This window comes from Benincasa hispida, chromosome 12 (genome assembly GCF_009727055.1).
Source record: "Benincasa hispida cultivar B227 chromosome 12, ASM972705v1, whole genome shotgun sequence".
NCBI classification, from domain to species: Eukaryota; Viridiplantae; Streptophyta; class Magnoliopsida; order Cucurbitales; family Cucurbitaceae; genus Benincasa; species Benincasa hispida.
Genome location: NC_052360.1, coordinates 46,887,849 through 46,959,937, shown reverse-complemented (window position 1 = coordinate 46,959,937; position 72,089 = coordinate 46,887,849). Strand labels below are relative to the sequence as shown.

The window sequence follows — 72,089 nt, the reverse complement described above, 5'->3', positions numbered from 1 at the left end:
CAAATTGTTTCCCGCCCTAATAGGAACAACAACAAACTTACAGAAGAGGAGCTCAGATGCTCACATTAATGGCAAAAGTAACATCAACTCAGTGGTTTTCCACTCAAAACAGGTAATATCTAATATCTCTGTTGTAGAAAAAAAATATCTGGCTTCCTATCTTTGCCTTCGCCTTCTGTTGTGTTTGTGGTATGCCTCTGCCCCTTACATTGCATTGGGGCACATACCAAAGCAATTATAAGAAAAAGATCAAGGAATTTTGGGGAAAATAGACAACTGGCTTTAGCTCTTGTTTCCTGCCTGTCTTATTTTTGAATGATTATGTGTTCATCCTTCAACAATTTATCAGCAAAGAAATGTAGTAACAATAATATTGTTTCCTGTTTCCATTTTCCTTTTATTTCTTTATTAGAATTGTTTCTCCATCTTGTTTATATAATACATAATTCCTATATTATTTGTTCAATATAAACGGTTCTTCTTTATGTATGTCTAGTTTCTTTCAGCTCAACAGGATCCTTTTTCCTTTTTGGGTCTTAAAAGAAACATGGTTGTGAGATTATTGTTCAGTTAGGGTTCTAGTTATGATAGTGGAATGTCAACTTGAATATTACTCATGTAGTTTAGATTTATACTCTCGACTAAGAGGTTAGACGGTTGTTGAACTCAAAAGATTATCGTAGTGGAATGAATATAATTGTTATTTGGAGAAATGGCATATAACCTAGCAATGTTGGAAAATGAGGAATATTAAGAAGGGTGTATTTGCTTTGTAGACCATATAATTGAATACATTTTCTTTTGGGCCCATTCAGTCTGATTGGGACATTTGAATTTGAGACTTGGTTGAGAATTTCCCAGTGAAGGCTGAAATATAAAAGCATTATGATATTTGTACTTAATCTGCCATTATGATATTTGTAGTTGTTTTAATTAATTTCCAGCATTATAGAGTTTAATTTGGTGGTTAAAGATGTGGCTGCTATTCAAGAAAATGCATTAAAATTGGTGGTTGAAAGATGGTGGCCGTCATTAATAGAATTGCATTGAATATGGCGGATGAAAGATGGAGGTCAAGAAGATGACTACTTTAATGGTTTATGTTGATTTTTGCTACTTTATATTAATTGTATTAGAATCCTTACAAGGCTATATAAAACCTCCTATCATTTATGTAATAAATAAGAAATTTGATGAATGATAATAGAAAATTCTAAAATGTAGAATTTTGTTTTTTGTGTGATCTTGTGATAGAATGCATGAATATTTGGAGGATTCAAGTGAGACTTGATCTATCTTACTTGTGGAATGCTTTGAAGATCAATGGTCGATGGGAGTTTCTAACTTTGTCCGATCCTTGGTTCCTTAGATCACCTAAGTAATATGAATTTAGCCTATCTTAGAGGTTGAGATCAAATTGGTTTTGAGGCTATTGGGGTCGAGTTCTTTGGGTCATGTTGAACGTTCAACATGGTTCTTGGATTCGATGCCTAGGGGTCTCATATCATTTGGTATCAAAGCTTTGGCTCTAGATCAATATATCTTTCCATTGTTGCAATAACTTTCTTATTCTTCTGTCCATTAGATAAAAAAAAAAGTGTCAGTTCTAGTTTTCATTTTACATTTTTGTCTTCTTCAAAGTTTTAGATCTGAGTGTCATCTACAAAATTGCTTTCTTCAAGATCTTCCAATTCGATTTCCTTCAATGTCAAATGTTCTTGTTTGGAAAATGTAAAAAAAAAAAAAATGGTGTAATCCGAGAGATTTTTTTTGTTGAATTTTGTTGTTCATGGATTCAAGTATAAGAAGATGACTACCAAAAGCTGCATTCAAAAGAGATTCTATAGATTAGAGGACGAATATTCTTGAAGAAAGGGAGAATGATATGAATCGAGAAATCATATTTCCATGAAATGAACTTGAAGATGATATGAATCAAAATCATTAAGTTTCCATGTAAATTTAGTTGTTTTTAATTAATTTTCAGCAATTTAGTGTTTAGTTTAAGTATTGAAATTATGAATATTGTGTTTAAAGATAGTTGTTGGAAATTTAGAGTTTACTTTTAATGAGGATGCATTGGAGAAGAAGACTAGTCAAAGATGGTGGCTGCCATTAATAGAATTGGAATGAATATGGTAGATGAAAAATGGAGGTTGGGAAGATGACTATTTCTTTAATTTTTTATGTTGACTTTTGCTACTTTACATTAATTGTATTAGAATCTCTATAAGGCTATATAAAGCCTCATATCCTTTCAATTGTAATAGACTAGGAATTTGGATGAATGATAGTAGAAAATTCTAAAATTTAGAATTTTGTTTCTTGTATGTTCTTGTGATAGAATGCATGAATATTTGGAGCATTCAAGTGAGGCTTGATCTTCTATCTTGTTTGTGGAGTGCTTTGAAGATCAAGGGTTGATGGGAGTTTCCAGCCGTTCGCGTCAAATTTGAAGACCCCACGCCATTCGCGAGTCTCTAGCTGCTTGATCCGTCAGCGTCGCCTCGGTTTGCGTTGCTTTACCTGTTTCGTGCGCTTCAGGTCTGTACGGCGTCGAAGTCCTAGCCATAAGTCTTCAGCCGCCCTACACCGCGCACTGGGCCGTCTACTAGTCGCCACTCGCTGCACTAGCACCAAACTTCAGCTCGACTTCGCCACACTAACGTCGTTCGAGCCAGCCTTCCGTCGCCGTCGTTTGGGTTTCGTTGGATTCTTGAATAATTTGGGTAAGAGCTGAGTTTTGGATTTTTTCTTTGAGGGGTTTGATTATCCCATTTGGTTTTGTGTTAAAATTGATAACTTCTCTTTATGTTTGGACTATAGAATCAAAGATTGAAGATTTTGAGATATTGCTTTGAAGTTTAAGACCAATTTCGGTGGAAAATTTGTTAAGGTTGGTAAGTCTTTGTGCTTTTTGAAAATTAACCTTGGACCAAGCCATGATTTCAATAAAATTAAAATTGGAGACCTTGAGTATGGTTAATTGGAAAGGACTCAAGGGATTAATTTAAATATTGGATTTATTATAGGTGTCGGTTCAAGGGTCTGCTTGGCAAGGAGGAGATAAACTTGCTTGAACTATTTTTGATTTACTTTGAGGTAAGTAATCTTTCTACTAGAACTGCCCTAGTGCCAGGCAATGATAATTATGATTTATTGAGAATTATTAGTTAGCATGATATTTATGTATGCCTTCTTTGACTGAGGTTTGAAAGGACTAGAGTCAGGTATTAATAGTCATGGTTACTGAGGATATATTGATGGTTTGATGTTTATGTATGCCTTGCTGGCATGAGGATTTAAAAGACTAGATGCGCATAGAGATGTTTGAATGCTAGGATGATTGAGTATATTATTATTCTTGAAGATCCTGCTGAATCTGAGGATGATGAGATGTATATGTATGTTATGGGACTAAAACGATAAGATGTATATGTACGTTGTAGAACCATGATGATGAGATGTGGTGTTTTCCTTCGGGATACACTAGAGGTGGAGTTTTCCTTCGGGATTCACTAGAGGTTGTGTACCCTTGGAGATTCACTAGAGGTTGTGTTTCCTTCGGGATTCACCAGAGGTAGTGCTTTCTTTCAGGATCCACCAAAGGTTGTGTTTCCTTCGGGATTCACTAGAGGTGATGCTTTCCTTCGCAATTCACCAGAGGTTGTGTTTCCTTCGGGATTCACTAGAGGTGGTGTCTTCTTCGGGATTCACCAGAGGTTTGTGGGTTCTTTGAGACTTAATAGAGGTAGTGGGTATACTTAACTATAATAGGATGAAATTTAGTTATTCATGTATGTACGTATCCCATGAGGATTAGAGAAGTTTATATGTTCCACCAGAGGTAGGCATTTAGAGGACATAGATGCCTAGCCTGACTCCAGTAGTGGGGTTAGTTACTGAGTATTTTATACTAATCATTTTTCATGTTGTTGTTTCAAGTAAAGGTAGAGATGCACCAGCGATTGACAAGCGAAATTCGTGATCGAGCCATTGGGACCAATTCTATACTTCCACTCATGATATTTAGATTTCTTTTCATGTTGTCAACTTTCAGTTTTGATGTTTAAAACTTACTATTAAGATTTGTTTTCAGACCTATTTATTATCATTTATGATTTATGAGTACCCATCATTTATTTTTAATATTTGAATTTAATGAATGTCTTTTGAATTTACCTTATTTATTTAGCATTTATTTCACTATAAAAGGGTGTCGTTTTAAGTTACATGCATGCATGTGTTTAGTAATGGCCCGACTTGAGTCCTAGAGGGTCGGGTCGTTACAAAACTGCTAGAAAATTTTAGACTCAGGACTATTTTAAAATTTTCTTTTTTTTCTGACTTTTATGCATATTGCAAGTCTTGTGAAAAGTGTCAAAAATTTGGATCCTTGTTAAAAAGAAACTAAACGCCACTTAATTCCATTCTTGTATGTAAGATTTTTGACATTTGGGGCTTAGATTTTATGGGCCCATTCTCTTCTTCATTTGGCTATCTATATATTTTGCTTGCGGTAGATTACGTTTCCAAGTGGGTTGAGGTAATCCTCACTAAAACAAATGATCATTCTGTTGTTTCAAAATTTCTAAAAAATCACATCTTTTATAGATTTGGAATTCCTAGAGTCATTATAAGTGACCAAGGAACACATTTTTACAATAGGACCATAGAGTCATTATTAAGAAAATACGAAGTTCACCACCATGTTGCAACTCCTGTATCATCCTCAAACAAATGACCAAGCGAAAATTTCCAATAGAGAAGTGATGAAATGCGTTCTAGAAAAACGATCAACTTGAAAAGAAAAGATTGGAGTACCCGTCTTAATGATGCACTTTGGGCTTATAGAACCACTTTTATGACACCTATAAGAACAACCCATACATAATTGTATATGGAAAAGTGTGCCATCTTCCCGTAGAGGTTGAACATAAGATATATTGGGAGGTAAAACAATATAATTTGAATCTAGCTCAAGTTGGAGAGGAAAGATTTCCAGAATTGCAACAATTAGAAGAATTGAGATGTAATGCTTATGAAAACTCAAAGATTTATGAAGAGAAGACCAAATTTATTCATGATAAAGGTTTGATAAGAAAGGACTTCAAAATAGGACAAAAAGTATTGCTTTACAATTCCAAATTACAATTGATGCTTGAAAAACTTAAGTCCAAATAGTTAGGTCCTTTTGAAATTACTAATGTTTTCTCTTATATGGTGCAGTTGAAATCAAAAGTCTTGAAACAGGAAAGACTTTCAAGATGAATGGACACAGGCTTAAGGTCTTCAACGAAGGGCATGTAAACCAAGTCCAATTGGACTTACTTTTGACTAATCCTTCGTATATTTGATATCCATCTTCACCAACGTTGAGCAAACGACGCTAAAAATTTGTAAAACAGGACAAAATTTTCTTCTTTCTTCTTTTGTCTTTTTCGATTCTGTACTCTCTTTCTTATTTTGATTCTTCTTTTCCTTTATAGCTAAACTCAAAAAAATAAGAAAAAGGAAAACAAAACAAAAGCAAGGAATTCTCTCTCAAGTAAATAACAAGCAACTACGAAAATCAGAGAAGTTTCTCTCTACATCCCTTACTTTTTATCCTTGAACATATTTGCATAGTTTAAACATTGAGGACAATGTTCAATTTTTAAGTTGGGGGTGGGAAACATTGCATGTTTTTGACATTCTTTGATTAAATTTATAGTTTAGAAAAATGAGCCTTACTAAAATTTTTGCTCTATGATATGTCTGGAACCCTTGAGCATCTTAGCTCGGGTTAGCTAACTAGTTAGTTGATTAGATTTTGTGACTCCGATCTGACATATTTTAATATATTTAAGGTTCTGATACATTTTGATAACATGATTTTGATTCCCTGAGAACATAACCATTCAATTCTTAATGCTCAAGAAGACTATTCTTTGATTCTTTACTCATTTTGCTTTGAATGAATAAATGCATGAATGATTGAATGCGTCAATACACACAATAAAATAATCACATTCACTTTGTTTTATGCATCATTTGATTTATACAATCTTTTGATTCTTATCAATGAAAATTTGATGACACACTCTTTTAAGTAAAGATACAAACAAAATTTTAGACCTCTTAAAATTTTTAAACAAAATTTTGAAATCATTTTTCAAAATAAAAATTCTTTTCCTTTTAATTTTATAAAAAAAATCGAATACTTAGCATTTAGATTTATTTATAATCTTAAAACTTTTAGAAATGTCATATCTACTTAATTTTCTTTGTCACCCTAATATGACACTTTTTGATCTAAGAACAACCATCTTGTTAGAGTAGCAAGTCTAGACAAAGAGGATAAAATAGGGCCTAAAAAAAAGTTAATTAAGCAAGTTTGCAAAACAACATAACCTTCACTAACATGTGTGTGAGTGCATGAATAGAGGAGCAAAAACTACCTCCATCATGTCTTGTTAGGGCCTGTGAAAAAAGAGTGATAGGTTCCTGACAGTGTGAGTGTGAAAGCTATCCCTCTAAGTAAAAGAAATGCCAATTAAAATTTGTGTGCATGAGTTTTTAAAGACAGCCTTGCCTTAGAATTGCCACTCTCCAATGTAATTTAGGTATATCTTAGACCGATAACCGAGCCGGTGTAGGGTGAAGAGGAATTGAGAGTTAGATATCACTTTTCCATTAGTTTTAGCCTTTAAATAAACTAAAATTTTGTGGTCTTTTCTTTTATGGCTTTGCAAGAAAAAGATATTTTCTCTTCAAAAATAAGTTTCAACTTTTTGTTAGCAAAATTTTAAATTTCTAAATGGATGTTTGTATCATTACTTCCTTGATTGTTGAGAAAAGAGATGAGAATCAAATTTTTGTGTAAAGACAATTGAACATATGAACAATTTGAATAAATGAATGAAAATTTGAAAAGTCACAATAAACAAATTCACATTTTGCTTGAATGAATACATATTTCTAGTTTTTAACTTGCTCGGGACGACAAAGACCTAAGTTGGGGGTATTTTGATAGGTCTTGAAAAGAGTTATTTTCTTAGTATTAAATTCCTCAATTCTACTTCATTTATTTGCTTAAAATGTCTATTTTCTAGGTAAAATCCAATCCCGACATTTTTATAGTCGTTACGGGAAGTTTCGAGTTTAATGGAGTCAAAAGAATCAACTTAGAAGAAAAACAAATACAAATTACCATTCTTCCCCTCAATCGAACCAATTTAAGACACTTCAACACTACTTAGAGTGTCACAACGCTTTCTCCAACACTAGGTCCAATGCTACTCCAACACTATAAGATAGAATGCTTCAAAATTCTGCAAAACAGGGCAGCGTCGCAATGCTCTATCTAGGGTTGCAACACTCCGGACATTGAGAGAAAAAAATAAAAGTGTGCGCGTGCCTTGTGCAAGCCAGCATCAGACCAATGTTATCCTAGGGTCGCAGAATAGATATAATCTTTAGATTTTCCAGATTTCACCAATGGAGAGATATCAATTTTGACGGATTTGAGAGCTTTTCATCGTAATTCTTGAGAGATTCTATCAAATTTTTATCAATCTTTTTAAATTTCAATGCAAGATTCAATGGATTTCTTGAAGAATTTTCCTCTCCATGAGTAGGTAATTTCTTTCTTGGGGATTATATAGATTTACAAATTCTTGAGACTTTTCTTCAATTTCTTTTATGCAATTTGTTGTTCTTAAATGTTCTTGTTGAGATTTTTAATGAAATCAACTAAAATTGATTTGACAAATCAGATTTAATTAGTTTTTGTATACAAAATTACATGACTCTATGGCAAAATTGTAATTAGGTTGCAAGAATTAGTGATCTTAATTGAAAATTTGGACTTATTTTCCTATTTTCTTGAAAGAATCCACTAATTTAGAACATTCATATAATCATGCTTGAATTTTTAGTTTCTTGAGTTTCAAGAATGTCATAGTTAAGAAAACCCAGGAGATTAATGCAATTTAGGGATTAATTGTGGAGTGTCTTTAGGAATAAATTAAGAACTAAACTAGGGCTAATTGTTTATTTGACTAATTAGGGCATTAAGGGTAATCCTTAATGAACTATGGAACAATAGATTGCATGAACTTTATTAAGTCTATGATAGAATTGGTTCAATCTACGTAAATTCCCCAAGATTCTTTTCCATTGAATTTTGTTACATAATTTCTCTTTTCTCTCATTACTAAAATTTCCTATCAAATCTTGTTCTACTTTTACTTTCAAACCCAACTATCTCCTCCCCTTCCCCCTCCCCCCCAATTCCCCCATTTTTCATTACAATTTGGAATTCAAAAGTCAAATCTTGTCAATTAATATAGGTTCTTTGTGGATCGATCGCTTACTTCCACTATAACTACTTATTAGTTTTAGTTGTAGTTTGAGCATTATAAATTTCATTTGTTTTTGGTTAATTTGGATTAATGACATCCATTTTATCACGAATAACCACCTCCAAATTTTGGGAGTCAGCAAGGTCCTCATTGCAGAAAATCAAATGCTAGGCTGATTTAGAAAACTTTTGAAAAAGATATTTGATCCAAGACTTGCCATCATAAAAAATTGAGACGCATAACTTTGGGAAAGTTGGAAAGTTTGCGATCAATGGAATCCTAGTGATTTTATAATGGTGGTTGAGTTTTATGTCCTAAAACTCTTGGTTTGTAAACAATAAACTTATTCTATTAATCAATAAAAATGTTATTAAAGTTTGATTCAATAAAGTTGTTATTGAATATATGAATTGTTCATTTCGTTTTAGAAATAAATCCAATAAACTAAAGATCCATAGCTAACACATGAATACTTGAACTTTATGTGGAGAAATAAGAGAGGATGAAGTTCGAATAGATAGCCAAAATGGTCTATAGTATATAGATAATGCTGGGTACCTTATTTTGAGGATACTATCAAATGTGGTCCACTTTGTAGATGTTACAAATGTTGTAAAGTGCTACAAATGAAGTGATTTTAATTTGTTCATATGAAGACATGCGAGTGGAGGCGTCCTATGTAATGAGTTTGTGTAAGATCAGACCAAGAAATAAGTCACTCTTACTTTATAACGTTGTTTACTGTTTAAGACTGACTATTTCAAAGCGATGACCTAGGTAACTTAACCTTAATCCTGAGCTAACTATGAACTCATGTTTATTTAGAATTATCCTTAGATTTGCATGTGTGAGGGTTGGCTCAACAATGTTGGATTAATAAACCTTCGATTTCAGGGGTAAGACTGGGTAGATAGCTGGGGACATAGGGTGCAAGATGGAACTCACTCCTACCCACTTTTGGGGATAGTAGAGATGTTGTTCCTTTAAGTGCTGATTCCGAGTCTTGAACAAGGGGTCTCACCCTCTCATTGGCCCGTTAGTCGAACGCAACGAAAAAAATATGACCTCCATGAGCGTTTGAATACTCCTCGAACCCAATCAAATCCAACTCGATTCACGAATGGATGTAGAACACCACCATAAGTGTTACCTTAGTATTCTCGGTGTGACAATCCAGGAGTTGTGGGCTCTGTATGATCTTGGATTGAGGAAGATAGGAGGTATGCGATCAAGTAGACGATCAAGTAAGTGAGAGATATGAACACTATCTATCGTATAAACGATGTACTCGATCGTTTAGCAAACGAAAGCCTATCGCATAGACTTTGCTACTCGATCGTATAGCAACGATCAACTAGTAACTATTGTATAGTCAACTCTAAGCGATCTGTATACTCTCAACGACTATCACTTAGTAAAAACTAGTTTTCCTTGATAACCTTTTTTGTGAGAATTTTCCAAATGGATTAACTCCTAATTTTGGAAAACAATTTTTTTTTATCTCATGGTTACCATAAAACTTCCAATAACCTCCCACTCAAAACGATTATTAGAGAAAAAGAATTAATTATCATATAATTAATTTATTATCAATAAACATGATAACCAACTTATCATATTATATTTATAACCTATAGTTTTAATATTTCATCATATGAAACATAAAATATAGTTCTTTTTCTATTTTATGGTACTTAATATAAATCATATTTATATTAATTCCTCTAATTAATGTATCTAATACATCATATCAATTATATCACATATAACTGAATTTTCTCTTGATAATTTGAACACAAACTAACCCAAAATCTGATTCTCAACTTAAACCCATTGAGCTACCAAGGGGACCTCATGGACCTATAGCTTGAAGCTCCAATGGTATTGAATAACTGACTAAACTCTTTAGTCACGAGTCCACCATCCTTAACTTAACTGCTGGTCACTCCACTAAAGACCGATAGCTACACTCTTCTCACTACAGATATATTTCTATATCCATATGACCAATCAACAGTGCGATAACTCTTCACAAATCACTCGTAAGTATAACTGGACCAATTTATCGTTTTGCCCCCATACTTACATCTAACTTCTTAAGTACCACTGATCCCTCTAATGAACAATAAGTCATAATCCTATTATGACTGAGTCCTCTCTTCCAAAGAGAGGGTGTGGCCACTATGGTCAAGACTCGAAATCAGCCTTTAAGGGAGCAATTTATCTACTTACCATGCTTCGGGGAAGGAGTGAATTCCGTCTTATGTAACTGAGTTCCTAGCTCCCCAATAAGACAAATCCCAAAAAAGATAGGCTTGTTGAGTTGGCAATCTTGGCTTACTCTCACCATACTAATCAAAGGACCGCCCTCATAGGCAGAAGTTCACAACTCACTCAGGATTAAGGTCATGTCACCTATGGTCATTTTAGTGAAATGTAAGTCTCAATTGTCAACGATGTTATATAAAGAGACTAATCATCTCGTGGTCCGGTCTTATACAAACTCTTTGTATAGGACACCCCCGCTCGTATGTCTCCACATGAATTGTCAGGATTAGACCATTTGTAGCACTTTACAACACTTGTAAATATCTACAAAGTGCCCGTATCTGTAGTGTCACCAGGATAAGGTATCCCTCATTTATCCTTATACTACAGACCATTTAGGTTATTACTTAAGGTATGATCCACTTGTATGTCTCATATACATGCTTAAGTTACATGAAATAACCACGAATCTTAGTTTATTAGATATGAGTAAATGCAAATAAAATAACATTTATTTTATTAATAACAATGTGTACAAAAAATCTACAAACTATGAGACCATTGGGAGAATTAGGACACCAATCCCAACAATCTCCCACTTGTCCTAATGCCTTGGGAGACTAATGTACAATACATAAAAATAGTACAATATACAATAAACTAGGGCGTACTCTGTGTATCATCTCCCACTTGTCCTAGACAAGGTGCTGCATGTCCCGTAGACCTAGACTCTCCAGATGACCCTCAAACATTTTAGCCGTGAGAGCCTTTGTAAACGGATCAATAATGTTGTGCTTCGATGCGATCTTCGTGACTATCACATCACCTCGATGCACAATCTCCCTGATCAAATGATACTTCCATTCAATATGCTTGCCTCTCCGATGACTCCGAGGTTCCTTTGAATTTGCCACAGCCCCGTTGTTATCACAATAGAGAGTGATCGGCAAAGACATATTTGGAACAACTTTCAAATCTGTAAGGAACTTCCTAAACCAAATAGCCTCTTTAGCAGCTTCAAAAGTAGCTACATATTCAGCTTTCATAGTGGAGTCCACGATGTATTCTTGCTAGATGCTTCGCCAAACTATAACCCCTCCATTTAGAGTGAACATGACCCTGATGTCAATTTTCGAGAATCTCTATCAGTCTGAAAGTCAGAGTCTGTGTATCCTGTAAGGATCAAATTCTTATCTCCATACATGAGCATATAGTCTCTCGTTCTCCAAAGATACTTGAGAATCGTTTTGACCACTGTCCAGTGATCTAATCCTAGATTGGACTGATAACGACTGAAAATCCCTACTGCATAGCAAATGTTAGGTCTAGTACATAACATTACATACATAAGGCTTTCAACAGCTGAAGCATAGGGAATTCGTCTCATTTCCTCAACCTCTTGAGGTGTCTTAGGACACTGCTCCTTAGACAAAACAATTTCATGCCTGAAGGGTAATAAACCCTCTTGGAATTCTGCATCGAGTACCTGATCAACATCTTGTCAATGTATGATGCCTCAGACAAGGCCAACCTCTTGTTCTTACGATCCCGAACAATCTAGATCCCTAGAACATACTGCGCCTCTCCCAAATCTTTCATTTGGAATTAGGTGTAACCACTTTTTAATGTCAGTAAGAAAACCTACATCATTCTCAATGAGTAGGATATCATCCACATACAATACTAGGAAATCTATTGAGCTATTGATGATTTTCTTGTTAACACAAGTCTCATCAACATTTTTATCAAAGTCAAACGATTTGATTGGACTATCAAATCTAATGTTCCACGATCTAGATATTTGTTTCAGCCCATAAATGAACCTATTAAGCTTGTAAACTCTTTGCTCTTGATCTGGAACAATGAAACCCTTTGGTTGAGCCATATAGATGGTCTCCTCAAAATTACTATTTAGAAAGGCAGTCTTGACGTCCATTTGCCGTATCTCATAATCATAAAATGTGGCTATTGACAGAAGAATCCTGATAGACTTCAACATTACAACAGGTGAGAAAGTTTCTTCATAGTCCACTCTCTCGACCTGGGTATAACCCTTTGCCACGAGTCTAACCTTAAAGGTCTGCACCTTTCCATCTACACCTCGTTTTCTCTTGTAGATCTACTTACATCCTATAGGTTTTACTCCATTAGGCTGATCCACAAGTTCCCAGACAGAATTGAAGTATATAGACTCCATTTCCTGATTCATAGCTTTAATCCACTCATCTTTGTCAACATTCTCCGTTGCTTGCTTATAAGACAATGGATCCTCAAATCCATCATCAGACATGCTGTTTTGGGCTTCAGTCAAACCCATGTTCTGTTTCGGTGGGTTCGTAACCCTCCCACTACGTCGAGGCAGTCTCAACTCTTGAGATAGTTGACTAGGTGAGCCGACATCAACAACTTTTGTTGATTTATCAGTCTGTTCAAAAACTCTTGTTGATCTCTCACTAGTCTCACTAGAAATCTCATTTAAAACAAGTTTACTTCGTGGCTTATGATCTCTGATGTGGTCTTCTTCCAAGAAGATAGCATTTATCGACACAAACACCTTATTCTCACTTGGATCATAGAAGTATCTACCCCTCGTTTCCTTGGGGTAGCCTACAAAGAGGCAAACTTTCGAATGAGGTTCCAACCTTTTAGAGTTAGCCACAAGCACGTGGGCCGAATATCCCCAAATCCTGAGGTAGCGTAAACTACCTTTACAACCTCTCCACAGCTGAAAAGGTGTTTCAGAAACACTTTTCGAGGGAACGTTGTTAAAAAATAACATGCAATCTCTACTGCACCCCAAAACGAGTCTGGAAGATGAACATAACTCATCATAGACCAAACCATGTCCAACAGAATTCTGTTTCTCCTTTCTGATACACCATTCTGCAGAGATGTACTTGGGATCGAGAGTTGGGACGTGATTCCATGTTCTATCATATAGTTCTTGAATTCTAAGTCCATATACTCTCCACAACGATCAAATCGTAGTATTTTTTTTTATCTTTTTACCTAACAAGTTTTCAACTTCAGCCTTATACTCCTTGAACTTTTTAAGAGCGTCAGACTTATATTGCATTAGATATAGATACCAATATCTTGAATAATCATCTATGAAAGAGATGAAATATTCAAACCCACCTCGAGCTCTAACACTCATAGGACCATAGAGGTCTAGATGTATAAGCTTCAAGGTCTCGACTCTATAACCTTTTTCAGTAAAAGGTTGTTTGGTCATCTTGCCTTCAAGATATGATTCACATATCGATAATGAGTTTTCTTCTAAACCTTTTAGAAGTCTGCATTTCACCAACTTCTCAATCCTATTAAGGTTGATGTGACCTAATCTTAGATGCCAAAGATGAGCATTTTTCTTAGGAGAAACCTTTGGTATTTTTGCAGTTATTGCTGTTTTGAACATTTCAGTATTAAGCAAGGCTTTTATGACTAACAACCTTAGTACATACAAGTTATTTTCCATTGAACCAAAACCAATCTCATTCTTGAAAATAAACAATTTATTCTCAGAAAAAGAGACAGTATAACTTTGTTCAATCAGACAAGAAATTGAAAGTACGTTCCTTTTAATATGAGGAACTACAAAAACATTATCTAGTAACAAATAACGTTTCTTGTCCAAAAATAACTTCAGCCTGCCTACAACAACAGCTGAAACAACCTCACCAGTACTGACTCGAAGACTCAACTCTTCATCTTCCAACATTTTTCAGGAACTAAATCCTTGGTAGGAAGAACTAACGTGGTTAGTAGCACCTGGATCAAGTATCCAGGCAGAATCATCATTCTCTACCAAACATGTCTCCAAGACAAATAAATCACATTTACAGTCTTTAGACTTCTTCCTCTTCTAGAGAATAATGGGATCGGTATCAGAACCTAAATAAGCTCTAAGTTCCAATTCAGAGAACAATTCTCTTCGATGAACTTCATCTAAGTCTACAACAATTGCTTTCTCTTTTAGTCCCTAAACATTCAAGAAAGACTAGAGGTTATTTTGGGAACTAACATAACTAGTTTCTTTGTCATCCATCCCCTTGTGCTAAAAAAGTGAGAACTGATGTTCAAACAATTTTTGCAACGAGTCCATGATCTTATGTGCAATGACCATGTTTTCAACCTTTTTGGCCAATGCATCAGGTATGCTAGCCAAAATATGAAGTTGGGCCATCGAATTAGCCTTCATCCACACCTCATATGTATTACGAACATTTCACGGTGCATCAAGGGTTGGGACTTGAGGACACTCCTCAACCATGACACACTCGAAGTCGTTTACCACAAAATTTGTTTTAAGAGACTCTTTCCAATGTATGTAATCGGTCAAATTAAAAGAGGCAACTAACGAAAAATCATACATTTGCTGAAAAAACAAACACATTGATCTACATTAGATTTTTGCAAATACTCTTAAAAAACAAAATCCAATCTGGTTTAGCAAAATCTAAATGAACCCCATATGACATCTAGTTTTGTAATGATGCTTCAGTAGTTTAGGACAAAAGGCACCGAAGGGTAGTCAATTTATCCCTCCTCTGAATTGAGATACTCTCAACCAGTCATTAATACCAGAACAACTCTTATTCCTATAAAGACTAGCCAACATTGATTTGGTCAAGAAATCATTAACTTGCTTAACAATTTCTTGTAAGTGTGACCTTTCATTTTAGATCCTATAGTTCCACACCAAACAGCCAATCCGAAGGGAAAAAATCCAATTGGGACAAAAACCAAAGCGACCTTATCCATTTCTGAAGTTCACCTTGATATAGACCAACCATACAAACCATCCGAAGGGGACACTCCCAGGGCGCCACAAGGCTGTGCAAGAAGATCTCACGGTGCAAACCAATGAAGAAGACCACAGAACATGTTGACACACTTCCTTCACCCACTTACTATAAATACTCTTTCCTCCTACCTTGATATTGATTCATGCAAACACCATCCGAAGGGAGATGCTCCCAGGGCACCACGAGGCCAAGCATGAATCTCACGGTGTGAACATTAAGGGAGAAATATGAGTGGAATTCACATATCAATATCTTTTCCTCCTACTGAGTATTTTAAGAACCTAGGGTTTAGTTTACTTAAAAAAAAACATGGCTAAATATTTTAACTAAGTGACTTTTTAGTTTTGCCTAAAAGTAACTCTTACTTTGGAAAGCTGAACAACTTTTGATCATCATTCATTAAACTTTTTAATGAAGTCTTTGATCAACTGTTGCATGCTTGTAGCAAATCTATCTAATTCACCTTTCCAGGTAGGTTTCTAGGTAGGGGTGTTCCATTTCCATCAGCTTAAATACCCCAATCTAGACAGAACCCACCTTAGACAAAAGGTCCCTTATAGATAGATTTAATACAACTTTAATCTTTCATGAAAATCAATTTAATCCTATTAAAACGATCCAAAAGATTAAACTTAGGTATCTAATCTCATTAGAACCTTGGACTTAGGTCTATCTCAATCCAATTTTAAAACCCTTTTAAAACATGAACTCACCTAAGTTCGCATGCAACTCTTTCTTGTTGAATTTTAGTTCTAATTTCCATTATAACACTTATAACAGGAAACAACTAATACCAACCACACCGCGAAGCAACACATACAAGACATTCATAACTCTTATAAATAAGCCTAAGCGTCATGCTCCATGCATTGTTCATTCATTACTATTATATAACTCTTATATAATAAAGTAATGAACCAAGCATATATGCTCTCATACACCCTTATACTGTAACTTTTATAATATAAAGATGATACATGAATATGCTTAATGCATGCATAAATATAAATCTTATATTATATGATACATGAGCATGCTTTCTTGTAATTTCATCATGCCATTTACTATATCATAACACTTATAATATATGATGTATGAATAACTGCATAATCTAAGGTGGGTTTTAAATCTATATGTCATACACTATGGCATATAAACAAACATACATCTCATGTACATTAAGTAAACCGGGATAATTATCCTTAAATCCTTAAAAAAAAAAGTCTAATTATTACAAAGAACAACAAGTTCACCGATTTAGACAAGCAAATCGGGTCCTGAACCGTCCGAGCGAAGATCGCGTCTCCTTGATCGTGTAACAACTCCTTGTGATTGTCTAGCAACACTGTATGAGCATAAATGATTGTTGCTTTGACTATGCGATGAAGCATGAAGGTCATGCGATCGTGCAACGCAAGCCTTAAACGATCAAGTAGATGACAACGATGCAGTGAAACATGATCGTCTAAACAATTGTTGAGCAAGTGTAAGGTATCGAATACCGGGTGATCGTGTAGTTAGTATTATGTGATGAAGCATGCTGAACTAAACGATCGTTTAGTGCGCGCATCTATTAAACGATGAGCATCAAATACTCTATACGATCGTTTACCTCAAGCGTTCATGCAATCGTGCAACCAATGCTACACGATAGAGTAAACACTTTACCCAATCGTTTAACGTTAGCTATACGATCGTTTAGTAAATACTACACGATCGGGCAGAACTTTTCTGCATGATCGTTTAGCCAAATCTCAATGATCATTTAGCTTGGGCTACACGATACGACCAACCTTTGGTTTTCTTCCTCGAAGAGAACTGCATCTCCATGCTTCATAACTTCATCACGAATGACTCAAAAAACTTCAAACACTTTGAATACAAACTCAATTGCTTGTTCATTATGCCCAAAAATGTAGGGGCCCTTACAAATTAACACTTTATAAACATAAAGAAAACTTTAAACAGAGGCAACAATCCAGTAAACATCCATCAATACATCCACAAACACATTTAACTCTTAAACGCATTATAGAAAACTTAAATCCACCACGACTGTAAAAGAAGTTCAATACAACAATGGAATTTGGAATATCAGAACAACCTGACTCTGATACCAATTGAAGGAAATCTAAACATAGATCTCTATGAGTAGCAGAAGTGGATCGTTCCAAATTCCATTCAGAATGAATAAAACAATCACAGTTTAACCAGAAATGTACAGATTATGCATCAACAGAAATTACAGCATGCTATAAGAGAATATATGGGATAGAGTATGCGTACCTTTGAAGAACCATTTTTCAAGTATCTGTCAATCAGTCTCCAATGCATCCAAAGAAAAACTGAAATGCAACGATTAAAATATGACCTCCACGATGTCTGAATATAGATATAAGATTCTAGAACTATTTGATAGACACTTCGAACAGATCGAGATGGAGAGTATATAAATATAAGATTCTAGAACTATTTGATAGAACATGGAATCGAATCCCAACTCTCAGCACCTAGTACATCTCAACAGAATGGTGTATCAGAAAGGAGAAATAGAACCTTGTTTGACATGGTTTGGTCTATATGAGTTATGCTCATTTACCTTATTCATTTTGGGGTTATGCAATAGTGACTGTTGTTTATATTTTGAATTGTGTTCCGTCCAAAAGTATTTTTGAAACACCTTTGGAATTATGGAATGGTCATAACGATAGTTTCACCACTTCAGGATTTTAGGTTGCTTAGGACATATGCTTGAGGCAAATTCTAAGAAATTGGAACCTCATTCAAAATTATGCCTATTTGTAGGCTACCCCAAGGGAACGAGGAGTGGCTACTTCTATGACCCTAAAAGAAAGTATTTGTGTTGATAAATGCTACGTTTTTAGAAGAGGAACACATCAGGGAGCATAAGTCCCACAATAAAGTTTTGTTAAGTGAGCTTTCCAATGAAACTACTAAAACTTCAACATGAGTCGTTGAAGAGGATAGTAAATCAACAAGAATTGTTGATCTTGGTTCATTTAGTCAAGCACATCCACCTCAACAGTTGATGGAGCCTCGATGTAGTGAGGGGATTATGAACCCGCCTACTTATTATATGGAACATATATCTCGACTATCATATCATATGACGAAGTTGATAGATGTAGATGGGAAGGTACAAACCTTTAAGGCTAGACTAGTGGCAAAGGGTTATACCCAGGTTGAAGGAGTGAACTATGAGGAAACTTTTTCACCTGTTGCTATACTGAAGTCTATCCATATTCTCCTATCCAATTCCATATATTATGACTATGAGATATGGCAAATAGACATCAAGACTGCCTTTCTAAATGGTAATCTTGAGGAGACCATCTATATGCAACAATCAAAGGGATTCATTAAACAAGTTCAAGAGAAAATTGTTTTGTAAGATTAATCAATCCATTTATGGATTGAAACAAACATCTCGATCTTGGAATATAAGATTTGATGTTGCAATCAAATCTTATGGCTTTGACTAGAATGTTGATGAGCCTTGTGTTTATAAGAAAATCATCAACAGTTCAGTAGCTTTCTTAGTGTTATATGTGGACGATATCCTATTTATTGGGAATGGTGTAGATTGACAGGTTAGTAGCCCAATTTCAAATGAAAGATTTGGGAGAGGCGCAGTTTGTTCTAGGGATTCAGATCATCATGGATCATAAGAACAAAATGCTAACCTTGTCTCAAGCATCTTATATTGACAAAATACTTGTCAAATATTCGATGTACAATTTCAAGAGGGGTTTATTACCTTTCAGGCATGGAATTGTATTGTCTAAGAATCGATGTCCTAAGACACCTCAAGAAGTTGAGGAAATGAGAAGGATCATATATGTCTCAGTTGTTGGTAGCCTTATGTACATAATGTTATGTACTAGACCTGATATTTGTATACAGTGGGGATTTTCAGTAGATATCAGTCCATTCTAGTATTAGATCACTAGACAGTAGTTAAAACAATCCTCAAGTATCTTCAAAAACGAGGAACTACACACTTGTGTATGGAGCTAAGGATTTGATCCTTACAGGACACGCATCTGATTTTTAGACTGATAAGGATTCCAGAAAATCCACATCAGGATCAATGCTCACTCTTAATGGAGGAGCAGTAATCTGAAGAAGCACAAAGCAAGGTTGCATTGCTGGCTCTACCATGGAGGCAGAGTATGTAGCGGCTTGTGAAGCTGCTAAGGCGGCTGTATGGCTCAGGAAGTTTTAACAGGTCTAGAAGTTGTTCCTGACATGTCAAAGCTCATCACACTTTATTGTGATAATAGTGGTGTTGTGGCAAATTTTAGAGAACTTGGGAGCCACAAGAGAGGGAAGCACATTGAACGCAAATATCATCTCATCTGGGAGATTGTGCATCCAGGGGACATGATTTTCATGAAGATCACTTTGGAGCACAATGATGTCAATCCATTTACAAAAGCTCTCACAACTAAAGTGTTTGAGAGTCACCTAGAGAGACTGGGTCTATGAGACATGCATCATCTAGTCTAGGGCAAGTGGGAAATATTACTGGGCGCATAATTTATGACCTAGTTTATTATTTTATGTATTGTACTTTGTTTACACTTTATATTTTTATACACCACTAGCTTTAGGACAAATGGGAGATCGTTGGGGTTGATGCCCTAAATCGTGTGGTTTTGTAGTTTGTAAATTATTTGTACAACGAATTATTTATTTAATAAAATAAAGTGTTATTTTATTTGACATTTAGTCTGCATTAACCCAAAACCAATAAACTAATATCCTAGGTTATTTAATGTAGCTTAAACATGTATGTGGTGACATACAAGTGGATCATGTTTAAGTAATAATATGAATGGTTTGTAGTAGATGGATAAGGTTAGGTACCTTGATGACTGATGCACGGAAATTAGAAGTCAATTTTTTCTCGACAACCCAATCCCCTGGATGCATTATGTGATGCATGTTCCTAAAATATGCGTTGATAGCCATGCGCCGATAGTCATGCATTGGAATGAAAATGCGCCAACAATGTATGCGATGACCATGCATCCTGCCACAAGTTTTCTTGCGTTCACGCCAAGTATTACATGAACGCAAGTTTCTCGAGTAGTCCGAGGTCGAACACAGGGACTTGTAACTATATGTTTGTGGTGATTGTGCATGCGGCAGTATAAATAAAAGAATGAAGGGGATATTGCTACGTTAATCCTACTCCTACTTCTATCTATCAGACAACGCAATGAGAACATGCATGAAGGTAGAGATGCGACAAACCCTGACATGAAATAAATGAATGGAAAAATGGATAAAATGTGGAGATGTTTTTATTGCAACCCTTAAGAGTGACCGCAAGGGAACCTTAGTCAGCGCAAACTAATGCGATCATGCAACACTCATACAATAGTAAACCATCTCTCGGTGCGAATGCTACGACTTCTAATGCTAGAACGCATGCGATGTATGTGCAGAGGTGTCTATAGGGCCTACATATAAGCCTCTAATTCTTGTCTATGCGATGATACACAAACAAGGCGATCACATATCACCATTCATATTCCTAGGGTGCATGCGATGCAGTGTTGACAAACAGAGCTTATCTCCAAGTCTCTATCTCTCGCTTATGCCGATCTAATCTCGCTCTCTCGAGTCTAGATTCTAATCTAGCTCTCTCGAGTCATTAGGTTCTTTCTTTAGACTCTCTCTCGAGTAGCTCTAAAGGGGTGTTGGGCCCAACATAAGACAAGACAAACGCATGAGCTTGGTTGATGCAAGGTTGTTACTATCCCTAGTGAACAATGCATACATTAATTAATGCGACCAACCACTTACCCTCTCGGGCAGTTGATTGTTGCTGACTTCACTCATAGACAAGCAATGCGTTAGCCTATAGACAGGCATTGCAGCAACTTCACACTAAGAAAATAAGGTTACTCACACACTCACACAACGCATACATCTCTGTAGGTTGCTACATGCTTCATATCCCTAATCCACCTGACTAAGTATGCAATACCCAAGCAATCTCACTAAGTGTTGTAATGAAAGTAAAGATGCTAAGCAAAGAAGATGGAGATGGAGTCGAAGGAACAGAGAAATGTATTGAAAACACATTGTATTAATTTCTTAATTCCAAAATGTTATACAATACAATATGAGAAAAGAAATGAAAATAAATGACCGGTTGGAAGCAAAGATTTGCATCCAGCGGATGTGCGTCAAGGCTGCCAGTGGTGCCATGGATGGGTGGAGGAGCTGACTCTCTCGAGATCTAGCTCCGGTCGAAGGCTTCAGTCGTCACTTGGAATGGATGAAGGAGGTGAGAACTTTCAGCCATCTTCTCACGCAGTTATTTGGATCGCGGGGAAAATCCCCGGTTGAGGGACAATCTCCGAATCCAAGGATCCTCCCCAGATGATCTAAATTTCTGCTCATTGGCTTCTATTTATAGAGTTTGGATCGCCGACAACATTAATTGGATTGCTTTGAGTTTGACGTTCGGCGCGTTCGTCCTTTCTGAACCTCTGCCACCAACGGCGCGGTAGGTTAAATGTCAGCATCAGCTTTGGATTTTCTCGAGGTAGATGCGTTGATGCGTTCATTCCGCCTACCTTGCGTTGATCCCATTAGAATGCGCTGTCTCTTATACACATCTAGATGTGTATAAGAGACAGGTATGGGTAAGAGTGACCAGATTTGTCGACTCAATATGCCTATCATTTTAGGGATTTATCCGAGTGGAGAGCTAGGAACGCAGATACACAAGATGAAATTCACTCATTCTCATTTCTGTCTCTTATACACATCTAGATGTGTATAAGAGACAGCATCTACAAAGATGGAATTCACTCCTTCCCCGAAGCAGGGGTAAATAGATAAATTGCTCCTTTAAAGACTGATTCCGGGTCTTGAACAATGTGGCGTTTCACCGGCCAGAGAGGGGTCTAGTTATAGTTGGACTATGAGTAATTGTTCATTAGAGGGATCAATAGTACTTAAGGAGTTAGATGTAACTACAGAGGTAAACGGGTAATTTTGACTCAGCTTTAGTTACGAGCAATTTGTATAGGTGGTACTATTGATTGGTTATATCCAATGGAAATAAAAGTATATCTACAATGCAAAGAGTACCGCTGTCGGTCTTTAGTGGAGTGATCGACAGTTAATGAATATTGATTAATTTAATTAAAGTGGTTACTTAATTAATCTCGTATCATTGAAGCTTTTAATTTGTAGGTTCATAAGGTCTCCTGCTAGCTCAAGAATGGTTTAATGAGAATCAATTAATTTTGGATTAATTTGAATTGTTCAAATTAATTAAGGGGAATTAATTGTATGGGATGAAATTAATATAATTTATATGGATACATTATAATATAACGTTTATTGAAAGAGATAAATACTTGAATATGATTCAAATATTAATTATATGAACGAGATTTATATAAAAACTATAGGTTAAAATTAATATGAATATGATTCATATTAAAACTATAGGTTATATGAGAGAATATAAAGTTAGTTTATATTATATATGATATAATATAAACTATAGATTATATCATATATGATACAATATATGGTTTGTTTTAATTATATTAATTTTAATATAATTAAAAGTAAAAATAAAATAATTCCCACGTGATGAAGGGAGTTATGGAAATAATTCCCCTCATCTCTCATATACAAGACAATTCACAAAGGAACAAAAAAAAGTTAGTTTATACGTGAAAACATAATTGAGAATTCTTTGTGCATCTTCTTCCTTTGTGTGTGAAACTCTCTAAAAAAATTTCCCTTCTCCCTCACCCAAAATTAAAAAAGCAACTCCACAACTCTGCCTTGATTCTCACCTTGAGAATAGTGAAGAAGGCTTGGTAGTAGTGTCCAAGAAAAGCACTGACATTGTTGTGTTCATGGAAGAAGTGTTCTTGAGAAAGTTCCCTGTTCGTGATCGTTAGGAGAGGAATACGTGAAGATTATTTTTCTTCAAGTATAAGTGTTCTCTCTTTCCCTTTCCTCCCTATACATAGCATGTTTAGTTTTAATGTTTATCATACTACTCTTCTCTACTTTAACTAGTTCTAAAATCAAATTCATATGACACAAAGACGATCATTCGCTCCCGCTACGGGAATTCCATTCCTTCAACAAACACACAAGAAAACAAACCTAAGAGGTAGAGTTCTACGTATCTAAGCATTTTAAAACTCTTTTAACTAATCGAAAGGCTCTCAAAACGACCTTAAACTTCAATCTGAACACCTCGAATCAAGCCTAAACAAAAGAGCCTTGGATCCTTGTTGAAAAGTATTCGAATGGTTTTGAAACTGTTCTGAATCCAAAAGGCATAAATTCCTCCAAATTAGCCTTAATTTATAACACGGGATGTTACAATCTCCTCCCAGATGAATTCCTTGCTATGACTCTTGGCTGGAACTGATTGGTAGGAGTCTTTCTTAAAAGGGCCGGAAAATGAAATTGGGAGGGAGGGAAAAGTTTATAGAGAACTATTCTCTATTTTTATGTGGTGTAGAGAGAGAGATAAAAATTGATACATATGGCAACTTTCATCCAAAAAACTTCTTCTATGTTATATCGAGAAGGAAAAAGGCAATTTTCTTAAATTAAGAAAACTACCTACTACTCCCCTCCTCTTAAAAAAAGGGAGTTAATTAAATTAATTAATTAAGTAATTAATTGTAATAAATTTAATTAAATATATTATATTTAATTAAATAAATATTTGGATCATATTTAAATGTAAATTTCTCTCTTAATCGATAGTTTTAATATGAATCTCATTCATATTAACTTTTAACCTAGAGTTTTAATATGAATCTCATTTGTATTAATTCATTAACATATAATTTTAATGTGTATCACATTCATATTAATTTATCATTAGAATCATATTCAAATGTATTAATTCTCCCATATACTTAAAATTTGAATCATATTCATAGATAACTATATAATAATATATCTACATACATTACATTTTATATTTGTCTTCCTTAAAAATTAATTTGAACATTTCAAATTATTCTTTCAATACCTTGGTTCTCATTAATCCGTTTTGAGCTAGCAAGGGAACCTTATGGTCTTATGGCTCATAAGCTCCAATGTCCTGAGATTAACTCATTAAACTCTTTAATTTTTTAACCTCCATTATTAACTATGGGGCAAACCAATGTAGACCCATAGTTGCACTCTTATGCACTGTAGGATAAGTAAGTTGCGACAATGGGTATAATCACTACAGGTGAGTCGATCTTTCACGGATTGTTCGTAATTACAGTTGAATCAGATGTCCATTTTACCCCTATAATTACCTCTGTATTCTTAAGCACCACTAATCCTCTAATAACAATTTGTTTATGGTCCAACTATAAACCAAGTCCTTCTCGAGCCAATGAGAGGGTGGATCCCATTATTCAAGTCCCAGAGTCAACACTTAAGGGAACTACTCATCTACTTACCCTATACGGAAAGGAGTGAATTCTAGCTTGTGAAATTACGTTCCCAGCTCACCATTCAATCAAGTCCCCAAAATGGTAGGCATATTGAGTCGGTAGCTCGAGCCACTCTCACCCACACAAATGAAAGAACAAACTCTCACAGGCAGAAGTTCGTAATTCACTCAAGATTAAGATGGAGTTACTTATGGTTATCTTATGAATCAACAAACTCTTCAATTAACGATTTTACAAAGAGAGATTAATTATTTTGCGGTTGGCTTTTATACAAACTCTTTGTATAGAATACTCCTACTTACATGTCTCCACATGAACGATTTGGATTACATAGTTTGTAACAATTACAAAGTAGGTTATATTCATAGCATCACCAAGATAAGACACCAAATATTATCCATATATTTTGAACCCTTTAGGTTGTCCCTTGGGCATGATTCACCTGTATGTTAACTACATACTGTTCAAGTTTTCATAAAATAAACTTGGATTTTACCTTATTGGATTAAGTTATGCAAAATTCAATACAAAATAAAATAATAATTTGTTTCGTTAATCATCAATAAATAGTCTATTTACAAACCACGAGCTAAAGGGCACAAAACCTAACATGCATGTCGCAGTAGAAGGTCAATTAGCAATTGTTTTTAAAAAGTGGGCCATTTGTCATTTTGGGCCTTCAAAACGGGTAAATGATGCAGTTTTCCCTCTATAAATAACGAGGCAGATATATATATTTTTTGGGTAAATATCAATTTATACCACTAAACTTTGGGAACTGAATCAATTTAAACTCTAAACTAATAATCATATCAATTTAAATCCTGAACTTAATTATATCAATTTAAATCTCAAACTAATAATTGTATCACTTTAAACCCTGATTTTTGGGGGTTGTATCGATTTAAACCTTAAACTAATAATTATATCAAATTGAACCATGAAGTTTCATAAATGTATCAATTCAAATCCTGAATTTTCATAAGCATATCAATTTAAACCCTCCATTATATTGTATTTAGATAAACCTCATGTGAAATTTGTAATTTCATCAATTAAACCTCTAAACTTACGTCAGCAAATCAATTTGAACTCTCAATTAATAATTATTTGAAAATTACCCATTCAAATTAATAATCGTCAATTTTGTTAAATTGTCATTTGTAAAAGTCTATATACGTATAAGAATTTATGCATTGACGATTTTCAAATATAATCCTAATAAAGGTTCTAAATTGATTCACTTATAACAATTTATAAGTTTGATTTTAAAAATATAAATTTTTGTATAATATTTTTCAAACTAAATTTGAAGGAAGATGTAAATTGATACACTTATAAAAGTTCGGAGTTTAAATTGATATATTTGTGAAAGTTCAGGATTTAGATTGATACAATTATTAGTTTGAAGTTTAAACTAATACAATCCCCAAAGTTCAAGGCGTAATTGATATTATTAGTTTAGGGTTTAAATTGATATAATCCCAAAATTCAGGGATATAAATTGATATTTGGCCTATTTTTTTCTTAGAAATTGGTAGGTAAGACTCTATTCTTTTGTTTATAATCTAACCATTACAAAGAAATAAAGAAAAAATCTATAATTTGTAGAGGAACTATGGCAGAGGTTTGAACATCTAATTATTATAATAAATATACAATAACTTAACAAAATGAGTTATACTGTCAAAGCGAGTATAGCTCAACCGACATACACTATATGTTGGTAATCAAGAGGTCTGTCATTCAAATCATTTACCCTTATTATACTTAAAAAACAAAATGAGTTACACTCACGCATAACCTAAAAGAACTCTTTGGTTGCATTGGTTTGAACATAATTTTTACTTGTAATTGCAATACCACTTATACTTTATACTTTTCTTCAATCAACAGCTATACATAGCCTTCTTTACATTGATTACAAATATGATGGTTCTTAACCATAAGAAAAAATCTATCTATTCATCTCCATAAATAAAATTAAATAAAAAAAAGAAAAAGAACAATTTACATCAAATCATATGAATGAATGTCAATCTAATCATAACTCAACTAGTTAAGACATTGTACCTGTACCAACAAGTCAGAGGTATGAATCGCCTCCTCATGTTGTTATACATCAAAAAAACAAAAAAAAAAAAAAAAAAAATCTCAATCAAATCTTAGTTACCTATATCCTCCTCTGTTTCTTGATTTTAGAATACCATGGATGCTTCTTCCTCCTTCAATTATTTGCACTATTCCCCGACAAGGTACCTCGGCATCTTTTATGAATCATGATAAATAAGTGCTCATTTGATAACGTTTGTTTCTTGTTTATACATTTTCTCTTCTTACCAAAGAGAAACTTACTGCATGATGATTTCAAAAACAATTATGAGATAAACGAGAAATAAGAAAATCGTCTATTTCTTAAAACTTAAAAACAAACAACAGACACACAAAACATTACCAAACGACCCTTGAATAGTCATTTCTCGTGATCAAGATTTGATACTAGGACGACGAGGTTGATGACCTCAACGGCACTTCAGTTTCTCTTGGAGACATAGTAGTAGGTTGTTTTGATTGGCTTTCATGGCTATAATTCCTATCTAATTGTGGCTGTTTTTCCATGACAACCACTGCACCAAAATGCACTCGGCGTTTCCCTTCACCAGGGGATTCAACTTCACCTAGATTACCTTCAATTGTTGCACCACCATCATTATAATTAGCAGCCTCTGTCTTTTTGCTATGTGAATTGTTATTATTAGGGCCAAAGGCATTCAGTTGCACTTTGGTAGGTTTCAAGCAATGATAGAAATAAATTGAAAGCCAAAAGATCCAGGGAGTTGAAACCAATACGATCCCAACGATCGGATACCAATCCGGAGTTTGTGATTCGGGGAGGAAAAGATAGAGACAGAGGAGGATACCGCCCGAAATAATGCAAAGGAAGATCAAACCTGAGATTATGAAAATTCTTGCATCTCCTTTTCTTTCTTCCATCAAATATGTGAAAATGGATGAAGTTGTGGGATATAGCTGTTTAATTATGCCATAGATTCATTCAACACATTCATTTTCTTTTTTGGGCAAACAAGCTAAAGAATCCAATGGCAGGTAGAGAGTTTCAAACCCTATAAAGTTGCCTTGTAATTGGTATGTTATTATGACTAAACCAACACCTTTTGCAACTTCTCAAAGGTGTACATAATAACAGAGAAAAGAAAGGGAGAGAAATGGGAATCAAATTTGTACCTTTGGAATTGCATAACCTATTTATGGAGGTACCAGTAAATTCCATGGAGTCTATTAAATTTTACCCCCAACTTTAAAGTAGATTTTAGTTATGCTCTTGAATTTTTGAAAATTTTTCATTTTTACCATTAAACATTGAAGTTGGTAAAAAAAAAAAAAAAAAATGTCTTTTTCACTAAAATAAAGGATGGAAATTGATGGTTAGTTGAGGATGTCGTGTATTACTATTAGTTCATTTCAAAAGATATTATCAGAGTGTACAAAAAAAAAAAATAATAATAATACGTAATCAATTTTTATATATCACTTGTCATGTAAAATTATGTGAATGATGTTATAAGTAATGTCATGTACGCTTTTCAATTTTTACAGTGTCAATATTCATGTTATTTTAACAAAAAAGAAGAAGAAGAAGAAGAAACTCTTCAATTTATGGGTAAAAATGAAACCTTTCAAAGTCAAAGAACATAATTAAAACTTGCATACTTCTTAAAAAAAATAAATAAATAAACAAAATGAAACTTACATAAAAGTTTGTGGATATTTTGTATAATTTAACAAAGTTTGGTCTCAATATTTCCTTTATGGTATATTTAGAGTAAAAACTGTTCTAAGACTATAATAATCTCAATTAGTTACCGTCAACACTATTTCAAAACCCTTATTTGCTATAGTATTTATTATTTGTTACAGTTTTTACTATTTTACATTAATCATTTTTTTATTCTTTGCTACAACGTATACTATTTTCTTTTCTAACAAAAATAGTTTACACTTCAAACACATACTATTATAACTCAAACTAAAATAATCTACACTTCAAACACAAATTATTATATCCCAACTATAAAACTTAAGACTATAATAACCAATTCCTTGCCCCAAACACCCCTTTAATGTTTTGCATCAAAATAATAGGCAAGTGATTCAATAAAAAATTATTGGAGTAGACCACTACGATGAGAATAGTAATTTTGAACACGACAGAAAAACTACAAAAATACTTTGAATCTCTAGTAGGCTGTTATTAACAGATTTTTCAAAATTACAATCAATAATAGTAATGAGATTGTCACAATCTTCATAAATATTTTTTTCAAGGAAATCGGCCAAGATCTAGAATTATTGCGAGCAACCATATCCCCTCTTTTAAGATTAGAATCTCTATTATGACATCCTCTCTTTTTCTTTCATTTGTATTATGTTACATACCGCTGAGGTAATTAGAATACCAATTCCTCTATTGAAAAGTGTTTCTTCCTAATCGATAAAAAAATATTGAATTATAAAAAGTAATTATACGATTTTAATTATAAACAAAAAAAAAAAAAAAGCACATATGGATAGAGTTTTAAAAGAGCATAGTTTAGGTCCTATTTCTTCGGGAAATGGTAAAAAATAGCATTAAAAAAGTTATCTTTCACAAATAGCACCCTTGGTGGCCAATTATTTTAACGGCTCGTCCTAGTGCATCTCAATCAAGATTGATACCGAGACCAAAATAAAACTTAACTTCTTTTAAAAAAGCATCAAAACAAACTATTTTTTTTAGCTTAATAGAAACCCAACTAGGATGAAGCTCGAGATAGATAGTAATCTTCCCAAATCTTACGCAAGATTATTTGAGATATTAAAATAGCGAAATAAAAAAGAGTCAGTGACGAGAAGGGAATCAAATTGAATTGAAGATTTGCATTAGAATTTGAGAAAGATTAGACACAATATTTTAGAAGATTATTTAGGAATACATACAAAATAAAAGTCTGGGTATTCGCCTTGACTGAGATTCCATCGACAAAGCCAACAAAATTGGTGGTTTGAATGCTTCATTAAAAGAAGGTAAATTTTTTATTTGATCTCAATTTCAGATGAGCCATTAAAATAATTGACCAAAAAAAGTGCTATTTGTGAAAGATGAATTTTTTTTTATGCTACTAAGCATTTCCCTATTTCTTCCTGAACAATGAGAGTATGTCGGATAAAAATGGCAAAAGTTTAGTTAAAATGAATTACTATTTCCTCCGGTGTTAAGGTTACCGATTGCAACACAGTGCACATAGTCATCTCGACAACCGACGAAAATACGTCCACCTATCATAACAGGTGAGGAAAATATGTCTCCTTCGAGATCCACCCTACAAAATTCTTCCACATTTGTGTTTTGGTAATTTCCCTCCTGTGTTCCATACAACTTTACTCGAAGCAAATGGATGGTTCCAGAACTGGAGCAAACACAAATCAGCCTGAAACAAAGCATTGGTTTTTCTCAGGTGTATCTTCATCCATATTATAAATAATTGCATGTGTGCGCGCGCATATATATATATATTATATATATATATATATATATATATATATATATATATATATATATATATATATATATATATATATTACCAGCTTGCCTCAGTTATTCTAATAGAATAGTCGCTTGAGCCTTTTGGCTGACAAATAAATTTATTAAATATTAATTCCTAAAGCAGTGGATACTATGATTTGAACTTATTTCTTCTAAATCTTTTGGGTGTGTTTAGCGCATGGAGTTGAAGGTAGTGGAGTTGTGAACTCCATTCTTTGTTTGGCCCACGGAGTTTATGGGGCCCACGGTTAAAAAATATCAATTTTATGTCAATTTTATGCCACATCAACTCCTTACACCGTGGGCTCCAAAGTTCCTAACTTCTCCAAACTTCACAATTTTTGGAGTTCACAACTCCACTTCTTCTTCCCCAAATACCCCTTTTATTATTTATATGGTCGTGGTTAACTACTAGGCCAAACCATTATTTTTAAATTGTTAAAAAGGATAGATTTGAGCAATCAATTCAGCTTTGTTTCCTTTATTCTTTTTCATACCTGTCCTTGGAGATGGAAGTTTCAGGTACAAATTGCAGGTGATCATCAACACAAGCAGATGCAGTTATTGGATTCCCGATGTTGTACTCCCACACTAAATCTCCACTTTCCTGAGTAAATCCCAACAGAAGATAGATGATTTCAAGATCTGTTACTTCTCATAGTGATTTAGCGGCAGAAGTGTGGATTTGGAATATAAGATGCAATAAATGTCCTCTTTTTTAGCAGGAATTCATTTTCCTTACCTTTATGATGAACTTATGGTCATTTATAAGAGATCTAAAAAGACCTCTAATATCTACAACCAGTCTTTACTGTAAGGAAAAGGAAAATTCACCATAACCAACACTCTGATTGTCAGTAACAGAGGAAGGAAAATTAGAGCTATCAAACTTTCTGAGAGATCTGGTTTTCTCCCCTTAAACACTCCACCGTTATTCCCTACTCCCCTATCTTCCCAATTCATCTTCTTGTATCCATCACTCTGTAAACATTCTTAGGTGAGGGTAGGGAGTGACTTGTAATAAAAAAGACAAGCAGAAATAGGGATCAAAATACTAGTGGCAGGGGTTTGCAGGAGATTTCTTACCGATGGGCATCGCTCATGCTCCGTCAATTTACTCATACGTTTAGGAAAAGTTGCATTATGGGGCAGAGTAATGTTAGTAGATCTAGCAGGAGGGATATTAGTAATTATTTGGTCAAGTTCGTTACGGGTATGCAAATTATAAATATTGTGGGTCACAAGGGAGTCAAAGATGGACGACTATAGATTGAGTATTCCAAGTAGACTGCAATTGGGAGAGTCAGGGGAGGGCTCTTGAATTTCTTCCCAATCATGTAATCTTTTTACTTTTCTCAACATCAATATGGTTCCCATCAAGATATTGTACCAAAATTTTACTGGAGTAGAGATAATTAGGGGATTGCGTCAGTGTGAAGTACCAAAAAATTAAGAGGACGGAAATAAGATTTAAAAAAAATTAATCACAACGGCGTTTACCAGTTCAAAAGAATAAACGCTTCCATTTCTGGAACATACGAGAACCTGAAACACAAGATTTATGATAAGCATAATTCTTCAAAAGAGAGCATAGGGTCGTAGAGCAATCACATCTTCAGAGATAAAGAATGAAAGAAAAATTAATGTAGTTTATTTGAAACTTAACTTTCTGGTAGTAACTGTTGTTGTTATTTGTTTGTTATCATTCTGTATTAATCCTTTTATTAAAGCTGATCTGTTGTAGTTGGTTTTAGTTATCGTGTGGTAACTTGGTGTTTTTCTGTTTTGTTTTAAGTTTGTCTCAAGGGATCAGTATATAAGCTGATCTCTTCTTATCAATAAAGCATTCTGAGGTACTTATTTATTATTATTATTATTATTACTATTATTATTTCTTTTAATAAGAAACAATTTCTATGAAATTACAAAAGGGAGGGGGAAAGAAGCCCTGGACCAAAGGAGTTTCAAAAGACATCTCCAATTTTGAGGTATTAATTTGAAAGTTACTTTCTCTCCCAAACTTGTCTACACCAAGATTGGTATCAGAGGTTAAGATCTTGTTAGGATCTCTCCTAACAAGAAAAATACTCAAGAATACCGAATAAACTCAAGAACGGTTCAATCATAGAAATATAGGAAACTGTAATGAAATATGCTATAAACTCATAAACTAGGTAACAAGATAAACCCTAGCCTTTCGAGAGGGCTAGTCTCTTCCTTAATTCCCAATAAGGAAATTCTTTACTAAATTCTTCACACCTTTCTCTAACCCCTTTTCCCCTATTTATAACTAAAATTCATAACAAACTCACTATCTAATTACTCATATGCTCCTTCTATCCTCCCTACTAATATTCCACTAAATTATCCCAATATATTCCTATTGAGGAGCCTTACAATACTCCACCCTTCAAAGACACCTTGTCCTCAAGGTGTGCTTACAAAATAGATCACAGAAATTGGGTCTCTATCCTCTCTCTCACTTTTTTTCTTTAGCTTTGGAGAACATTTGGGTTTCAAGTAATTCCCTTGGATTCTGCCCATCAAGGAATCAAGGACTCCACAATATTTCCATGAGCCTATCTCCACCCCTTGGAAAATCTTCCCTAATGGGCTAGGCCCACAACCAATTTGCTGTCCAAAATCACTCACCAGCTCACTTTTAATTAGCAGCCAGTTTTCATTTATGAGAGAAATAACATAACGGGCCTGCTTTCCATTTTCCTTCTTCCTCAGCTTTCCACTTTCGCTTGCCACCTTGTCTTCTTGAACTTGTGATCGCTGGCCATCCATGCCATCGTCGCCGGTAATGTTCTCCCTTGATATCTCTTAGATGGTCATTGTTCTCCAGGCTCTCCACCACCCCTTCACGCCATTTCCAACGACCCCTTCCCCAAAATTTCATCTCCGCTCGTTCCTTCATTCACGGCTTCTTCTTATGCCCGTGATCTCGGTTTTCTGGCCATTTGCCCGTCGAATATCTCCTTTTCTCACGTCTCTTCTTCCACACACTTCTTCGCCTCTCTGAACACAGGTTTGTCGTAAGGTTCTCCTTCCTTTCACGCCATTCTTGTTCCACCCCTATCTTCACCATGGATTTCTCCTTCGTTCTTTCCCGTTTACCTGATCGACCTATTCCCCCTCATTTTTCTGGAGGCGCCCTTGGGTAGGATCTTCGTCTTCCAACCACTCTTCGAACTCGTATAGATAATTTTCGAACAAGGTTTTCCTTCTCTTCTTTGATGGTTGCTAGTCTTCTTTCTTCTCTTTCTCTCTCCCGGTCTTCACATCCTTGCAGGTAATCCTTCAATGTTTCTTGCATTGATCCCAGGATCTCAAACCCCTTCTGTAGCCTATCACACATTGCATTTGAATCAATAGCAATATTCCCAAAACGAACGTGCTCTGATACCAATTTGTTAGAATCCCTCATAACAAGAACAATACTAAAGAATACAGAATAAACTCAAGAACAGTTCAATTATAGAAATATAGGAAACTGTAATGAAATATGCTATAAACTCATAAACTAGGTAATAAGATAAACCCTAATCTTTCGAGAGGGCTAGTCTCTCCCTTAATTCCCAATAAGGAAATTCCTTACTAAATTCTTCACACCTTTCTCTAACCCCTCTCCCCCTATTTATAACTAAAATTCATAACAAACTTACTATCTAATTACTCATATGCCCCTTCTATCCTCCTTACTAATATTCCATTAAATTGTCCTAATATATTCCTATTGAGGAGCCTTACATATCTTTAGGAACTTGATGACTAGGACAAACACTATAAATTCCCAACCTATTCCACTGGAATTTTTATCTCCAAAATCCACGATAAAGATGATGTAAGTAAAGACAGAGAAAATAGTGACAGCACCAACGACTATATTGAAAATGCGGTTGATACAAGTGATGGTAGTGGTGAAAAATCTATTCCAGCAGAGAACATTGTTGAAGGTGAAAGAGATCCCGTAGAAGATAAGACGCATGAGCAGAAGGTTGAATGCAGTGGGGAGTCAGAGGAGAAGAAAGACCATGATGCCTCTCTTGACCTTCCTATTGCCTTAAGAAAAGGTACAAGATCCTGCACGAAGTATCCGTTACAGAGTTACTTGTCTTACAACAACTTGTCTCCCGTGTTCAAAGCCCTCACTACGAGCCTAAACACAGTTACAATACCAAGCAGTATACATGTAGCGATGGAGATTCCCGAATGGAGAACTGCAGTCATGGAGGAAATGGGGGTGCTTGAGAAAAAACACTTGGGACCAGGTTACTCTTCTAAAGGGGCATAAGGCAGTTGGGTGCAAGTGGGTGTTCAACGTTAAATATAAGCCTGATGGAACGATTGACAGGTATAAGACCAGATTGGTTGCCAGAGGCTTCACTCAGACCTTCAGAATAGATTACTCTGGGACTTTCTCCTCAGTTGCAAAGTTAAACACTGTTCGTGTTTTTCCCTCAGTTGCAGTTAACAAAGACTGGCCTTTCCACCAGTTTGATGTGAAGAATGCCTTTCTTAATGGAGAATTAGAAGAAGAAGCTTACATGAGTCCTCCCCCAGGGTTCGTCAATCATCAAGTATGTAAACTGAGGAAGTTCTTGTATGGGTTGAAACAGTCTCCGAGAGCCTGGTTTGGTAGATTCACTACCTTTGTGAAATCACAAGGGTACAGTCAGGGGCACTCAGATCACACCCTCTTTACGAAGAAATCAGTATCTGGGAAAATTGCAGTTCTAATTGTGTATGTAGATGACATTGTCATTTCAGATGATGATGCTTTAGAAATTGACAGAATGAAGAGGAAAATGGCTGAGGAATTTGAAATTAAGGATCTCGGAAAATTGAGGTACTTTCTCGGAATGGAAGTGGCTCAGTTGAAAGAAAGGATTTTAGTTTCTCAACAAAAATATACTGTAGATTTACTTAAGGAGACAGGAATGACAGGAGTTATAAACCAGTGGATACTCTTGTGGAAGTTAATGCTAAACTCAGTAACTTGAGTAACAGTGTTCCGGTTAACAAGGAAAGATATCAACGGCTTGTTGGGAAACTAATCTATCTCTCTCATACCAGACTAGACATTTCATATGCGATCAATGTAGTTAGTCAGTTTATGCAGTCTTCTTACGAAAAACATATGAGAGCAGTGGAGCGCATCCTGGGGTATTTAAAAACCTCTCCGGGCACAGGGTCGATGTTCAGGAAGTTTGACAGATGATGCATCGAGGCATACACGGATGCTGATTGGGCAGGCTCTGTGGTAGACAGAAAGTCGACATCTAGATACTGTACCTTCGTGTGGGGTAACCTTGTTACGTGGAGGAATAAAAAATAGGGTGGTGGTGTTGAATACAGGGCCATGAGTCTGGGGATATGTGAGGAAATTTGGCTGAAAAAGGTCCTAAATGATCTTGATCAAGATAATGACGGTCCGATGAAACTCTACTGTGATAATAAAGGCGCAATAAGTATTGCGAACAACCCAGTGCAACATGACAGAATGAAACATGTGGAAATTAATAGGCATTTTATTAAGGAGAGACTTGATAGTGACAATATTTGTATTCCCTGTATTCCTTCCAGTCAACAGATAGCGGATGTTCTTACAAAAGGGCTTCCCAGACAGACCTTTGACTCATGTATTTGCAAGTTAGGCCTCGTTGATATCTATGCCCCAACTTGAGGGGGAGTGTTGAAAGTAGGGTTTAAGCCGTAGGAGCATTTTTGTCCTTTCACTGTACTCTAGGGTTTTCCATTTTTCTATTTAAACGTATAGCCTCTATGTACCCAGTGTATCAATTTTAATAAGAAAACTCTATATCGTGGTTTTTTCTCCCTGTATTAAGGTTTTCCACGTATCCCTGTCTGTGCACTATTTTTCCTTCTCTTTTTACTTTTTCATCAAAAACTGATCTGCATCCTCAACCATATAAAACTGGCGGGGTGAAGAAAGGTGGAGGGCACAGATATGTTTTACTTGCTCTATCCCTCTTTCAATTGGAAATCACTATAAACATCAAATAGTTTGTGATGTTCTTCACATAGAAGTGTGTCATATCTTATTAGGGTGTCCTTGGCAGCATGATCTTCAAACAATTCACAAAGGAAGGGAAAACAACTATGAATTTACTTGGATGGGTCGTAAAATAGTTCTTTTGCCAACCAATAGTGACAAAAGTTCAAAGCAAATTGAAGAAGGATCGGCCAAGAAACAATTTTTTTCGGTAATTCATAAATAACCTTTCCTTTCAAAGAAAGATACTAAAGTCTGGGCAATTATTGTAAATGAACAGAATCCTCAAAATTGCAATGATACAGACAATGTGGATATCAAAATATTACTGATAGAATTCCCACACATTACAGAAACTCCCATGGATCTTCCTCACTTAGTAGACATTCAACACCAAACTGATTTCATTCCTGGTTCTATCTTGCCTAACCTTCCCCATTATCGAATAAGCCCAACAAGAATTACTGAATAAAGGTCATATTCGCCCCAGTTTGAGCATGTGTGTTGTTCCAGCACTCCTTACATCTAAAAAAGATGGTACATGGAGAATGTGTGTGGATAGTACAGCTATTAACAAAATCACAATCAAGTATAGGTTCCCTATTCCACGAATATCTGATCTTTTGGATCAATTAAGAGGTGCTACGAACTTTTCTAAGGTCGATCTTAAAAGTGGGTACTACCAAATTCGAATCAAAACCGGAGATGAATAGAAAATGGCATTTGGACTCTTTGAGTTGCTTGTCATGCCGTTCGAATTGTCCAAGGCCCCGAGCACTTTCATGCATTTGATGACCCAGGTTCTTCAACCTCATTTGAATAAATTCCTAGTAGTATACTTGGATGACATGCTCATTTACCTTAAGAATTATAAGGAACATCTTTTCTTACACACTTTGTTCCAAACTCTTTATGGAAACAAGCTATTCATTAATTACAAGAAGTGTTCTTTTCTAACACACACTATTTCTTTCCTTGGTTTCATTATAAGGGAGTTGGCATATCGGTAGATCCATCTAAAATGCAAGCAATTCAAGGATGGCCGCACCTTCTTCTGTGAAGGACATACAACGTTTCTTAGGCCTTGCTTCATTTTATCGCAAGTTTATTAGAAACTTTAGTACCATTGCAGAACCAATAATGGTTCATCGAGGAATTAAGCATCCTTAGGCAACAATGGAGCACCTATGAGCAAGAGCTAGGTTCGAACTCTCAAGGTTTGGGAACATTATTTACTTGGGAAAGAATTCATTTTGCTATTCCCTTAAGTTTATGCAGACTCAAAAACTGGCGCGTGGCGAACGGAACGGTTCATCAAGCCATTTCTCACCTCAACCCCCTAAATAGGAAGAGGGGTACTTTACAAATAGGGGGTAATTCGCACCTGATGGTGGGCGAAGGGTCCAAAGGACACGTAGTCGGGGGGATCGATCAAGCTTCCCTATTCTAATATCGCTCCAAATGTTAGTATTCGAGCCATCCCCGATGATGGATCTGATATACCTTTTCAGAAACGCAACAGACTAACTAGAGTTCATGCTTTCCTGCGTGAGACAAAGGAAGCCAATTTTCTTACTCGGCGGGAAGGTAAATGTTGGACTTTTCTTTGATAAGGATAGAATCTAGTCATACTAATCCAAAAAAGGGTCTATATGACATGACCGATCAATAGAAATACTATGACACTCCACCTTTGTCATATATTCCATACATCACACGAGATCGATATCATATGAATGGAATATGATTCACTTTCGTCCGAAAAAACCTGCTACGGAACTACCGAGCAGGGGCAAAAATACGATAAGTAGATACATCATTTTGAGTGTGATCAGACAACAAAAAGCCCAATGCAAAAAAATGCATGTTGGGTCTTTGAAACGGTTCAAATCATTTTGATAATAATAAGTTTGATCCGCTTGTCATTGACTTCCATAAAAGAAGAAGAAATCGTATAGAACTCATATAACTAAGATAGAGGAAGACGTCAAAAGAAAAGAAAGACATTCAGTTGATGTACCTATTTTTGTGCTTTTAGCAGCTTCCGCGCTTATTTACCAATCCCTGCTTGTTTAGCGGGCTTCTGTCATTCTCATTTTCATTTAATATGTTGTGTTGAATTCATGAGGAAGTGGAATCTCTTTAGGATCTACTCTAGCATTTAGAAATTGGTTAATCGGTAAAGATACGTGTACTTGATGTCCCGCTCAAAGAGCGAGCTGCCGCCAGGTTTAATGATTTGGTGGGATCCACAGATGTAGTGGCTGGTGAACCGCTTTTTGCATTCCAAACAATTGCAATTGTGGAAATTTATGAAATATAGTGGGGAAATATTAATATAACAATTAATATAACAATAAATAACAGATACAAATATTAAGTTGAGGTATCCATTCTATGACAACTCTCACCACCTTACCCTCTATTTTTGTGCCTTTGGGGATCTCTTCCCAAGGGTGCCTTTTTTCTCTGGGTTTCAAATGATCTAGTTAGACGTTAAAACTATATTAGTGCTTGTGGGACGATGCCAGGGAGAGAAGGGAATGCGTCGAGGCGGCGAACAACAAGACTACTGATTTTTTGTTGTCTGATCACACTCGAAATGATGTATCTACTTATCGTATTTTTGCCCCTGCTCGGGTATTTCCGCTTGTCAATCCTTGTTTTCAATCAGTACTCTGTTGACGTAAGATCTGTTAGTTCGGAGACTTTATTTGACTTTCAGAAAGAAGCCAGTGCCGCTCAAACTGCAGCAGGAAATGCTATTCGGCCAGTAGTGGATCAAGGTATGCAACGAGTCGAATGAAAGTTCAGAGNAGAGCTCTCGCGCTGCTTGCTATCTAAAGAATGAAGAAACCGCTACTGAACAAGAGCAAGTGAAGTGAGTAAGCCCCTTTAGAATGGCTGCAATAGCTATAACAAAAATTGAGAAAATATTCCCTTTTAATTGGCGACTATCAAAAAAATCAGAAAATGTTCGTATTGGGAACCACCACGTCAAGGCGACACTCTACCGCTAAGTTATATCCCTTCCCTTGCCCACCCCGGATAGGGATGATGGTTTTCCTCTTCTGTCTCCAAGCCGGCCATAATAGAATAGATAGGCAAAGCGAACAACTAAAAATTTTGAAGGTGTAAATTCTGCAATTGTGGCCAATATGGGTTTTCTTATAATTTGGAAAGGGCGGAGCTGCTCTAACCTTAGCATCAGCAGGAGATAGAGAAGGGCGCTTGATAGGGAATGAGACCAGGGCTAGGCAACCCGATGTTCCGACAAGGCTCCGCTTAACGGTCTCTTGCATGGCTCATTTCCCGTGACCAAATGCACGCAAGTTGACTTTCATTTATCCAAAGATTTGACTTTGTTATTAAATACAAGGCTGGAACTACCAATGTTGTGACTGAAACTCTTAGAAGAAAGTAAATCTCTTTAACACTCTATAAAGGCTCGGTGGTGGCTTTTGATCATTTACCAAATTTATGTGATGGTGACTTGGACTTTGGTAGTATTTGAAGCAAGTGTGCTGACCATGTCAACTGTGGGGATTTCCAGCTTGTGAATGGTTATCTTTTTAAGAACAAGCAACTCTGCATTCCACATATGTCTTTACATGAGTCCTTAATCAAGGATATTAATGGAGGGGGCTTAGCTGGTCACTTTGGACAGGATAAAACATTACAGCTTTTGTTGGATGGGTATTTTTGGCCACAAATCCGTAAGGATGTATCCAACTTTGTAAAAAGATGCTTTTTCTGTCAAACTGCCAAAGGAAAAAAACATAACACTGGACTTTATAATCCTTTACCTGTGCCCGAAAGCATTTGGGAAGACTTGTCCATGGATTTTATCCTTGGTGTTCCCAAGTCTTAGTATGGTGATTATGCTCTTGTGGTGGTTGATCAATTTAGCAAGATGTCTCATTTCTTACCTTGTAACAAAACTTTCAATGCTATCTATGTGGCTAACCTTTTCTTTAGGAAATTGTGCGTTTGCACAGAATCCCAAAGTCTATTATTTCGGGTAGCGACGTTAAGTTTCTAAGTCATTAATGGAGAACTCTATGGAAAACGTATCACACTACTTTGAAATTTAGTACAAGTCATCCACAAACTGATGGTCAAACGGAGGTGACTAATAGGACTCTTGGCAACTTAATATGTTGTTTAAATGGAGGAAAACCGAAGCGATGGGATCTTTCACTACCTCAAGCTGAGTTTGCTTATAATCACATGAAGACTAGGATGACAGGGAAGTCACCATTGGAAATTGTTTATATAAAACTCCCTAGACTTACTGGAGACAGGCAGAACATTCACAGCAACATTTCCCATATTTTGATTGAACCGATTTTGTCTTCTAAGACACAAGTTCTTTGGTCAAATGCGGTTAAATCCTTGATTTTAGAAATATGGTTTGAGCGAAACTAAAGAGTATTCCACAACAAAGCTACTGAATGGTTAGACAAATGTGGTTCGGCCCGTTTGTTCGCTTCCTCTTGGTGCTCTCCGTCCAAGTTCTTTTGCTGATTATTCTATTCAAGATATTTGCCATAACTGGATTGCTTTTATACCTTCTTTGTAATCAAGCTAGTAGTCTCTGTCTTTTGTATGATAGTTTCATCTTGTAAATGGATATGACGAGGGTGCTATAGGGGTGTTAATCTAGTTGAAATGCCCTGGTGTATCTACTAATCCATAGAACTCCGGATTATTATGATTATTATCTTGTATGGTTATATTTTGAGCTTTGTACTTTGAGCACTAGTCTCTTTTCATTAAATGAAAAGTTTGTTTCTGTTTCCAAATTTTAAAAAAGAAAAAAAAAAAAAACAAAAAGGATTGCATATTTACACAAAGATGTAGCTGCTCCAATTGAAAAGATGTCCTCCTCTAACAAATAGCAAGCTGATTTGCACCGAAGATTTAATGAACTTCAGGAGGGTGATCTCGTTATGATTCATTTGACTAAGTCTTGATTTCCTGTTGATACTTACAATAAGCTCAAGCCTAAGAAGATGGGACCTTTTTGAGTCTTAAAACGTTATGGTGATAATGCCTATGAAATTGAGTTACCTTTGGATTTGAGGATCAGCCCAGTTTTCAATGTTGCTGACATCTCTGAGTAGTTTGCTCCAAATTCATTCACGCTTCCCACTTGACACGAGTTTCATATTTTTTAGTTGGGGGAAATTTGATGTAGTTTATTTGTAACTTTCTGGTTGTAGCTGTTGGCTGTTATTTGTTTGTTATCATTCTGTATTAATCCTTTTATTAAAGCTGATCTACTGAAGTTGGTTTTTAGTTACCATGTGTAAATTAGTGTTTTTTCTGTTTTGTTTTAAGTTTGTCTCAAGGGATCAGTATATAAGCTGATCTCTTATAAAACATTCTGAGGTATTAATGTGAAACTTACTCCCTCCCCTACAACAAAAATGATCACAGGTCTATTACCCACAACACAATACATGATGTGTTACAGTAAATAAAAATAAAAGCTAGATCAAGAGAAATATACAAAATAAACAGCCGGGGGAGGGGGGGAGTTAATCAAAATTTACGAGTATATTGCAAAAGTATACCTGCGAAGGAATGGCAGTGGATATGCAGGGTCCAGCAAATATAGGGCCACCAGTTGTACACTGAACGGGATAGTTTTGTTGATGAGCATACAATGAAGAATTTTCCACAAATTTTACAATACACAAAGAGAAAATGAGTATAACTATAATAAGAAAGATTTGTACCTTCCACGAAACAGATCCACTAGAATCCAACGCAACAACATGACCATCCACCAGGCAACAAATAACTGTGGATACAGAAAGAAATTGAAAAGTTCAAAATGATGATGTGAGCAAGGCTGTACACCAGTATCATAAATCCATAGCTCAAAAGATGGAAGCTCTTTTTCTGGCTGACAAATCTTGGATACAGAAAAATGCTGAGGCAGTAGAAGTTTCTAAATTTAGCAAACTCCTGATTGAGTACAAGCTACTGTTTATTTTAGTTCAACAGCATTTAAGGTTGGAGATTCGAACCTAAGATTTCGTTTGGGATTGCTATAGCTTTTAAAATAATTACAAGTAGTTGTACTTCTAGAAAAATCAGGTGTGGATAGAAATAAAAGTGTGTTTGGTAAAGTTTAATTTTAAATTAAAAAAAAAAAACTAGTTAAGGTGTTTGCTAAATTATTACTAAATTAGCGTAATTTAGTTATATAATTATTTGAAAATAGATATGATTTGAATTGAAATCATTTTTGTTTAATTAAAAAAAATTATGAAATAATTTTTTTTTTTTAAAAAATAATTGTTATAAGAATTTGAATCAATTAAAACTTGGAATAAATGTGAGAAAATAAATTAATGAAATGAAAATTTGAGATAGGTAAGGGAAGATACTAAATTTTTAGGAAAGCTAAAATCTAAAAGCTCCATCAAATAACTTTTAGACGTTTGAATAATTTTTAAAGTGATTCTAAATAGATTAATAAATAAGTTGTTTTACCAAACAGTCTAGATGGTTAAGATTCTCCTAAAATAGCTTTTTACGATTTCAAAAGCAATCCCAAATGGGTCTTAAGTATATGCCTTAATTGGTAGAGTTGAAGGTTGGCATTCAAGGGACTGTTAATTGGGGGCTTAATGACTCAAACACAGATTTGGCAAATGACGAAAACTATAGATGGAAAAATGCAGCTTGGGTTTCATCTCTTACTTAATAGAGAAACTTCAGGAAAAGCTAGGAGTGAATTAAATTATCTTTGAGAATAGCACTAAAGAAAAAGGGAAGATGTTCAACCAGATGGAAGAAATGTGGACTTTCTTCAAATCCAATGAATGTCTGGAGAAGATTTGTCAAAATACAAAGGACATAACAATTTAGCCTAGTTTTTTTTTTCCTTTTCTTTTTGAAAGTCAAACTAATGCCTTAAAAAGTATAGGAAGATGGTCAGATACCTTAGAAAAAGCGAAGAACAAGAAAAACAATAACAAAACTTAAGAAAGTAAGACACCAATAATCAATGCACAAAATTGCATTATAGGCGTCAAAACTAAAGAACATTGTTTAATTTGGTTTGCAAGTCAAACATTTGTTCCGTACTTGAAAATTTAAGAATAATTTCAGTCTTGTCTCAAATCAACTCAGAGTGGGCCAAACTTCCTCCTTTAGAGCTTCTAACGTTTTCCCCAAATCCAAGATTTTTCAAAACCAACGTACTATAATCTTCTGTCTACACAAATTAAAATGTCTGGAAGGAAAGATCGCTCAGAAAGCATGCTCATTTGTTTGTGCATTGCCCTTTTGCTTCTCGTTTTTAGCACATTGTCTTGGATGCTTTTGGTTGGTCTCTGATAGGATCTAACTTTATCTTTGATATTTTGGCATCCCTCCTTTTGGTGGTACTAAACGATTGATTTGGATGACCATTATACATGTTTTTTTTTTTGGACCCTCTGGTGTGAGCATAATTGTCGTCTGTTCAAGGATTCTTTCTCATCTTTTGATAGTTTTTTGGATACTGTTTTGTCTACCGCTTTTTACGGGTGCAAAGATAAACACCCTTTTAATCATTCCAGTTTATCTTATTTAGTCCCCAATGTTTCTTGTAATTTCCTTTTGGCCTATGGGGTTTCCCCTATTTCATTAATCAACGAAATGTTTCTTTAAAAAAAACAAATAAAAAAAAAAAAAAACAACAAACAAAATAAGATCATAGACATACCATTTCTAGTAAGTGGATCAATTGCAAGGGACCCAAAGACTGGCGCTCCTAGATCATAATGCCACAAAGAATTGAAAGGAAAATCCTGCAGTAATTAAGATAAGGAAATAGTCAACAAAAAGTTACATGGTTTTGCAATAGTAGCATGCATAGTATATTGGAGACAGCTTAGTCTTTCTCTAACTTCAATAACATTTTAGGAATAATAGAAATGCTGCTAATGCAGTTGTAAGATTCAGAGAGGGGAGAAAAGAGATGGACGTAAGCACTCAATTGAAAGTTTCTTGAAGTCGAGAAGGAAAGAGAGGAAACCAGACAATCTAGAAAGCTAAATGATAAATCCTGTTTGCCACCCTTGACAATTCTCTAGAATTTATGGTTATTATTTTTTAAGTTTAAATCCCATTTTGGTTCAAACTTTCAAATTTTCTATTTAGTCCATGAATTGAAAACATAACCATTTTGATCCTTGATATTATTAGGTAACCTAACGTCCATATGTTAGACAACTAACGTCTAGCTGACAAGAACTCAAATAGTTTTTTTCTAAAAGTTTCGGAACCAAAATGAAAAGGATTTGGACATTTAGGGACTAAAATGTATATTTTGAAAGTCCAAGAATCAAAATAAAAGAATCCTAACAGTTCAAGAACCAAAATAGGATTTAAACCTAATCTTTAGTTTCTCCTCCCCATGATATTTTTCTCGGATCTAATGTTGCATTGCACAGGCTCTCATATAATCCCAACTATCGAAGGGTTAGGAATTATCAATTGTGGTGGGAAAGGTGTGCTCCATGTAACAATAAGACCCCACTAAAATTAAAATAGACTCAAAAGTCGAAACTGAATTGGGGGCCGCATCTCAAGCAAGTACGCAACATGCAACATCTGAAGATCCCACCACCCATTTTCTCTATAAGTTTTCTGAAGCAGACGCATAATTACAAAAGATAAAATCATAAAAGTATTTCAGTAGTTGTTTCTCATCTGCCAAGTTCCCAAGCCAGATTCATGATTAGAGGGATTCTTTTTTTCCATGATTAGAAGGAATCAACGTATACTCTAGTTGTTGTCAACTGTCATTGCCTTTATCAATAGAGCAGTCATTCGTCCACTGGTTGAAGCCACATAAAGTCTATGTTGAACCTACAGAAAGAGGAAAGTTGAATTTAAATTTTTACTGAAGTTACAATTATAAAAACTTTAACTTCACTACTCCTAATCTATCTTTATTTTAAAAGGTGCAAATGTCTTCAAATGACAACTACTGTAAAGATATATGCAGACACCAGAACAGAGGCAATACAGAAATGAGCTTTTCCATGACTCAAAATCAAGCAACTCATTGAACCGTGAAAGTGAACATTCATAAAAAAAAATTATGATTTTCCAAGCAACTTTTTGTAGGTGCAAATACCATACTCCTATCTCTAGATATTGTAATGCCCTAGGCCTAGAATTTGGACTAGGATTTGGACTAGGATTTGGAATTCGGATTCGGCACCTAATGGCCCCAGCATTCCCCTACATCTCCGGCGACCTGGCAAAGCTATCCTTGTTTGTCTTGATACTTCTAAGAGTGAAAGTTGTCCCCACAAGCCAACACGGGTCCTTTCAACATGTTTTGTCCTCACTCACATGCATCCTAGGAAAATTCCTAAGAGGTCACCCAATATAGAATTACTCCAAACTAAGCACGTTTAACTTTGGAGTTCTTATGATTGAGCCACTGAAAAGGAAGGTGCATCTTGTTGGTATAGGTAGTGACTTTCAATTCTTTTAAGTCTTTCTTAACCATACTTTCATGTCTTCAGGATCCTTCTCATTTAGATGGATCTCGACTCATTCATGTGCCCCTCCTAAGCTCAGAGTGTAACAGATATACCATTTTCAACTGCTCATGCACCCTCTCCTTTTCTACTGTAGGGACAAACTTGCGTGCATCAAAACAAACCAAACACGACAGAATGGAATAGAAGGGAAAAAATATCCAAGATACATTATTTTCTTTCTTGGATCTCTTCTAATGATCCTTCTCCATAAAGCTGGTTCCTCGTGAATAAATAATATCCACAACTATTTACTAAAGCTCTCATTTGAAAATAAACAGCACTACAGCAGTATAACCTTTTCCGGAGGGTAAAAAAAGGTGGCTTGAAATAATCTTGAATTCACTATTGACCATTGTTATAATTCTATAGTTAGGGTTTTCCATTCTTGTAAATATTTTGTGATATTTTCCTTTTCTATGCTTTGTACACTTGTATATATTCATATCTTTGATGAATGAATAGAGTATTCTGATTCTTTCTCGAACCTAAGAGTTTTACACAGTATCAGAGCTCTCTAAACAAACTTAAGGTTTTGTAAACCTTAGGGTTTGAGAATTTAGAACCCGTTTGTGATACGTCAAGGGTTTTGTGGAGAGGTGAGTTTGCACTTTTGCTCAAAGTCGTCGTCTTTGATTCGTTCGCCGTCGTTAGCCACCGCCGCCGCGGGAAAAAAAAAAAAAAAAAAAACTGTTTTTTTTCGACACCACCCAGTCCAACGAGGAGCCCAACCGCCGATCTACAAAACCCCAAAGTCCGTTGCCATCTGACCAGCGCGTGAGGCTCACGCGCCGACTGTTCCATCTTGCCGTCTGTCCACGCGGCGGCGCGTGTAGGCACGTGTGCCGCCGTTTTTCGTCTGTCTTCTATGGGTTTCCTCAGTGTTGTTGGCTCTTTTTGGTGGTGTGTTAGTTTGGGATATATAGATATACTCACTGTTTGTAACGACATCTCTTCGGTAAATTAGGGTTTGATTCTCTGCTGTCCGGTATTTATTTTTTGAGGTAATGGCTGATAAGAAACCAGTAATATCTGAGATTGTTCCTATGGTGTCAAAAGTAACTGAACACAAGTTGAATGGATCCAACTACTATTCATGGAGATCAAATCCAGGAGGAGGTGTTTGCTATTATTATCATAAACTTGGCCATACGAAACGTGAATGCAGAAGATTGCTGAATAAGGGTCAAAGGATGGCATCACCCTCTGCACATGTCGCCTCTACTCTTGATAATCTTGACAAGTCAATTACGATTTCTGCAGAGGAGTTTGCTAAATTTCAGCAATATCAAGAGTCATTGAGGGCATCATCTTTTACTCTCATTACGACCATCGCAGAGATAGGTAACATTTCTAAATACCTTCTTTCCTCCATGTCAAAATGGGTCATTGACTCTGGCGCTACAGACCATATGACAGGTAACCCCAGTTTATTCTCTAACCTTTGTACATCTACCTCTTCACCTAATGTCAATATAGCTGATGGAACCTCCACTCCTGTTTTAGGATCAGGAACCGTCCATCTCACTAAATCAATTTCTTTGTCATCAGTTTTAAATTTACCAAATTTCTCGTTTAATTTGATTTCGGTCAGTAAACTTACTCGTGATCTTCATTGTTGTGTCTCATTTTTTCCTGGTTATTGCTTATTTCAGGATCTTACGACAAAACAGACTATTGTAAAGGGCGGGAATTTGGAGGTCTTTACATCTTTGAACCACAAACACCTACGGCCATCACATGCTCTGGCGTGTCGTCTCCCTTTGAAGAGCATTGTCGTTTGGGTGATCCGTCTATCTCTGTGTTGAAGAGTCTTCGTCCACAACTTCAACATTTGTCTTCTTTAGATTGTGAGTCATGTCAGTTTACTAAATTTCATCGTTTGAGTTTGTATCCTCGAGTCAATAAACGAGCTAGTGCTCATTTTGAATTAGTCCATTCTGATGTTTGGGGTCCATGTCCTATTGAGTCCAAAGGAGGGTTTAAGTATTTTGTTACATTTGTCAATGATTATTCTCGTGTTACGTGGTTATATTTAATGAAAAGTCATTCTGAGTTACTTTCTCATTTTCGTAACTTCCATGCTGAAATTCAAACTCAGTTTAATGGTACTCTTAAAATCCTACGAAGTGATAATGCTAAGGAATGTTTCTCTCATACACTCAAGTCTTATTTAGATGCCCATGGCATTCTTCATCAATCTTCTTGTGTTGATACTCCATCTTAAAATGGGGTTGCAGAACGAAAGAATCATCTCCTTGAGACAGCCAGAGCTTTGATGTTTCAGATGCATGTTCCAAAATCCTTTTGGGCTGATGCTGTTTCCACAGCTTGTTTTGTACATCTTACAGATACGAGCAGCATAGTCAAGCCTCCCTCATCCAATGGTTTCTGTGTAACAGTGTGCGAATACTGACCTATTGATATCTTTAGGGCCCGATTGAGCATATCACTTGTTCCCATTCCACCCGAAAAATATTTGGTCGTACCTGCTTTGTTAGGGATGTTCGGCCTCAACATACCAAGCTGGATCCAAAGTCCTTAAAATGTATTTTCCTTGGTTATTCCCATGTCCAAAAGGGGTATCGGTGTTATTGTCCTAGTCTAAATAAATATTTAGTCTCTCCTGATATCACGTTTTTTTTAACATACCCCATTTTCTTCATCACCGTCTTTCTCTTCGAACAAGAGTCAGGGGGAGCATAAGGAATTAGAGGATGATTTCCTTGTCTACACAATTATTTCTCCTTTCGATCCTCTTCCTGATTCATCTCTACCTGTGACTACATCTACTTTTTCTCCCATCGTTAAGGTCTATACTCGACGACAACCTCCTCCAGTTCCATGCCCTGTACCAGAGTCTTTTTTATCATTGGATCCAGAAACGGGTGATGATCTTCCTATTGCTCTTCGTAAAGGTAAATGTACATGTGCTCATCCTATTTCCTCTTTTGTTTCATATAACCATTTGTCGCCTTCCACATGTTCATTCATTGCATCCTTAGAGTCTGTATCCATCCCGAAAACTGTTCATGAGGTTTTGTCTCATCCTGGTTGGTGTGCCGCAATGGTGGAGGAGATGACTGCCTTAGATGATAATTGTACTTGGGATTTACTTTCTCTCCCTGCAGGAAAGAAAGCTATCGGTTGCAAATGGGTGTTTGCAGTTAAAGTCAATCCTGATGGTTCTGTTGCTCGGTTAAAAGTGCGCCTCGTAGCGAAAGGCTACGCACAAACTTATGGCGTTGACTATGCTGATACTTTTTCTCCTGTAGCACATTAGCTTCAATCAATCATTGGCCTTTACATCAGCTTGATATTAAAAATGCATTTCTTCATGGTGATCTTCAAGAAGAGGTGTATATGGAGCAACCACCAGGGTTTGTTGCTCAGGGGGAGAATGGAACGGTGTGTCGCCTTCGTAAATCCTTGTATGGATTAAAGCAGAGCCCACGAGCTTGGTTTGGTAAATTTAGTCAGGTGATTGAAAGCTTTTGAATGCGGAAGAGCAGGTCAGATCATTCAGTCTTTTTTAAGAGATCTGAGGGTTATGTCATCTTGTTAGTCGTATATGTGGATGATATTGTGATTACTGGTGATGATGCTTTAGGTATCCAGTCTCTAAAGACCTTTCTTCATAGTCAATTCCATACAAAAGATTTGGGCATGTTGAAATACTTCTTAGGAATTGAGGTAATAAGAAGCAAGAAAGGAATTCTATTATCACAGAGAAAATATGTACTTGATTTGTTGATTGAAACAGAAAAGCTAGGGGCTAAGCCATGTAGTACCCCAATGATGCCCAACTTACAGCTCACAAAAGATGGAGAATTGCTTAAAGATCCCGAAAGATATAGGAGGTTAGTGGGAAAACTTAATTACCTTACAGTGACTCAACCCGACATAGTCTATTCAGTAAGTATTGTGAGTCAGTACATGTCATGCCCTACAGTTGATCATTGGGCTGCATTGGAACAGATTCTTTGTTATTTGAAGGCTGCTCCTGGGCGTGGTTTGTTATATAAGGATTATGGTCATACTAATATTGAATGTTTCTCAGATGCCGATTGGGTAGGATCTAAAGAAGACAAAAGATCAACCTCAGGGTATTGTGTTTTTGTTGGTGGTAATTTGATTTCTTAGAAGAGTAAGAAGCAAAATGTGGTGTCACGTTCAAGTGCAGAATCATAATATAGAGTAATGACACAATCTGTGTGTGAATTGATTTGGATATATGAACTTCTTGTTGGATTTGAAATCACCACACCGACAAAGTTGTAGTGTGATAATCAAGCAGCACTTCATATTGCGTCTAATCCAGTATTTCATGAAAGGACTAAACATATTGAAGTTGATTGCCATTTTGTACGTGAGAAAATTCAACAAGAGTTGGTATCTACAGGATATGTGAAGACTGGAGAACAATTAGGAGATATCTTCACGAAAGCATTGGATGGAAGATGTATAGATTATCTATGTAACAAGTTGGGCATGATTAACATATATGCTCCAACTTGAAGGGGAGTGTTATAATTCTATAGTTAGGGTTTTCCATTCTTGTAAATATTTTGTGATATTTTCCTTTTCTATACTTTGTACACTTGTATATTCATATCTTTGGTGAATGAATAGAGTATTCTGATTCTTTTTCAAACCTAAGAGTTTTACAACCATTAATCAGGAAAGTACAGTTAAAAAAAATGACTGACAGATTTTACCCCATCAATTGCAGGTGATCCATATAAACTTCCTCCACATGGAAGTTTGTAAACACAAGAATGCCTCACGTAGTCAAGTGCATATAAGTTATGGTCATATGATCCACACCTACAAAAAAGTTATAAATCTTAAGCTAAAAAATTACGTGTACCATGAAATAATGTACTTAAAGATAGTACTATATTTCCTTTTATGGTCAGTGGATTAATGTAAGTTTTCTTCAAACCAACATGTGTCTTAATAATTTTTTGTTTACAATAATTTAAAGTCAAGTTAGTGTCCAATATCAGATTTGAGTGGGAAAAACAACCATGATCACTGAGAGACCAGTATAAACTACACACACCCTTTCAAAAACAATAACAACCACCACCCTTATAGAGGAGAATGAACGATCAGCTGGCTAAAATACAGAAGTAAAACCATACCAGATCAAATTTCTATCTGGGTCAACCACTGGCTGCGATTTTACCTTCAATTTGAAAAATGAAATCTTTATTAATTAGGAGAAGTTGACGAGTAAAATATGGTTTAAACATTGGCCATTGGCGGGTGACCTCAAATGTGAGATCGTGAGCAATTTTATTCCCTTTCTACATACAGTGCTAGTGCTTTGATACAAACTAAGTAGACACAAACTGCAAGGTATGAGGTAGACACAATTCTCATTCCTCTTTTACTTCGATGGAACTGTTGTGCTTGATCATTGACCAGTTTGTCAATATAAACAAAATCCCTTACCTCGCCAGATGTTTGGAATGTCCATTGGATAATGCCAGTGGAAAACTCGAGAAAATATATCTTCCCTTTGTAGCATCCTACTACAACCTAAAAAGTTTTCAAGAGTAGTAAATAAATATATACATACTCCTTTTCTAAGATAAAAACTTAATTAAATGTTATGCCTAATGACCACATGACAATAGTGAGATAACCTGAGAAAAGTCCCCAACAATTGCTGTGGAACATTCAATTCGTCCTTCTAGCCTTATCTCCCATTGAAGAGAAGCACTATGGAAAGTTATGCAAAAAAGAATAACTTCAGTAAATCAAATAAAAATGAATTAGTAATTACAGAGTGCGTACTTTTTCATAAAAGGAAAATAGGAATTGTTATTGAAGATGTATGCGAAGTACAAAGAAAAGAGGAATGCTTAACATATGTACATTTCCATCCTAAACAAAAATAAATATATATGGTGCAAAGGAGCCAGAGATAAAAAGTTCGTCGAGGAAATAAGCATCTCTATTCATAACATAAAGGAAGAAAATGTTGAAGACAATGTAGAAGGAATACTCTGGCTTACTACATTAAAGCGAATACACAAGTTCTGATTCCTGAATGCTGCTTACTTTTTCGCATCCACGCAGACAAACTTATGTGAGTGAGAACCAATAAACAAGTAGATATTGGGGTGTTTAAACACAAGAAGTGGTGAAGCATCTACGCAAGACTCCATATGAACTTGCCATAGTTTTTTCATAGAACCATTTTCACCTCTTGGGAACTTTATCGACAAAGTTTCTGCACATTCATTACCACCAACATACTTGTGTTCATACACAACCTTGTTGCATCGACTGAATGCACATGACACAGATGTTAAAGGAGAATTCCACAGGTGCCCACCAACTTGACTTATATCCTCCAAATTGTTTGAAAAATCAGAAACCACCTTATAGTGTTTCGACAATAAAGATTTGTTATTCCTTGGTATGACTGCCCTTGAAAAACCATCATTTGGTTGAACTTGTTTCCTTTTTCCAGAATTCCCACCCTCTTTAAGATCAAACCGGTTCAGAAACTCAGAATCATCCGAAGAATATTTGTTCCACCCATCAGTTTTCAGGTTCTTTCTTTCATCAGTATTGCCATTGATATCTATGATATCTGATCCTTTCTTCTCAAGAATAAACATAAGAAGCTCTGCTGGACTTGGATAGTGATACAGCCATCTCATATCAACCCCTAATCTATGTGACACATGCGCTGCAGTTATAGAGTTACCACCCATCGTAAAGAAGTCATCATCACTAGATATCTCTTCAACCATTAAAGCATCAGAGAAGACCTGCAATACAAGATAACAAATTTTGAAAAATGCGCATTATATAGAGAACGTACTCCTTGTCCATTTCACAAGCTGCTATAAATGAAGCAATGGGGCTGGAAATATTAAGATGATGGGGGGAACACCTTTTTAATGATTTGAATGAAGTCATTTGTGCAAGTTTCATCAATATTTTCATGCAGATGCTCCCGAAGAGGTCTTGAATGCATCAAGATCTCATAATCAACTTTTCCACTGGCTGACATAGGAATTGAGTCAATGAAGAAAAAGCTGTTTGGAATCATGGCCAATGGAACTTTTTCCACCATCCAACTTCTGACAGTGGATCTGAATATTTCACTTTTCTTGTTATCTTTTAAAACTAGATACGCCACTAGATACTCAAGTTCCCAATCACTTCTCCTGGAAACAACAGCTGCATTTACTACATCCGGATGTTCCCTTAAAGCATCCTCAATCTCTTCTAAAGCAATACGTTGCCCATTAACTTTGATACTACGATCTTTTCTCCCCAAGAACACCAAGTCACCACTTTGAAGCTGTCGGACAAAATCACCAGTCCTGATATAAATTTGACTACTGTTTGCATTAAATGATCCTCCATGAACAAAGTCCTGAGAAAACTTTACACCATCCAACGGGAGAAAAGCAGAATCTGAATAATATCCACTGCATACACAGGGACCACCAACACACAGTTCTCCCTGGTTCAGTACATCATTGTCACCAACAACCACAACATCACAGTGAGAAATCGGCACACCAATTGGAACGGTATTGATTGCTTCTGTCTCCATAATCATTGCCATTCTCTTGCAATCGAAATATGTACAATCACCAGATACCTTTTTGTTCAGAAAATTGAGATACTAAATTATTATCCAGTAGACATGAATGATAGGAAAAAGGTAGCTCAACATGTTCCAGATCACTGAATTAGAGTACGAAGTACAAGTAAATAGTGGCACCTTTAATCACCATCTTGACGTAAATCTAAAATATGAAACTCATACCATGTATGAAAAAGGAGTTACAACTTCAATGCTAGTAAATAAAAATGATTTCAAGACTCTTCATGAGTTGCTGTTGGAAAAAGATTTCATTGTTGAACAATCTCAAGGATTGTAAAATAATTGATCTTATATTCAATAGCCATCTTGACATAGCAAGACAATCTATTTAACACTTCCCATAACATGGTTGCTTGTAACTCTGCCACCATTCACTACTCTAAAGCAGGAAGACAGCACTAGGTCCAACAAAAATTAAAGGCGAGGAGAGACAGCACAGACAGAGCTAAAAGATAAACAAGTCCAAGCATCTTTCCATATATTATTCAGTCACAGATTGGCATTGTAAATAGAATGGGATGTTGCACGGACAGAAAATGAACAGGAAAATGAAAAATATGAAAAACTGGGAATGATTTTGCATAAATTGAGTGCACAATGCTGGTAAGGATTGAATCCTAACCTCAGTACTACCATACAAATTCAAAATAGTGGTGTCTGGTAATAGCTTGACAAGTGCATTCCATAACAGTATTGGCAAACTTTCCCCACTCAGAATCAACAATCTTAGGGAACATTTGTTCTGCATCACACACAGTCTTTGCAATGCAGGAAGGAGCGCCCTCATTAGTGATGGAACAGCAGTAAGCTTACTAATAGAATACGCCTTCACAGAAAGAGATTATATTTGGTCATTCATTAAATAAGAATGTCGCACAAATTATGAGCTGATATCAATTATACAGCATATCAATGGAAGAACATACAGATACTACACGAAACATCCTAATGTAGAAAGCAGAACTCAGAACCAAAAGTGTCCCTACTGAGCCTACCTGAATAAAATTGACAACAGAACACAAATTTTCCTTCAGCTCTTTCATTGGAGGTATAACCAAGGCAGAAGATGTTAATATAGCACTAAGAAATTCTTGAATGTGATCAATAAAGCTAATAGATGTCTTGAACAATAAAAGTTCCTCTCTGCTACAAGGAAAGTTTTCTTGCATCCATTGAAAGCGATTTAGAAGACCTACAAAAGTTAAAACTATTTTGTTAAAGAAACAGCACCCCTATTGCAACGGTGGAGAAGCCACAAATCTTGCTTATATGTTGTATATTATACTCGCATAAGAAAGCAGAAAATTTTCAAATAAATGGATTCTTTTAACATAGAAATGGAATATATTTTTAGAAAGAAAAAAACCATTATGGGTGACAAAGCCCCACCAAGAAAACACTATCATACATAGCACCTCCAACCGAGATTAATTACAATAACACCTTATTGTGAAGGGGACAGATAAAAAACTTATTTATGAATTGAAATAATTTTTATAAGTTCATTGGTTTTTCAAGAATCTTTGTGTCAATATCAACATTTTATTGTTAAATCCATCGAAATTTTTATAAAATTAAGATCTCAACATTTCCATCGGTATCGATATCTTAATCCTGGGTAACATTATACCTTGTTCAGTGCCACATATGCCTTTAGGCTTTCCAGTAGATCCAGATGTATACATAACGTAACAAAACAACCTCCCTTTCTCATGCTCACAAGGAAAAACTAAATCAACCGCACTATTGTGCTCTTGAACTGAACTTTCTTCCATAGTAAAACAAAGGGTTGAACAACCACTGATTTGCTCAAGCCAACGAAATCCCTCAGTCACATGATAGCCATTTTCACAAAATGAAGACCTAGAGTAGATAATAAGATCAATATTCGATGAAGAAACAACTGACAGAATCCTCCTTTTAGGCCATGCAGGATCTAATGGCATAAAAGCCCCTCCGCATCTCAGTACAGAAAGAACAGAAATTATGTATTCAACTGAAGGTGGCATATATATTCCAAATATTTTCGGTATATTGCTGCTTTCAAGCTCAGTCGATGCTTCAGATAATTCACTGGCCACTGAACCAGTCTTTGCCGGCTGATCATTCTCTGAAAAATTGGAGATTAATTTCCATGTTAATAAGAACGCCTCATTGATTAGCTCGCATATTAACGGGAAAACACTACACTGTTTTACAGAATTACAGGTTCAAAAGCGAAGTCCAGCTTCTTATTCGTCTTGAAATTGATTATCCACTAATATTGCAGCCAAACTTAGAGATTCCTTGCTAAACAGATAACCAATTGAGATTGGCAGCATCACGACAATATAGATGCGGAATACCAGATAGTTCAAATTTCAGTCGAATAAAGTGTATTGTGCGAGTCATAAACTCATAACGGAGTTGGAGAGAATTAAGAACAAAAATCAGTAGAATTGAAGAAATGACCTGGGTGAGGAGCAGTGGGCGCGTTTAATTGAGGATCACGAAGGATTGCAAGAAGGCGGGAGCTGAGAGAATCAATGGAGGCCAACAGCTGCGAGTAAGTGAAGCACTGGTCCCCTTCGTACATGGGAGGGAAAGCGGATATGGCCCGCCCCTTGAAGAAATCATCAGCTTCGCCTCCGCCGTCTAACTGGCGGAGAAGTTGAACTCCACCGGAGGCATGAATTGCAGCGATTTTTTCAGGATGAGATGATGCAACTCTTTGAAACTCGTGAAATATGCAGCAAAGAGGCTGCTCCATAGTCTCTTTCGCTGAATTTCAACCATTAGAAGTACTGGAAACGTTTGCTCATCTCCGACATTGCTGATTTTGGATTGTTTCAATTGTTTTGGCTTTTGGGCTACGGAAACAAATGAAACTTTTTCCTCGTTTAGCGGGAAGGTTGTAAGCATGGAAAAGTATGAACTCGGTGGAGGCGTTGATTTTATGAAAATATCCATAAAAATAAAATTTTGGAAAATTGTATGGAAATTATTGTAATGAGTTACCTAACTTTGATTATGATTTAATTAGACGATTATTTTTAATTATTATTTTTATAAAATTTGACAACATTTAGATGTAAATTATAAATATTTGTTTAAATGTCAATACGAGAGAATAAATAAATATCAAATATTGATAATTAATTATAAAATTAAAAGAGACATGAAATATTTATGTAAAAAAGAATTGTACATAGTTTATTAAAAATATACATGTTTAATACAAAAAACATGACCTTTGATCATCTAATTCGTAGTATTGATAATTCTAATAGAAACTACAATATTACTCCCAAGTAATTTTATACTTAAAATGTTATGGTTATTAAAATGAAAATGATAGGATTCATATGACCAACATATAGACCCTATTGATGGGTACATTTTATTAGTCAATTATCTCATTAGTTGAGGTGAAATGATGTGAAAATTCATTAAAAAAAAAAATATAAATGAAGTTTAAAGTAAATATATGTTATTTTTCTCAAATTTTGTTTCTTGGAAATGAAAGTTTTGGATGGTAAATGAAAAAAAAATTAATTCAATTCAATTTTGAGATCAAATTATGTGAAAATTCAATGAAAAAAAGTTTGAATGTGTTGTGAAACTAAATTATTAACCAGGACAATAAAAATCAAAAGAAATGGAGAGAGTAAAATAGATAGCACTTATTATTCTCAATTGTGATAGGTGTATTTTCAAAGGTTTACACACAACTCATATTTATAGTGTTACAACGGAGTAGACATCAAGTTTAAAAGTGCTTAAAGTATGAGAGTTAGAGAGTCTAATAGCTAATTAAGGAGGAAGAACAAGTTAATGGGAACAATATGTAAATACGAATATCTAATTAAATATTTGATATATTGCCTTGTTAAAACTTTACTAGAAAAAATCTACTGGAAAAAATCCTAGTGAAGAAAAAAGCATATGCCGTATATATACATTAACAACTACCTTAAACTTTATTAGGAAAACTCATAGAGAAAATCCTAGTCAAGTGGAAAAAGTGCAATACTTTTCTTCTCTCATGGTGAAGGAATAAAATTCCTTTGCGGAAGCACGTGAACGTCGTGCAATTGTAATTCTATTTGGAACAACACAAAAACAGAGAAATTCATACACAATGAACAATTGGATAAACATCATAATTCTTCTATAAGCATGCTAACTACTAAAAGGAGGAGAAGAAGAATCACAAGGAAACTTACCCTTGAAGACACTATTCTCTACTTCCTCCCCAAGCCTCGAACAATCTCCAACTCCTCTGCACGATCTCAACGTCCAACAAACAAGACACCACCAAAAGGGCTTCCTTGCTATTCTTCAACAAAAAATAAAAGATTGTGGGATTTTTGATTTATGCGAATGGGAAGGGAGTTATAGTAAATTCTCTTGAGAGAGAGATGGAGGGTGATGTCTTTCATTCTCTGTGATTCTTACAAAACAATGATCCTCCTTCTATAAGTTTCTTCTTCCTGCGTAAGAGATGTGGAGAAGGGGAGTTATAACCCCCTTCTTCCAATGCCTAATAACTCCCAAAAAGAGTTATTATTAATATTATTTTTATTCATCTAACATATATATGCATTAAATCCCATTTAATATATATATATATATATTAATTAACAATTAAATATCATATATTTAATTTTATTTGAATCATATTCAAATGATATCCTCTCACATAACCTGTAGTTTTAATATGAATCTTATTCATATTAATTTTCACCTATAGTATTTATACGAATCACATTCATATAAGCAATATTTGAATCTTATTCAAATTTAACACTCTCATATAGTATTATAAATCATATTTATGTTCAACTATATATTATAGTGTATCAAGACATGTTATATTAATTTGAATCTTATTTAAATACTTATCTCTCTTATTAATTATGAATCATATTCATAATTAACTATATATATAGATATACATTATACTTTATATTAATCATATTAATATAAAAGTTTTCCTTAAATGATTTGAATAATTTAAATTCTCCAAAACTATTTATTCCTTGGTTTATCCTTAATGAACTAGCAAGGGGATTAATAGACCTACAGATTAGAAACTCCAATAATACAAGATTAATTAATTAAACTCTTTAATTAACTAACCAACATTCATTAATTGTCAGTCACTCCACTAAAGACGACAGTTGTACTCTTCGCAATGTAGATATATTTCTGTGTCCACGGATGCAACCAATTAAAATTGACCCTTCATGAACTACTCATAACTACAATTGGGTCAAATTATCGTTTTACCCTTGTAGTTACATCTAACTTCTTAAGTACCACTGATCCCTCTAATGAGTAATTAGTTATAGTCCATCTATAATTAATCCCCTCTCTAGACAGTGAGAGGGTGAGGGTTCTCATTTTTCAAGACTCAAAATTAACCTTTAAGGGAACAATTCATCTACTTACCCTAAAACTAAGAAGAAACAAATTCTATCTTATGTAGCTTGATAACGTGTAGAAATACAAGTTATTTGTGTCTCTTTCTTAGAATATGTGATAACGAGAAGGAAGAAAATGAGCCAATCATGAGTGAATTTATGTGAAAAAATCAAAGTTGCATTAAGGTACTTAAAACACACTCGATGACCGCATTTCATGGGCAAAGTACGCCAAAGCTTGTATTTTGCAGGAAAATTCAGGAACGTCGCATGCACTGATCCTTTAAGAAGTATGCAGTGGACGCATGCCTCGGGCTTTTTGAAATCATATCAGCTGATACTTTGACAAATTTCCTAACCATTGACCATGATGCAGCACTAACATTCCTACCTGCCTTGACGAATGATAACAACCAATCAAAGCGGGAATCTTAATGCAAAACAGCGTAAGGCTCTATAAATAGAGCCTCGACACTAGAAGGAAAGAGAGGGGGAGCTGAAGGCCGAGAGTTGCAGAGAACATTCCACTTTCACTTTCCACCCCATTTCATCATCAAAGGATCACCGGAGAAAGATTCTGAGACGGCTTTCGCCACTTCATCAACTACATCAAAGCCAACAGTCTTTACCATTATCTATTACTATCAAGAGATTGATATCAACCGCGAATCCATTTCATTTTTCTGCTATTAACGTGTTGTAGTACTTGTTTAACTAAGACATTAGACAGCTTGTATTCAAATTCTTCTACTATCTTACTATCATCATAATGTTCATCTCTATCTCATTTCACATTTGTTCATTTTTCATTACCTTCCCCATGAATCACTAAACTCCATAGGGAAAGGGGGAAGGTCACTCTCACGATTTAAATCAAGTTTCAAGGTTTTATCACGATCGCTCAACATATTTTGAAGTTACACTTGCCTGTGAAAGCAGAGACAAGTAACATAACCAATGTCTCGAGAGAGAAATATTAGTAGAACCTGTTAAGCGAAGCAAGAAGTATTTCTAGAGATAGAAACAATCTTGCGTTCTCAATATCCATCTTATGCGTCATAGAAATATGACCAGTGGAGACAATCACCGAGAGGTGTGTGCCAATCAGAAGTATGAACCATGATAGTCTTCAATAAGATTCATTTAGTCAGTAGTCACTTTCCCTCGGGCCCTTTCATATCTATATCTTTCCCTCGTTTAGTCTGCAACATCACACATTTACTCACTTGTGACTCTTGTCAGGTTTTTGGTTACTTAGAATTTCCTTATCACATTTTATTTAGCTTTAAGATAAACAAATCACATCTTTTAATTCCCTCGCATGAATCACTGTTATTCAGCGCAATCACTTTAAATCCCTATGTTCGACCTTAGGTTATCCTAAGACACTTGTGATCGGGTTTCACTTGGCCGATGAATGAGAAAACTTGTGATTGGTGTATGTTCATTAAGTTTGATCACATAGACTCATTATCTCATAGCAATTTTGAGCTATGAAATCATCGCATCTTTTATTCACAACATAACTATATTCCCAACTTCCTACCCAGCCAAATCCCTAAAATGGTAGACATATTGAGTCGCGGATTTGGCCACTCTCACCCATACAGATCAAAAGGATTTTCCTCAAAGATAAGAGTTCACAACTCACTCAGGATTAAGGTCGAGTTACTATGGTCATCCTATTGAAATTTTAATCTCTTTAAGTAACAGTGTTATAAAGAGAGAATAATCATTTTGCGGTTCAGTTGTTCGAATATAAAAAATCGATGTCGTTAATTTGACTCTAAACCAAAACAAAAAAATATTTATAAATCACTGTACTACTACTTATACTACTAGGTAATACAAGCGGCAAGTATGGGATCGAACCACATAAAGGCCAAGAATTAATCTTCTCTTAAGCTAAATTCAACTATGTAAAGTAGTAAAAACAGGGTTTTGAGTTTGATTCACATGAAAACTAAATGCGAAAATTAAAATGCAGAAAAGTAAGATAGATGAAAGAGAGAGATCGAATACAAGATTACCTTCGCCGATTTAGAAATCGTGCTATGAATCTAATCATCGATTAATTATGAAAACATGCTTGAATTAACTATTTTTTAAGCCTAATCGAATGTATGGACTGCCCATACGAACTCCCTAATAATAATCAACATGTCGTTAATCCCTAAATTAACTAAGCTCATTATAAAGGCAATTTACTTAGCTAATTGCATTACGTTCTTGGATTGATTAAGACATTAAGCAAGAATGGCCAATTCTATCCTAATGCATTTCCAATCTTTAGGTTTTGTTATCAATTAGGTGATCCTAGATAGCTTAGACATCATGCCATAAATCAAACTAAAACCTATTTCTACTGAATTAACCATATCTTCAATGCAATTACAGACATAAAAAACACACATAACAAAGACAAACATACAAGAAATTGAGTCTTCGGTTCATCAATCCTATATGCTTGTACTATAAGTTAAATCAAAGAATGGAAATCATAAAGAAAGAAAAACATCCAATAAAAAATCCATAAGAAATCTCAAAGAATTCAAGAAATCCCTGCAAACCTCAAAAACCGATGTCGTGGCCTTCAATCGTTCATCGAATCCAACACACGATGCCAATATTTACTAATAAAACTCAAAAGCAAAGGAAATCTCATGAGTTTTGGCCTAGAATGGCAAAAATCGAGCAACATGCTCTCTAAGACGGCCTAACTCTCCCCCTTTTACTAATTCGAAAAGAAAATATTTATAATATAGTTGCAACGTTGCAATGCTCTTATCAATCCAGCCCTCAAGTGTTGAAGTGGTGTTGCTGTTGGGATTGTGATGCGTTATTTTATGTGATGAAATAATGGAATGAAATGCGGTGATGAAAATGCGATGAGCAACAATTTTTCTCAGCGGAATCCAAGTATAAATCCCACTGAGTTTCCTGGTAAGTCCAGGGTCGAACTCAGGGACTAAAGAAAACAATATGCGGTGATAATTACTAAGAAGACTTTGCGGTAACCATTCAATCAAAGAGTTATTTTTGGGTTGCTATTTACAGTATAAAAAGTATGCAGCGGATTTGAGAATAGATCGACTATGCGGTAGATATACTGAGTATGCAGAGGAACGGGTTGAGAAGGTCTTTAGCTAGCATTTCTCGGGAATGCGTCAAACTATGCGATCATGCTACACTCATGCAACAGCAAATCATTATCCAATGCAAATGTCGTGCTCCTAGTTCTAGAACGCATGTGATGAATGCGATAATGTCCATAGAGATTATTCCTAAGTCTCTACTTTTTGTCTATGCGATGATGCAATATGCACACAACGACAAGGTGACCGCACACAATCATAACCTATCTCTAGGATGCATACGATGAGTTAATAGCAAACTGTGCTTATTCCTAAGCTCTTATCTCTTGATTATGCATTCTAATCTGACTCTCCCAAGCCTAGATTCTAACCTGACTTTTCCAAGCCTAGATTCTGTCCTTAGATTACCCTCTCGAGTATATCTAATGGACGAATGATGCATACATAATACAAGATAATCTCATAGAATGAAGATCCCCAGTTATGCTAGTTAGGTGCTTCTCAACCCATTCGACAGATTTAGCTACTCATGCATAATAAACAGAGAGTGAACAGATATAAAGAAGTAAATTCCATTTCTGTAGATAAGTTTAAATACAAAATGACAATGGAAGGTAAGGATAGAGAGCCTGGTAGCAATCCCTTGCTTCCCAAGGATTTTACACTGCCAACTCTATTCTGTTCAAAAGATATTCCTACTTCCGCAGGAGTTGGCCCTCTCTCTGAGCTCGACGCTTCTAACACTCTTCCAAGTTCACTGGAACGATCTCTCAACACAATCTCGCTTCTCTTGCTTCCGCCTTAAATAAAAGGAAATCTAAAAGCAAGGCTACTTCTAACTATGGAGAAAATTATCTAAGTGTCAAACTCGACGAATGAACCCCTTCTCTGAAGGTTGCCTTCGGTATTTATAGAGCTTCGGGGTGAAAGGCTTCTTCTCTCTTATGATTGCATTGATGGGATGGCATTAATTATCTGTCTGATGCGCTAAATATTTGTCACCGAAAAGTTGAGTGTACTTGCTACAGTAGTTCGTTAGCGGCTTGTCAACTTAATTCGGACTCGACCGTCATCAGCTTTCTTTCCCATCGTGATTTATTATGCTTTTCACCCAGATGCGCCCACCAAGTTGCGCTGGCTCTATATGGCAATTCTTTTTTAGCAAATATTTGCAAGCACAAATCACCGCAAAGCCTTGCGGTAACGCTGCGCTCGACCGTTGATTTCTTGTGATCGCATTTTCCGCTTTGCATCAACGCATATTCTGCATAAAAATACAAAAGTTAACTGTTTTCATGCGATGAACGCATGCGACCGCAATGTCATGAACTTAATGCTTTTTGGACGCAATCTTATATATTTTATCAACGTAAACCTGCATTGTTTAATAACTTAGTATTGTAATAACTTGCATTTCTGCCCGTTATCAGATTGGTGTCCTAATTCTCTTGGAGTCTCGTTGTTTTGTAAAGATACACATTGTTCAATGAATAAAATAAGTGTTATTTAATTTTGGCATTTACTCATATACAATAAACAAAGCTCCTTGGTTATCTTATGTGAACTTAAGCATGTATATGTGATATACAAGTGGATCATGCCTTAAGTGATAACTTAAATCGGTCTATAGTATAAGGATTAAGGTGGAATACCTGATCCTGAAGACACTACAGATACGACCCACTTTGTAGAGGGTTGCAAGTGTTGTAAACTACTACAAATGGTAGATCCTGACCATTCGTGTGGAGACGTGGAACGGGGGTGTCCTATACAAAGAGTTTGTATAAGACCTGGACCATGAGATGACTAGACTTTGTATATAACACCGTTGATACTAGAGACTTGCTTCTCAACTAAATGACCATAGGTGACACGACCTCAATCCTGAGTGTTTTGGGAACTCCTGCCTTTGAGGGCGGTCCTTTGATTAGTATGGGTGAGAGTGGCCAGATTGCCAACTCAACATGCCTACCTTTTTGGGGACTTGTCTGATCTGGGAGCTGGGAACTCAATCCATAAGATGGAATTCACTCATTTCCCAAAGTAGGGATAAGTAGAGAGATTGCTCCCTTAAGGGCTGATTCCAAGGCTTGAACATAGTGGCCACAACTTCTCTTTGGAAGAGAAGACTCAATCATAGTGAGTCATAGTAGAACTATGATTTATGTTAATTAGAGGGATCAGTGGTACTTAAGAAGATAGATGTAACTATAGGGGCATAACAGTTATTGGCCCAGCTGTACTTACGAGCGATCTGTGAAGGGTGGTCGCCTACTGATTGGTTAAGATGGAAACATAATATATTTGTAATAAGGAGAGTTCAGCTGTCAATTCTTTAGTGGGAGTGCCTGGCAGTTAATGAATGGTGGATCCCGTGACTAAAGAGTTTAATCAGTTATTCACGTACCGTTGGAGCTTCGGAGCTACAGGTTCATGAGGTCCCCTTGGTAGTTGGATTTTGTTGAGGATCAGTTCTTGGTGTTGATTTTAAATGTTCAAATTGACAAGATGTATTTTGATTATATATGATATAATCGGTATGATGTATAAGATACATCTAGTGGAGGATTGATGTAAATGAGATTTACATTAAGTACCATGGATGAAAAAGAAATATGGTTTATATGTTTCATGAGATGAAATATTAAAACTATATGTTATAAATATAGTATGATAAGTTGGTTATCATTTATGTTTATAATAATATTAATTATTAGATAATTAATTCTTTTTCTTTTAAATAACCAAAGTAGTGGGTGGTTATTGGATCATGATAATCGTGAGTTTAAAAGGAAAATGGTTTCCTATTTTGAAAAGGGGTTTTTACAAAAGATAGAAAAGGATTTTGAGTTTTCTCTCGCAAAAAAGAAACTCACGAAGTCATTAAGTAAATTCGGATTTATTAAACGACGGCTGGGTGAGCTAAACGATCGTGTAGTGGAAAGCTAAACGATCGTGCAGTATTTACTAAATGATTGCATAGCTTTGCTAGACGATCGCTGGCCTAATGTAAACGATCGTGTAGAGTCTGTAAGTGACAGACCAAGCTAAACGATAGAGCTAAACGATCGCATAGCTTTTGCTAGACGATCACATAGCTTTATCTAAACGATTGGACATCGACCTATACGATAGGTCTCCGCCATCTCCCACCTGTCTAGTCGTGTACGTGATCGTTGTTTCCTCCGTTCGTTTACCTCATACCAAGTCTGAACAGAGCCCACCCTCTGGATTCTCATACTGAGAATACCGAAGTCGCCTTATTGGTGGTGTCAGACTCAACTCGACACCGTTAAGGTTTTCTGGAGGCCATTCGTGGTGTTGTGGAGGTCGTTCGTGTTGCGAAAGAGTTCGTGATCGAGGAGATCATTGAGGACGAGCACGAAGTGTTTATGTGGTGTTCGTGCTATGTTGTGGTCGTGTAGATCGGGCGTTCGTGGTTGCTGTTGTTCGATCAGAGTTACGCAACGGAGCGTGGAGATGCATTCTCATATGTGCGTAGAGTTTGATCTCTGTTCATTTGAATGTATTCATGCTATAATTTCTCTGTATGATTTGTATAACCGCTTGTTTTGTATTCGACTGTAAATATATGTTCATTCATGATTGTAATTTGGAATAATCTTGTTTCGCTGCTCATGAAAATCTCGTTTCCGATTTCCTTCAGTTGCAACGTGTTGGGAATGTCCTAGAACTCGCAGTTTATAAATTTTGTGTTAAACATTCTATTTATCAATAAAATATTATTGAATATTTTATTCAATAAAGTTATTGATTTTGCATTCTATTATGAAAATCCAATAAACATATCCATGGCTTTAGTATGAATACTTTAACTTTATATGGTGACATAAACAAGATCAAATTAATAGTATATAGCCTAAATGGTCTATAAGTATATGGATGAAATTGGGTTTCTCATCCTGATAACACTATTGGATGCGGTCCATTTTATATAAGTAATACAGATGACGTGATCCACAGATCATTCATGTAGAGACATAAGAGTGGGGGCATCTTATGCAAGGAGTTTGTATAAAGACTAGACCACGAAATAGTCACTTTTCTTTATAACGCCCGTTTACTGTTAAAACTGATTATTTCATAAGTAACCTAGAATAACTCAATCTTAATCCTGAGCTAGCTATAAACTCCTGTTTATTCAGGATTATCCTTTGATCTGCAGGGTGAGAGTAGTCCAATAGCACTGCTCAATAAGCCTTCCATTTTGAGGATAAGACTGGATGGATAGCTGGGGACATAGCCCTGCAAGATGGAATTCATTTCTACCCATTTTAGGGTTAGTAGATAGGTTGTTCTCTTAAAGTGCTGATTCTAGGTCTTGAACAATCGGGGCCCCGCCTTCTTATGATAGAAATGGACATGATGCATAAGTAGTATTATGAATCAAAATTGTTCGTTGGAGGGTCAATGGGAACTTAAGGAACAAAATATATTTACAGGGATAAAACGGTAATTTTGACCCAACTGTAATTACGAACAACTTGTGAAGGATCAACTTACTGATTATGGTTTATATGGACAGAAATATATCTATAGTGAGGAGAGTGCAATTATCGAGCTATAGTGGTGTGTTGATAGTTAACGAATAGTAATTAATTCGATTAAAGAGTTTTAACGAATTAATTACAAATTGTTGGAGCTCATGATATGTAGGTTCATCAGGTCCCTCTACTAGCTCATTAAATTGGAATAACAAATTGAGTATTGATGTATGAAATTAGGGTTATGAATTTGAAATGTTCAAAATCATTTTTAGGGTTTTTCGATTGGTTGTATATGATACAATTAAAAATGTTTAGTTTAATTGAAATTAAATGAAATTGAAAAATCAATTAATATTTAAATTAATTTAAATATAAAATTGATTTATTGGTGAAATTGATATTTTATTAATTTAATATTTAGATATTAAATTAATATTATTTTAATTAAAAAGTTTAATTAATTTTGAATTAATTTTGTAAAACTAATTTAAATAACAAAAATGAAATGATTTTTTGAAATCATTTTTAAGTTAATGGGTTTTTCAATTTTTTTTGGGGAAAAACCCACTAACAAATATGATGGATTGTCACAAAATCCATTTCTTTTTGCGATGATCTTCAAGTTGGAGTTGTCCTTCATGCAACCCTGTATAATTGCATGAATTCTACCTATATATAGAAGCTTCATGCATGAAGATCAAAAAACAATATGAGTTTTACTTGCTGAAGTAAAAACCTGAAAAACCCTAGACATCCATCACTTGTTCTTCATCAATTCAACTTGATCTAAGTGTTTCCACTACACGTTCCAGCTTGAGCATAGTATAGAAGATATTGGTGGTAGTCCTCTTAAAGTTTCAAGCTCTATTGTGGTGGATTTCAGTTGAATTCGTGGAGGAAATCTTCAAAGGTAATATGTGTTTCAAACCCTCTTTTGAATACCATATGAACTGCATGCTTAAAACTCAAATTAAATATAGTTTAAGTGCTTATTGATTCTGAAGTCTTCCGTTGCATGATATTTCATTCCTTCACAATGCTCTATGACGCTTGCTTTTGACAAGCGCACGCGCGCTGATACATTGGCGTTCCGTTAATCATTGTAGCATTGCAACGCTATGGGTAGTGTTGCAACGCTGCCCTGCATCCTCAGGTTCTGCCTCTTATGTAACAACCCAAGTATGTGCATAAATTAAAAGCTGAAATCTTTTATTTTGTAAGACTTGTTAGAGAAGACCAATTTTAGATTTAATACATAAGGTTAAAAGTTGGTCCATAGATATCCTTGAATAATTGACAAATAAAATCTTAATTAAACAAATATCTAAACGAGTAAATATCTAAGAAATAAATAAAGATGACATAGAAGGATTTTTAAGAAGAAAAATCTAATAAGTTTCTAAAGCAAAATAAATTATTATATGACTACATCGGTTAAGTAAAGAAATAAATTAAAGGAAATAAAAAAAATATATATATACCAATGTATACACGTATGTCGGTTAAAGTAAATAATAATAACAACAACAATAATAATAATGATGATGATGATGATAATAAATAGATAATAAATAATATGTAGAAGGTTTAAGATAATAATGATTATATATATATATATATATATATATATATATATTATTATATATATTATATATATATATTATATATTATATATATTATATATTTTTTTAAAAAAAGAATCAAGAGCATTTCAAGACCAAACCATAAGGAACAATTAGGATTGCAGTAAATGTAAGTAGTTTATCTCACATTCTCTTTAAGTGTTTTATGGTAGTGTACCTTTGATATATTGCTCTATTATGTTCTTATTTATGTTGCATTTCATGTTTAGAACACGTTTCTCATCAAGGGACCCCATGCATTATGTTTGTTCACGATTATGTTAAGATCAAGTTTTAATTAGGTATAGGTTATGCTTCCAGGGCTGATAGGGCATGTATGGTTGCACCCCTCTAGGCCCAATGTTACATTATGTTTATGCTAGGGATTAGCAGGGTATGTATGGTTGCACCCCTCTAGTCCAACCTTACGTTTATGCTAATGGTTGATGTTGGATGCGACTCTGGCCCTACTGACTGCATGACCCGCTAATCATCAGATAGGTTAGTTTCCGCTTAAGTTCTCATCTTCCTACCAGGGTGGAGGAACTTACATTGAAAGCATAACCGACCACCTCATGTTATTATAAGTTTATGTTTTGGGTCCCAATCATATGTTTTCATGACATGTTGCATGTGACTGTGCATTTGGTCACTACCTTAAGTGAGAACTACTTACTGGGTATATTATATACTAATCCTATTTTACAGACTTTGTAGATACGGATACTGCGTAGGTGGCATGACTGGACGTCACTCAAGTGGCCAACCATCAAACTCACTATTTTGGTCATATAGGCATTTTTTTCCACTACGCTAATTTTTAAGGATCCTGGTGTTTTGTAAAATAAACTTTTGTATAGTTTTGATACTTAATTCATAAAATTTTAGATGTGTACTTTTGAAATTTTTACCAAAACGCATCCCATGATAGAAAATCTAAGTATGCATGTCGTAACGGTCGAACCTTATTATGTAAGGATCTGGTCGTTACATCTTAGCATTGTGATAACGGGCAGAAATGTACGTTATCATAGTACTAAGTTCTTAAACAATGTTGGATTGCGTTGATAGAATATGTTAAATTGCGTCCATTAAGCATAAATTCTACAATATTGCAGTCGCATGCGTCCAATGCATTAGGGTAGTTGATCTCTATATTTTTGTGTAGAATAATGCGTTAATGCAATGCAAAGAATGGGATCATAGGAATACATCGGTCGAGCGCAACTTCACCGCAAGACTTTGCGTTGATCATGCTCGTAAACATCCACCCAAGAAGAATCACCGCAACATGGTGGGCGCATCCGAACGAAAGAAAAATTAAGATCGATGGGACAGAAAGCTAACAGCAGTCAGATCCAAATTAAGTTGATAACCGATAATGGTCACAAAGTACATCCAGCTTTATCGGTGACAACTATCTAGCGCATCAGTCAGGAATTAAAGTTGTCCCATCTGTACAACCAGAAGAGAGAAGCTGCCTTTCACCTTTGATGCTCTATAAATACCAAGTGCATTCTTCAGAGAAGGGGTTAAGCAGTCGATTACTTCATCACTTTACAAGTTCACAGCTCTATTCATAGTTTTCTTTTCCATTTCACTGCGGAGCTAGAGAAGAGTGGTGACACCGGAGATCGTCCAAGGCGGCTCGAGAGAGAACCTTGGGGCGTAAGAGCAGAGAGCGGGTTGACTCTTGCGAAAACGAGAATATCTTTAGAGCACGAGTAGAATAGTGTAACACCTGGTGGCAAGAAATTGCTCCAGGCTCTTTATCATACTTGCATTGTTATTCTATACTTCATCTTTTATCTATTCAATGGAAGTTCTATTTCTACATCTGCTCACTCTCTTAATATGCATGGGTAGCTAATTAGTTGAATGGGTTGAGAGGAACTAAGCTAACATGATTTAAGAAGTTCATTGCTTGCGATTGTCTTGTTTTATGCTGTGTGAAACATCCCTTTAGAGTTGCTCGAGAGAGAATCTAAAGAAAGAACCTAATGTCTCGAGAGAGCTAAGTTAGAATCTGACTTGAAAGAGCAAGATTAGGCATGCATAAACAAGAAATAGGGACTTAAAGATAAGCTCATTTTGTCAACTAACATCGCATGCATTCTAGGAATAGGAATGATATTATGCGGTCGCATATTTGTGTGAATGCCATGTTGTCATTACATAGATAGAAATAGAGGTTTATGTGTAAACCCTGTAGACTTAGCTGTGGCATTCACTCCGAGAGGTGGTTTACTATTGTATGCATGTTTCATGATTGCAAGGCATGAATGCAACCTAGGGAGTGTTAGCTGAACCCTTCTCAACCCGTTCACTGCATATTCATCGTATTTCCCGTTGCCAACTCTTTTCAAACTCTACCGCATTTATTATTATTTTCATTAACGCAACAACAACTCAACACTTATTTATTTTACCCGTTAACGCAAAGTTTTCATAGAAAATTATCAACGCAAACTATTTTCATAAGTCCCTGTGATCGACCCTGGACTTACCAGAAAACTCAGAGGAATTTACACTTGGATTTCGCTGGGGAAACTTGAGTACACAAAGTAATTCCATCAACGCATATCATCCATTTTCTACAATTAATAAAATAACGTACCACATTGCACGATCTTTGGACTTATGCATGTATGAGTATTACGACCCTCCAACTAGGGGTAAAATGGTCATTTCTCTCCCTTTGAAGTGTAGATGCTCAAATTACCTCCAAGTTGCTTCAAGTTAACCTCATTTCTCATCAATTGGTCAATTTTACCTCATGATTTCTTGGTACCTACAAAATAGGATAATTGACATGTAACATCCATTACCGAGCCTAAATTAAGCTAGGAATTATAGTTTTTTTTTTTTAGAGCTACAGTATTATACAAACTCTTTGTATAGGATACCCTCACTCACATGTCTCCACATGAACGATTAAGATCAAATCATTTGTAATACTTTACAATAATTGTAACAATTACAAAGTAGGCTCTATCTGTAGTGTCACCAGGATAAGGCACCCAACCTTATCCATATACTATGGACCATTTACGTTATTACTTAAACATGATCCACTTGTATGTCAACAATATTTATGTTTAAGTTGCATAAAATAACCTTAGATCTTAGTTTATTGGATTGAGTTAATGCACAAATAAAATAATTTTATTTTATTAATAACAATTTGTTTATACAAGATTACAAACTACGAGAACAAAGAGATTTATGAAACCAATCCCAACAATCTCCAACTTATTCTAAAGCTAGTAGGGTGTACAATACAAAGTACAATACAAGTAAAGTACGCAATACAATGAACGAGGGTATACATTATGCCAGTAACATCTCCCACTTGCCTTAGACAATGTGGCACATACTCCATAGACCTGGACTTTCTAGATGACCCTCGAACACTTTAGCCGTGAAAGCCTTCGTAAACGGATCAACAACATTGTGCTTTGAAGCTATCTTTGTGACTATCACGTCACCTCGTTGCACAATCTCTTGGATCAAGTGATGTTTCCTTTCAATGTGTTTGTCTCTATTATGACTCCTAGGTTCATTTGAATTTGCCATAGCACCACTGTTATCACAAAAAAGTGTGATGGGCAAAGACATATTTGAAACGACTTCCAAATCAGTAAGAAACATACTCAGCCAAACAACTTTCTTAGTAGCTACGTATTCAGCTTTGAAGGTGTTGGGTTTTATGTCCTAAAACTCGTGATTTGTA

At 35.5% G+C, this 72,089-nt stretch overlaps 2 protein-coding genes and 1 long non-coding RNA gene across 6 annotated transcripts; 1 reads left to right on the top strand and 2 right to left on the bottom strand.

Moving 5' to 3' along the window:
* The first annotated feature begins 1,170 nt into the window (after positions 1–1,170).
* LOC120067066 lies at positions 1,171–5,596 on the top strand. 2 transcript variants are annotated; one of them, XR_005478922.1, is made up of 4 exons: positions 1,171–2,155; positions 2,345–2,729; positions 2,827–2,896; positions 3,033–5,596. It is a non-coding gene; the product is annotated as an uncharacterized LOC120067066 (long non-coding RNA). The 2 variants fall into 2 exon arrangements; XR_005478921.1 differs by lacking the exon at positions 1,171–2,155 and having other exon boundaries at positions 2,162–2,729.
* A 20,648-nt stretch (positions 5,597–26,244) lies between these two features.
* On the bottom strand, positions 26,245–28,508 carry LOC120068181. Its single transcript, XM_039019886.1, has one exon. It carries the CDS (start codon positions 27,892–27,894, stop codon positions 27,400–27,402), a length of 495 nt encoding a protein of 164 aa, XP_038875814.1. The 5' UTR covers positions 27,895–28,508; the 3' UTR covers positions 26,245–27,399.
* Positions 28,509–29,522: 1,014 nt separating this feature from the next.
* On the bottom strand, positions 29,523–56,638 carry LOC120092932 (putative acyl-activating enzyme 19). Of its 3 annotated transcripts, XM_039051178.1 has the most exons (17): positions 56,178–56,636; positions 55,357–55,836; positions 54,722–54,918; positions 54,349–54,552; positions 53,001–53,720; positions 52,157–52,875; positions 51,739–51,814; positions 51,545–51,631; positions 51,232–51,275; positions 50,803–50,911; positions 45,342–45,401; positions 44,254–44,338; positions 42,272–42,336; positions 42,107–42,166; positions 32,006–32,050; positions 31,003–31,112; positions 29,523–30,389 (listed from the first exon to the last, which is right to left on the bottom strand). In XM_039051178.1, the coding sequence occupies exons 1-17, from the start codon at positions 56,473–56,475 to the stop codon at positions 30,146–30,148; spliced, it is 3,603 nt and encodes a 1,200-aa protein (XP_038907106.1). In that variant the 5' UTR covers positions 56,476–56,636; the 3' UTR covers positions 29,523–30,145. The 3 variants fall into 3 exon arrangements, with proteins under 3 accessions (XP_038907106.1, XP_038907109.1, XP_038907107.1); XM_039051181.1 differs by lacking the exon at positions 31,003–31,112 and having other exon boundaries at positions 56,178–56,638; XM_039051179.1 differs by lacking the exon at positions 45,342–45,401 and having other exon boundaries at positions 56,178–56,637.
* Between the last annotated feature and the right edge of the window lie 15,451 nt (positions 56,639–72,089).

Bases quoted from the DNA above. Each gene is read 5' to 3' on its own strand.
- LOC120092932 (XM_039051178.1), bottom strand. From the start codon at position 56,475: ATGGAGCAGCCTCTTTGCTGCATATTTCACGAGTTTCAAAGAGTTGCA. The intron at 54,919-55,356 runs GTATAATGTTAC...TAACTTTTGTAG, and splicing joins CATATGTGGCACTGAACAAG to GTCTTCTAAATCGCTTTCAA. The intron at 53,721-54,348 runs GTTAGGATTCAA...CTGAACAAAAAG, and splicing joins ATTTGTATGGTAGTACTGAG to GTATCTGGTGATTGTACATA.
- LOC120068181 (XM_039019886.1), bottom strand. From the start codon at position 27,894: ATGGAAGAAAGAAAAGGAGATGCAAGAATTTTCATAATCTCAGGTTTG.